The sequence below is a fragment of the Citrus sinensis genome, chromosome 8, assembly GCF_022201045.2.
Source record: "Citrus sinensis cultivar Valencia sweet orange chromosome 8, DVS_A1.0, whole genome shotgun sequence".
Lineage (NCBI taxonomy): Eukaryota > Viridiplantae > Streptophyta > Magnoliopsida > Sapindales > Rutaceae > Citrus > Citrus sinensis.
This window is the reverse complement of record NC_068563.1, coordinates 28,105,951-28,170,008: the sequence shown is the minus strand read 5'-3', so window position 1 is coordinate 28,170,008 and position 64,058 is coordinate 28,105,951. Positions and strand designations below refer to the sequence as shown.

General features: G+C 33.7%; 5 protein-coding genes across 16 annotated transcripts; 4 read left to right on the top strand and 1 right to left on the bottom strand.

Annotated features, from left to right (window-relative positions):
* The first annotated feature begins 4,469 nt into the window (after positions 1–4,469).
* Positions 4,470–6,432, top strand: LOC102608849 (BTB/POZ domain-containing protein At2g24240). The gene has a single exon (XM_006488146.4). It carries the CDS (start codon positions 5,070–5,072, stop codon positions 6,405–6,407), a length of 1,338 nt encoding a protein of 445 aa, XP_006488209.1. The 5' UTR covers positions 4,470–5,069; the 3' UTR covers positions 6,408–6,432.
* Positions 6,433–7,593: 1,161 nt separating this feature from the next.
* LOC102608557 (omega-6 fatty acid desaturase, chloroplastic) lies at positions 7,594–12,174 on the bottom strand. Its single transcript, XM_006488145.4, has 10 exons — positions 11,971–12,174; positions 11,812–11,866; positions 10,998–11,236; positions 10,344–10,487; positions 10,083–10,234; positions 9,462–9,584; positions 9,199–9,376; positions 9,011–9,129; positions 8,154–8,268; positions 7,594–7,962 (listed from the first exon to the last, which is right to left on the bottom strand). The coding sequence occupies exons 1-10, from the start codon at positions 12,007–12,009 to the stop codon at positions 7,801–7,803; spliced, it is 1,326 nt and encodes a 441-aa protein (XP_006488208.1). The 5' UTR covers positions 12,010–12,174; the 3' UTR covers positions 7,594–7,800.
* A 2,549-nt stretch (positions 12,175–14,723) lies between these two features.
* LOC102608075 (formin-like protein 13) lies at positions 14,724–26,508 on the top strand. Of its 9 annotated transcripts, none has more exons than XR_003066788.2 (19): positions 14,725–14,891; positions 15,047–15,219; positions 15,776–16,476; positions 16,760–16,981; positions 17,074–18,758; positions 18,858–18,981; positions 19,842–19,913; positions 20,444–20,542; positions 20,740–20,781; positions 22,015–22,095; positions 22,181–22,231; positions 22,328–22,409; positions 22,726–22,820; positions 23,538–23,609; positions 23,683–23,799; positions 24,197–24,265; positions 24,363–24,429; positions 24,518–24,914; positions 25,046–25,215. XR_003066788.2 is itself a non-coding variant. In XM_025101904.2 (17 exons), exons 1-17 carry the CDS (start codon positions 15,147–15,149, stop codon positions 24,688–24,690), a joined length of 3,825 nt encoding a protein of 1,274 aa, XP_024957672.1. In that variant the 5' UTR covers positions 14,729–15,146; the 3' UTR covers positions 24,691–25,215. The 9 variants fall into 9 exon arrangements, 2 of the variants coding, with proteins under 2 accessions (XP_024957673.1, XP_024957672.1); XR_008050946.1 differs by adding an exon at positions 26,188–26,508 and having other exon boundaries at positions 14,729–15,219; positions 25,046–25,119; XR_008050944.1 differs by adding an exon at positions 26,171–26,508 and having other exon boundaries at positions 14,729–15,219; positions 25,046–25,119.
* A 2,130-nt stretch (positions 26,509–28,638) lies between these two features.
* On the top strand, positions 28,639–34,396 carry LOC102607778 (reticulon-like protein B21). The gene is made up of 9 exons (XM_052432876.1): positions 28,639–29,866; positions 29,970–30,035; positions 30,124–30,226; positions 30,364–30,438; positions 30,529–30,672; positions 30,775–30,845; positions 31,489–31,554; positions 33,693–33,815; positions 33,907–34,396. The coding sequence occupies exons 1-9, from the start codon at positions 28,915–28,917 to the stop codon at positions 34,125–34,127; spliced, it is 1,821 nt and encodes a 606-aa protein (XP_052288836.1). The 5' UTR covers positions 28,639–28,914; the 3' UTR covers positions 34,128–34,396.
* Positions 34,397–50,484: 16,088 nt separating this feature from the next.
* On the top strand, positions 50,485–54,341 carry LOC102610213 (DNA repair protein RAD51 homolog 2). 4 transcript variants are annotated; one of them, XM_052431792.1, is made up of 12 exons: positions 50,485–50,594; positions 50,771–50,923; positions 51,154–51,257; positions 51,351–51,414; positions 51,514–51,569; positions 51,784–51,864; positions 52,589–52,648; positions 52,745–52,836; positions 52,904–53,023; positions 53,118–53,393; positions 53,507–53,704; positions 53,784–54,341. In XM_052431792.1, exons 1-10 carry the CDS (start codon positions 50,511–50,513, stop codon positions 53,261–53,263), a joined length of 960 nt encoding a protein of 319 aa, XP_052287752.1. In that variant the 5' UTR covers positions 50,485–50,510; the 3' UTR covers positions 53,264–53,393; positions 53,507–53,704; positions 53,784–54,341. The 4 variants fall into 4 exon arrangements, with proteins under 4 accessions (XP_052287752.1, XP_052287754.1, XP_015388853.2 ...); XM_052431794.1 differs by having other exon boundaries at positions 52,970–53,023; positions 53,507–54,341; XM_015533367.3 differs by having other exon boundaries at positions 53,507–54,341.
* The last annotated feature ends 9,717 nt before the right edge of the window (positions 54,342–64,058 follow it).

Sequence of the window (64,058 nt, the reverse complement as noted above, 5' to 3'; positions counted from 1 at the left end):
AGTTATATAATTGAAGTATTTTGTAAACATTAACTATTATAGTTTGTAAGCTAAATTAATTTAATTTTACACTTATATGATGAAAAATCAATTATATTTTTACTAATTTTGTCAAAATCATTATTTTGGCCTAAACAGTTATATGGCCTTTGATTTGAATGATAACAAACAATGTGTTAAGGATATATTAGTGTGTGTGTGTCTATATATATATATTCTCACTAGCTCTTGAAAGACAAAAAGCACACATGTGAGATCAAGTTCAAGTTACTCAATGGACAAAGATAAAAAGCAGACTAAGTGAAGGACAAGCATCAAAGATACTAGCTTAGGTGATTTATCTTGTTACATTTCTTGTAAAGTTAGTACGATTAAATTTATGCATGGTTAAGTATTTAAAAGCTCATTATTTTTCATGACATTTTAAATAAATCATTATTTTCATAATATAAAGGTTCTATACTTAAAGTACAAATGATTTTATGAAATTGGTTGTTTTCAAATTTATAGGATGAACTGAAAAAGTTTTGAAAACTTTGAAATCTAACAAATATTGTTTGAAATTCTATAAATGAACTTATTTGAAAAGTTTTATAACAGTTTAGGTCATAACATAATTTTATAAAATTTTGCTCCCAATCTATGATTTTAGAAAATTAGTGGCTCAACGTTTCATTGTAGCGGCTAACTAATAATTTTCTAGGAGTTTTTTGGAATCAAATGGTAAATTATTTACTCACAAGTTGCAAGCCGACTTTGAAAAAAGGAGTCTCTGGAATCAAACGGTGAATCGATTAAATAGCAAGCGACAAGTCGATTTCAATTAGTGAACTCTTTAGAATTGAATGGTAAATCGACAATTCTCAAGTGGCCATCCGATTACGCAAATTTTTAAATTGTTTCATAACGGTAACTTACCACATAAGCCAAATGGCGGTCTATTTTAAAATTAGCAGTGATTTGATAACGCTCAAAATGTGAATAACTGTTAGTTTTCTTATTAAAACTACAAAATGGCAAATCAAACTCATTTCAAGAGAGTTTTTCAATCTTTATCAAATTTAAACTTGTTCATACAAATCATCTTAAGCCTTCATTCATAGACATTGATTCATTATTGAGCTGTCATTTGCTTACATACTTTTGTGAGGAGTGCGATCTTTGTAATCTTCATTTCAACATCAAAAATCAAGTGATTGTAAGTGTGGGAAACACTTGGGAAAAGAGGAATGAAATCATCTCAAAATATAAAGGTTTATTGACACTTTGAAAGTTAATTATAAACATTTTGAAGCCTTGGGTTGCAAAACTTGGTTAATGAAATCCGTAAACTTGGTTTGCTTGAAAGAATGGACGTAGATAAATTGCAAAACCACGTAAAATAATCATGTTCATTTTCTCTACACTTAACTCTTTAATTTTTTTGTTGTTGAAATTATTATTATTATTATTATTATTATTATTATTATTGGTTGCGGTAATTGTTGTTATTGAATTTTGGTATTATTTTTGAAGTTTTTTTTTATAAAACCAATTCACCCCCTTTGGGTTACCTAACTAAAATTTCACATTATTTAAAAATTATATCTATTATATACTATTAATTTTTATTTTATAATTATAATTTTTTTCCACAATAACTATAACTTTTCAATAACTAACAGGCCTAAAATGAGGAAAAATTGAATGCCCGCGATTGCGAACTCAATAGAAAAAGCACAAGAGACAAAGCAAAACAATGACTTGTCGTCCCTTTAATTTGAAGATTACTTCTAATGATGTAATATAATATATCGGGATTAAGCTTAAATAATGATGGGATGTCCCTACCCGAAGCTTCCGTAATTATAGGTATCACTTTATCCAATATTGATCTATAACCACTTCCACTAATTTCATCTTTATCTTTTGCATTATCTTGACTTTTCTTCTTATGTAAGATAAGAGTTTCACTTTAATAGAAAAAAATAAACCTGAACATCAGCATGAAGATGGTAATTTTAACACAGAGAAATGGGTATTCGAGAATGACGAAAGAAACTCTTCAGGAATCAGGATCTACTTCTCAGTCTTTCAACTTAAATGTTTCTGAACTTCATTTTTATTTAAAAACAAAAAACAAAAAACTAAGACCAATCGAGAAAGAAGAGAAACAAATCAACATTGGCTTAAATGCAAGACAAGAGCGAGAGGGGAGTGACTTAAAAGCATAGAAAAAGGAGAAGTAAAGCTATGGACGCCACATGTTGTTACTTAAAATTTGTTAACTCCAAGAATCCAGAGTCTCATGATTTGCCGTTCATGACCCGCAATCACTAAATAATAAGTTAATAACTGCGTTGGATGAAAAGGCAAAAGCCTATCATACGACATGTCAATTTTACTTTTGTGATGATGTTGATGTTAAAACATGTAAGCTTTACTTAATCGAATATTTAGCTTGTAACTTAATGAATGTGTTAATAATTATTTATATAATTCAATGTTGGATCAGCTGCGGTATAAAATTTATATTCCAACTGAGTAACATAATACTTTTCATATTAAAATTAGAGTTATAATAGTAATTGCTAAGCTAAGCTCTTTTTCAATACATCAAGTAAGTATATTAAAATATTAGAATTGAGTTAAACACCTATTAAACTTTTTTTTCACTTCTATTTTTTGGTAGAATTACCAACCGGATTTAATCAATTTACCATAATTTTAATCAAAAAGTGTAAATCACTTTTTGTTGGCAAATGTGTATAGGAGAGAGCTAAAGGAAGATCATCATATCAGTTTAAGTCGAGATCTTGGTGCTAATTTTGAGATTCAAAAATAAAATCTATGTCTGGTTTGATCATAATTATTGATGCATGATATAGGATTTATGTCCACAAAATTTTGTAAAGTCGACCTTATATGATTCTCTTCTTTCTTTTTTATGATTCAATAATTGATTGTTTAACTGATATTTACAAAAGAATCATTCAATTAATAAAATCATTAATTAAAAACATTAGAGCACCCTCGACATTATTAAGATATTTAATTTGACAAACATGTGTAACTACAAATCATTAAGAGGTATATTAATAAGTATCTTTTTGAGAGGCCAGAAAAATGAAAAGAGAAAAAGAAAATTTCAAGTCATTGCTTCAATACCAAGCTTAATTTGGATATCAATAAGTATGATTGTCCTTCACCAGTGGCATGATTTTGAAGTGTTAACAAAACTCTGGCAAGCTCTCAAACTTTCTGTCCATGCTTTTTTTTTTTTTATATATAATTTCTTTTTCTCTCTCAAATATGATCTCAATATAATAGAACCACATTATTGCATTAATTAATAAGATGCAAAAGGACAAGAGCCCCTAATTATGGAATGATTTGAAGACTTAACAAGAAGTAGCCATTTGTCTGAAAATCTCAGTCTTTGTGTCGTCGTCTCTTTATAATGAGTAATGAACAATACACACCCCCAAATTTCAACCCATCATAAATGAAGTTCCCATACGATCAAATTAGGTTAAAAAAATATAAAGACACCCCATAAGACATGCTCTCTCTTTAAGCTAGGAGCTGACTTTCTTCACGGTCGTGGACAGCCTCTCTGGGGCCTTTAACTATGTCCCTAAACAAAATTTAATATAGGGCACTTTTTCCGTCCACCTCAAGAGTACCACCACCATAACATTCCCATTCCCCACCGTTTGATATTCTCTAATTCAAATCAAGATAACATAATTGACAACAGTTTGGTGTCATGATATCTATTTATTTTCTAGATCTTGAACGGTGCTGATTGAAAATGTAGAATAATTCGTAATTTTGTCAAGGTGATACCTTTGACAATAGTAAGGTGTTAGATGATTTGTATATTTTCTAAATTCCAAAGGGGATATTTGTCATCGACTATAAGTGTCTACACCAAATATATTTTTTTACCATGATTATCTCTTTGACAATAGTCAAGAATCAATACATTTGTCTATTTTTTAAATTTTAAAAAGTAATTCCGTCACCGATTAAAAATGTTTAGATCAATATATATTTTCATGAAGTTTATTAAGGCGTTGTTCTATTTAAAGCCACTTAAAGAGTATTTCTATCGGTCTATTTTTCTACCAATTTATTTATTTTTTGTTCAAGATGATCTATTTAAAAAAAGTCAAGAGTCTATGTATCTGTTTATTTTTTAAAATTTAAAGTGCAAATTCGTCATCGACTAAAAGTATTTAGATTAACATGTTTTTTTTTAAAGTTAATAGATGTGCGAGGGAATATTAAGCCATTTAAAACACCTAAAAAGTATACCCTCGATGGCAAGTTGGCAACGCCACCATTGGATTGACTAAAATTTTGATCGTGGTGATGATCATGGAACAATCCAATGGTGGGAAACACAAATATGAATGCAAAATGGCAAAGGAGGAATGGAGCCCACTAAAAATTAGTTGATATGTATAAAGCTCGTCACCTATGTCTATGTTTAGTTCAAAGGGAAAGGCCAAAGGAGGCAAAAGACAAAAGAGAGAGAAAAACATGGAGGAAGCAAAAATAAGAGGAAAATAGAAAGAGAATGAGAATGAGCCGCTTTGTTTTGAAAAATCAAACCGCTCCAAATTCTCCAATCCCAATTCATCAAATCTCATAAAATTTCAAACCCATCTTTAAAAGTCTTCTCTCTTCAATACCCAGATCTTATTTTCTCAAAATTTCATCAAAATTTTCCCTCTTTGATTCATTTATACTCCATATTGACCGTTTTCCTCTGTTTTCTCTGCTTCTCGTCGTCAAGAACCATTTGTTTTGTTTTTTTTTTTTCAAATAAGAGAAATAGTCATATTGGGAATTCATGACCCTGTATTCAAAAAGATTATGTAGAATCTTCTGACTTCTCAGGAAGCTTTTACTAAATTTCTTTGGCCAGAAATTCCCCTGCTTCTTCAATTTGTCTCTGTTTTAGTCTCATAATCTTCAATATTTTAGCCAAAGCAATTTTTTGTTTCTTTGTTTTTGATATAAATTTATCATATTTAGCAAAAAACAAAGAAACAAAGGAAGAAAAGGGCCGTAATTTCAATATGGGAATTCAAAAAGATCGAATCAAATTCAACGTTGGTGGCAGAATCTTTGAAACAACAGCTACAACTCTTGCAAATGCAGGCCGCAACTCGTTTTTTGGTGCATTTTTTGATGAAAATTGGGATTTGAACTCACAATTCTTCAGCAATTCCAATGAAAGTTTCTTCATTGATCGAAACGCTGATTGCTTTTCCATTCTGCTTGATCTTCTCCGCACTGGTGATCTCAACATTCCGCCAAATATCCCGGAAAGGCTTCTTTATAGAGAAGCTTCATTTTATGGGCTTTTGGATCATGTTCGATCAGCTAAATGGGGTCCCTTTGATGGCAACAGACTGAGACTCGACCAGTCTGTAACGGGTCAGGCTCCCGGTGATGGGACTGCTATCCGGGCTGGCCCGGATGGCGGGTGTTGCGTGGCGCATGGTAGCATGGTACATGTGTATGATTGGATGTTAGAAGAACATCCACCAATTAATCTTGATTACCAAAGAGTTAATGATATTGGTTGGGTTGATTCTGATAATGTCGTGATTAGTGTTTGTGAAAGGTTAGGTAGCAGAGATGGTGGCATGGGGTTATTTAATGCATCAACTGGTGAGTTAAGATTCAAATTTCAAGTTAGTCATGAGAATCAAGTGAAGAGTTACACGGCTGGTGCTTTGAGTTTTAGTAGTGATTATAAGATATTTTCGAGTTGTAAAGGGAGAAGCAATGAGTATGGAGTTGGGGTTTGGGATCAAGTGACAGGCAAGCAAATTGATTTCTTTTATGAAAGTCCAGGTTGGTCACTTGGTGATGCTGATAAATTGCAATGGTTGAATGGAAGCAATTGTTTGTTGGTCGCAACTTTGTTTCCGAGGAAGGATAATTGTTACATTAGTTTGCTTGATTTCAGGGAGAAGAATATGGTTTGGTCTTGGTCTGATATTGGTGCTCCTTTAACAGTCGATGAAAAGAGAGTCAGAGATGCTATAGCTATGGAGGAGAGTAACTCCATTTGTGTCGTGAATGAATACGAGGATTTGGGGTTCATTGATTTGAGGATTTCAGGAGGGAGTGTGAGGTGGAGCTCAAGAAGTAGGTTGATGAAAGGGAACATGCCGGAAGAACCTTGTTATCCGAAGCTGGCATTGCATGAAGGGCAACTGTTTTCATCGATGAATGATTCGATTTCTGTCTTTTGTGGTCCGGATTGGGTGTTAACATCTAGGCTTCGACGAAGCTATGGAGGTTCCATATGTGATTTCTCCATTGGCGGTGATCGGCTTTTTGCTCTTCACAGTGAGGAAAATGTGTTTGATATATGGGAATGTCCACCTTCCCCAATTATATGATACAGAATATGATGGTTTGCTTGTTCTTATGAGTTTTGTTTATTACAATTTGATACATGTTTTTCGCGTATCTTTTTTATTAGGTTGTAACATATATAGGAAATTGCAGACGAACAAATAGGTTAGGCAAAATCTAAGAAACAGATGTTGGAGTTGTTTTGTATATGATAGAGTTTGCTTTTGCTAACAAAGAAATGAAATTGATCGATGAACTACCATTTCATAATACAAAAGCAATGATTATCCATTTGGCAGCAATGTCAAACTGAATGCTTAACTGCCAAATTATGAAAATCAAAGACCTACTTTGCATAAACCGCAGCTTTTCTTTTCTCTCATTTTTAAGGCAGCGTCATTTAAATTCTGCTCCTTTAGACAGCCCTCTTTCTCTTTTCTTCTTTTTGACCTGTGCTTTCACTACGTTAACTTATCCTTACAGATTTGGTGATCCCACTGACTTTGGTAAAGATTCCAGATTCCTCTGTGTGTTTCTGAGATGCTGTTTGCATGTGAGCAGTTGCAACTGCTCAACTGACAGATTTATGATGTTTTTCACTTTGCATAAAGTAAGGTTTGTGCTGTCTTGCTTTAGTTTCTGGTAAGCCTCTTTTTTTCTGGTGACATATGCCAACGAACGATCATACCCACATCAACAAACCTTGTCCTCAATTCTTTTTTTAATCTTTGTCATTCATAAATCCTGGATCTTGAGTGACTAGATCATCAAATTCGTTCAATATTCCATAAATTTTGTTACTTCCAATAGACAAATTTCAAAAGCCAGGAAGTGGAAACTAATCCCAAAAAAAAGAAAAAGAAAAGCCACATCATTTCAGATTTCAGTAAGTTTATCCCTTAATGATTATTTAAAGATAACTAAGATTTAACTTATAATTATTCATGTTGTTCAATGAATAGAACAGAGAAATTGTCGGCAACACATTTATTTATTATGTGAGAAGATAGTCAGTGAAAGGAAATCATAGTCAGCCGCCGGCTGTATTAATCAGTTGTGCCAACCATTATAACCCTAACCCTAGATTATTTATTTATTTAATTTAGTTTTTTAGCTGCCGTGGTCCCTAAAACATCGTGTTTATTTACAATTCAGAGATCTAATTTAGCATGAAAATAGTTAGTGAATATGAAGATGGCAAAATCTAAATCTAATGAACAAGAGTCAAAGTCTAATAACTGGCAACAGTGAATTTCCAGGAACCCTTCATTTCGACTATTTCTCCCCTACTCAATTGGAAATCTTAGGAAAGAGTAGTTTCAACAACGTAAGCAACATCTAAGTAACGGGAACAGATACACCTAATTTGACCAAAAAAGTGAAGACTTACGGATAAGAAATAACTGAAAAGAGATGGATTGAGGAAGTGGCAAAAATTCAAGCATGATCAGGCATCACACTTTTAAGGAATGTAATTGGTTGAGAATCTTTGGGGGCAAGTTGGTCAAACGCCACATAATTTTGCTCCTTGTCATAGATGTGGCATACTGTCATTATTGTCTTCATCAAACGCCAATTCCATGAAGCCTCGTTCAAATACTGATACAATATAAGAGAAGCTTAAGTTTATCAGTATGCTTTTGGAAAGTTTGAAATTTTCTCAAAGACCTTTATCAAGTCTTCTGACTAGTAAAAGATCCACTGAAGAGAGTATTTCCCTAAACTTAACATAAATTACATTGAAGTCATAGATGGAGATAGAGAGATTGCAAAATGATAAGCAGTTGTACCTTCCCCCAATTCTGTTGGATAGATTTATGAGCTGCCTTCAAATTATAGCTTGGTATTCTCGGCGAGATATGATGGGGGATGTGGACATTGATGTTGTGGCAGAGAATCTCGATCCTGTAAAATGTAAAATTAGAAACTGTAATCATTTGCATTGATTGTAAGCATCAATTTATAGGTCAGCAAATAGAAAAAAAGGAAATTAGACAATTTTCAATGGTTTTCAAGCAATTCCATACACGAATTTGAACCTATTAGTCAAGCTCGAGTTATTGGTGTTGACATTTGCTTGAGTCTAATTCCTCAAGGCTGACAATCAGGCCAAAAGCCAGAAATTTCCTGCTCCATGAAGACCAAGAATCAGGGGCTGTTTCATACTCATGTTTGTTAAACCTATGGACAATTTATGGTAGATACTGTCGTAGAGATAACTCTCAAGAAAGTACGTCTCCTTGTCCTTTATCTGGGGTTGGGAATAAATTAAAAAAAAATGACCCTAGAGTCACTAACGACCCCATTAACCGTTGAAAACAACTTTTGTAACCCTATAGTGCTTATTTCAGCATAAGCGCTTTCAGTAAAGCCAGAAGACAACATGAAGCAGGCTAAAATGTTCATAAAAGCTAGCAGTTTATTAATTTTTAGTCTATCAGAGGTAGAATTTTGTAGACTGATTAGCACGAATGGTATCGCAGCTGCTTTTGGAAATAAAATTCAATACCAGGCATCTGCAATTTAAGCCTGCCAATAATGCTAAATTCTTCTATCTGATTTTAACTTCTAGAAAGTTTATCAACTGTGTCAAATCAACACGAAACAACAGAAAAGAGTGGTTGTTAAAGCAGATCACATTTATTACCATTTAGGGTAATCACAATGAACTGTCCCATTAAGCTGGGCTTGGGCTGCATTCCACTCATTCGGAGATTTGAAAGGAATGTGAGGAGCCGTATGATGCACCATAGTGAAAGTACTCATCTAAAAATAAACCAAAATTTCAAATAATACTTCAAAATAAAAACATAAGATACCAGGAGGAAGCGTTACCCAGAAGTGATAGCCCAACCATGGCATCAACCAGTACTTTATCCATCCCGCAATTCCTGTCTTCAACATAATTAGAGGCCATCCAATTGCCATAAATGCAAAAACACATGCCAAACTTATCTTCACCCTTTTAACTTCATTTGGCCTGAACTTGCTCAAATCAAAGTGCCAGATCAACCTAGTAGAAAGGTTAAGAATGTTGAGACACATGTACGTAAAGACGTAAACTAAATTATATAATTTCTCAATTACTGGTTACATACCAGTGAGCTATTGACATCCAAGGTCGAAAAGGGCCATATCCATATATTATTGCTTTGCGCAAGAAGGGAGATGTGTCAAACTCCTCTTTCCAAACAGGATGCCAAGCTGTATCTCCGTTCAGCCTATACAGTATAAGATTATTAAAGGAAATTTCACGATGAAAGAAAGGAAGTGGAAAAATTTAGATCAAGCTGGAAGCCAGCCTGACTATCAAGAAAACAACACTTTTGAATTCACTTGTAGAGACAAAACCAAGGATATATCACATATTCGAGACCAACAAAAGACAAGATCCTGGTACAGCAACATCAGGTATCTTTTAAACATGGATATCTAATGTGAATAAAACGCACATATGTATCACCTGTAGGAATGCTGACAACAGAATTTCGTGTAGAAATAGTTTTAAACCAATTAGTAGGTTAGAATTTTCATCTTTAATTCTATTAATTTAAGTTATTACTCAGGTGGACAAGCAATCAAGTCTGCTGTAGAGAGTTGGAGAGATATGCTGGCATCACATTTCTCCATATTATAAGGTAAGATGACACTAAAGAAAACACATTCTTGAGATTCCAGTTAGACAGAAACAAATAAATTAATAAGGAAATTATACACACATGTTTGTTTTGGCATGATGCTTGTCGTGCTTAAACCGCCAGGGTTCATATGGGTATATCAGTGGCAGAAAGGCCAGGGTTCCCACGATGTCTTCCAGTAACTTGTTCTTCGAAAATGATTTGTGGGCACAATCATGGCCTATAACAAAGAACTAAAAAATGGGAGACAAAAACAAAATAGAAGTTGGCAACTATGTACACTCAGCACATGTTAAAATAACATCTTAACTCAACAGAGCAAAAGAAATCAAGGTAACTAACCCCTGTGACCGCAGTCCCTGTCCATGCCCAAGCCAAAGGAAGCAAATACCATGGGGCCTTTGAGATCATGAGAAGCCCCAACGCATATGAACTGACGGATAATAAAACAGACTTCCATGCTTTCACATCATCAATCTCAAATACCTTATAACACAAAGTTGAAAGGGGAAAAAATGCTGTTAACATTTAAGAAGATAGTGGTTTTGAAGAAGTGGGCAGAATACCCATCGGGGCCCGGGGCCTTGTTACTGTTAAGGGAGAACATAGTTCTTTTAATTTTCTCTGCTTCGACTTCCAAAGCTGACATCAGCACAATATTAAAAGAAAGCTTCTTTTCCACTTAAGGTACATCCTGGTATTTTACAAACTATCACCACAATTTTTTTATAGAACAAATTAAAGTATGAAAGAGTAAAATATTACCAGTGCCCCTACAGCTCTTGCTAATTTACCACAAAATTTAATTGCAGTATACATCTCCAATAACAGAATAATGGATAATTAGAAAATATTCTAAAGTTGAATGAACCAATGTTCGGCCAGAAATTCCCTTGATTGCAGGTACAAATTCACAATAGATTATATAAGAGAAGTAGTTTCCAGGAGAACAACATAAGCATTGAGGGTGCAAGAAGACGCAAAAAGAAAAAGCACCTTTTTTGGGAGAGAATCAATGACATCCTTCATTGTCACATTTTCAGGCAGTGGCTCTCCGATTTGCCTAAACCCATAACTTTCTGCTATCTGCTTTCTACAATCCGCACTGTCTTCTGAAGGTGGTGCAACTGGAACGGCCACAGCCTGTATAAATCTAGTCCCTCGAGAGGGAATTGAACATCTTTTGTGCTTAACTCCCTTCACAAGAAGACTCTCCCACTTCAGCTGACAAAGGCCTGTCAACTCAGAAAAGGCATTATAAGGTGCAAATCACAGGGAGTCACAAATATCACACACAGGGACAATCCACATGGTGGTTGTCTCATTCCATTTCAGTATAGGATAATTTGACACACAGTCAATCCTTCATTCCAAAAATTATGCAAACTGCAACAAAGATTATGTATACACATAAAATTTCAATTTAAACATTACAATTTAGCTAGAAAAGCTTATTCTTGTATGTAGCGGAAAGACAAAAAGCTAGGTAGCAGCTTCACAGCATGGCAAATCTAGATTTTTTGCTGAGTCATCCTATCATATTAATTAATCAGTCTTACAATTTTCACTAAGTTATCGGAATCCAATCCAATAAAAATTTTGATTCAAAGCCTTAATGAGTTGATGTCCAATGATATATACCATTATCAACCAAACTCCAATTGGCAATCACTAAAAATTCAGCTATCATAAGCTAAACACACTAATTAATAACTCCAAATTCATAAACCAAATCAATAAAAACTTGAAAAAAAAAAACAATTTTGCAAGAAACTAACATAGGAGAGGAAAAGGGAGAAGCTTTAAATACCAGGTGAACTAAAGCATCCAATTTTCTGACTCCCAGTTGGCCTTTGATGGGGGCCCTGACAACAGCCAACCGGAAAAATTAAAAAAAAAACGATTAAACCTCACAGCAATTAGCCAAAAAAGAAAAAAGAAAAAGGAAAAAGTGATGGGATTTGCCCACCATGAAAAGGAACATAGAATCTGCAAGTCTGCAAGCCATTATGTTTTGAGCAAGAGAAATGCAGAAATTCCAATTCACAAGAGCCCCCTTCCCACTTGGATATATATTGGGATTGAGTGAATGTGAAAAAAGTGGATGGATAGAATTTCTAAAGCGGGACAGTGACGAGGCCAACAACAGCTGGGGCTTTATAAACTCACTTGTTTGCGGACTGTACAGCAGCTAGTTGCGGATGGCATTACGTGGGCAACTGAAGCCATTTGTTCAGATGCAATTTTCATGCTAGTCCTCACTGTTTACTAAAATTTCATATGTTGCACTTAATTTGAGCAAACTCTGGGGCGCACACACACACTAATGCGCTTTATCCAGATTCCAGAATTTATTTTTTAACCACTCTTCCGCCGAAGATCTGGACATTTAAATTTTAAAAAGTAAAAATATCCGTAATTAAAAAAGATTATACCCAATGTTGGTTTCCACTTCACAATTTTGTGTGCTACTCTAACAATTTAATGTTGCTTTGTTATTGAACATGTGATATCGATATTGGTGTGGTACTACAAGTAATTTCATGCCTATTATAAATAATACTTCTTCTTAAATAGCTTCTTGTAAGAATACACACATTCGTTACTCAATTCTAATTAAACCTTTGCTTCTTTGGTCGGCCTGTCCATTTTCAAACATTCAAATGGTGTGTGCATCACATGTAATCTATGATCATATTTTTGGCCGTCGTTTTCGGTTTAGTCATTCTTTTCTACTTTACGTTCACTTGATCTTTTTTTTTCTATTATTTAATTTTTTTTATTATGTCTATATACATGTGGAAATGAATTTGACGTGATGTGTGAAAAATTCATAGCATGAGTCATGTGATAGAATTTCCACTCTACCAAACTTATCTTTTAATGAATGGGTCTTCTTGAATTATATATAATGTACTTAGAGTTAAGTAAAATTCACTCATTGCCCATTTGGCTTCATTATTTCATTATTTATTTTTTTTACTGAATAATCTATGTAAATTATAATAAATGTAACTTATAAAAACTCTTTATCAAAAGAATTTGCAACATTATTTTTCTTTTCTTAATTTAATTTGTTAGATTAATATTATCTCAAATCAAGTGACGTGTTCAATAAATAATTATTCACAATTCTTAAAATAACTTATTATACTATATTCTATAACGTACGAGGTAAGTATTAAGACAAGATAAATATTAAGTTAGAGTCAGCTGTAACTTATTTTTCACACAAAAATGATGCAGAACAGTAATATAACGGTGGGGCCTGCATGATTTTTGTGTGAGGAGCAAACTCTGGGAGAACATTCTTCGCTTTTTTCGTGATTAACCGTCATAAAATTTGTACTTCACTAAATCGATGGTGCATATAGGATGAGGTTTTTTTAAACTGTAATCATGATTTTAACTTTTTGCACATAAATAATAATAACATGGACGGTGTGAAGTGACAAATGCCAATTTGCCGTTCTGCCCGCCACCTTTTTTGACATTCAATTTTTGACCATAGAGGTGCGTGTTTTGAAAATTTAGGGGGAATTTAATGTAAATAATAAAAAGATAACCTTCTGGGTGTTTTCTGCCCCCGGCAAAACATTTGGGCCGCAGCAGCAGCAGCTGCATTATGCAAACCCGACGTCCCCCCTCTGGCTTGCTTAATGCTTGCCGCAGTAGCTTTTTTTTTTTTTTTTCTTTTCTTCTTCTTCTTTTTTTTTTTTCCCTCTCCAAGCCGTTCATTCATTATCCATAATATGTGATAAATCATAAATATATTGATATATAGAAGTTCAGTTTAAAAGAAACTCCAAGAGTGAACAACAAATTTTCTAATTTTAGGCTATGAAATCAAACCAAGTATGCGAGATCGAGGTAGGTACAGTGACATTTCATTATTTAAGTATAACAGTATAGGGAGAACTATAATAATAAAAGCACAGTAGCCCTTTATTACGGAAAGTCCCTCAGCTCCCACATTATACTCTTTAAGTGTAGTTTTTTTTATTTTATTTTATATTTTCCTAACATATTTTTTTAGTATTTTTTTTATAGGTATTCTGCCTTAAAATCACGAGAAGCTGCAACGCGACCTTTTTCTTATGGGTTTAATTTCTTGAATCCGTTTTAGGAAACACATCGACAATCATAAAAAACATTCATACATAGCTCAACGCACTCTAACGTATAATACAGCTAATGCAAAACAATATATTGTGTCAAAAGCAACCTTTAATTAGTAAGTGGAAAAAAAAAATAATACATAATCTTTTGATGACATATATTATAAGGTTCATGTTTTCAATTAAAATCTACATACTTGTAACTTTAATCATTTACATCATCTGCACTACAGGCCCCGTGTGGATTTTAATTTTGAAGGATACATTTTGATTAACACAGTTAACGTAACATTATTTTACCATACGCTTAGCTGCTTAAGTGATCAACCAAAGCAATTAGGCTTCGTTGATTCTACGGTACAATTTCTTCCGCTTACCGCTTGCTCCGTACGTTTTGATAAATGACACGTTATGGACAACTACGATACGTCGTCTATGCGAAGGAGGTTGATTTGTTAATTATTGTGCTCTCAAAACTTTATCAGCGACACTTGTAAGAAGCCTACCGAGATTACGTGTCCTCCACTAACGGTCCCCACGTCAGGAAAGGCGCCACGCCTAATCGGTAGCCGATCCAATTCTTCGAGCTACAGATCCTTTTTCAGGCGCGTAATATAAACACAATAATAAGTGCATATAACAAACAATAACAAATCTCTCTTTGAATTGATTGATTCCCAGTAATCTGTCAACTTCACCAATATCTGTTTCTGTTGCAAGCTCTTTATAAATAATAATAATAATAATAATCCTGTTTCCACTCACCGAACAGGTCATTATTAATTAATATCATCCAGCAAACAGCAGAAGCTTTAGTTTTTTTTTTCTCTTTTTTTTCTCTTTTTTTTTGCCTTTTAGCTAATTTGTTCTTATCATTTATTTTCTTTCACCGGAAGCTAAAAGCTGTTATTTAAAATGTTCACATAGGAGAAGCGCTTCTGGCACCAAAGAGATTGTTGATTCGTTGAAGAATAAAAATGTGTTGATTTTGGTGGTTGAAGGAGGCGAAGTTCGGAAAAGCTTGGAAATGGCGTTGCTTCGTAGACTGTTTTTTCGGAAGCCGCCTGATGGACTGCTCGAGATCTCTGAGCGAGTTTACGGTTCGTTTCGTTTCACTCGATATGTGTATTATCTTATTGATTTTATCTGTTTTTTTTAATCAAATTTACGAGGCAGTTTGTGTACTTCTTGTAAGTCGTGTTTGGCGAAATGAAAATTAGAGTTTCTTGGGCAGGATTTGAGTATTTATTGAAGATATCAGCTTATAGTTGGCGCTGCCGAATGCAGCCTTAATGATTTAGGAAAATAAATGAATCTTTCTTGTTCTAATAATTCGGGGCTACTGAATGTAATTAATTACGAATTTCAAATTTTGGTTAATGGAGGCTTCGGTTTATTTAATTTATTTTCTAATGAAACAGTTTCTTTGTTTTGCGCAACCAATAGGACATGTAAAAAGCATTCTGTTAAGTATATTAGGAAACTGTTTATAAGTTACGAGGGTTTATAACTATTATTAGCCAGCTTAAATTTGGTTAATGTCCATGTGAGGTACTAGGTGAATTTGAAGAAGAGGAGGAAATCTTCTAATAAACAGTTTCAAAAATGTTTTAAGTGCAGTGGTGACTAATGCTTGCTTATTTTGAGTGCATATAGTTTTCAATTGCTGCTTCACGACTGATGCTTGGGAAGAAGAAGACTATAAAAAGTACATAGGAGGGATAATTGGTCAACTACGGGAACATTCTCCGGATTCTCAGTTCTTGGTGTTCAATTTCCGTGAGGAAGAGACAAAAAGCCTGATGGCTAATGTCTTGTCTGAGTTTGACATAACTATAATGGACTACCCTCGGCAGTACGAGGGTTGCCCGTTGCTCACAATGGAGGTGATCCACCATTTTCTAAGATCTACTGAAAGTTGGCTCTCTCTTGGTCAGCACAATGTACTGATGATGCATTGTGAGCGGGGTGGGTGGCCAGTTTTGGCTTTTATGCTGGCTGCTCTCTTGATTTATAGGAAGCAGTACAGTGGAGAGTACAAGACCTTGGACATGATTTATCGACAGGCTCCTCGTGAGCTTTTGCAGCTGCTCTCACCACTAAACCCAGTTCCTTCCCAATTGAGGTATCTGCAGTATGTCTCGAGGAGGAACGTGGTCTCAGAATGGCCTCCTTTGGATAGAGCTCTCACCTTGGATTGCGTCATTCTCAGATCTATTCCTAATTTTGACGGACAGGGGGGCTGCCGTCCAATATTTCGGATATACGGGCAGGATCCTTTTGTTGCTAATGATCGAAGTGCCAAAGTCTTGTACTCCACGTCGAAAAGAAGTAAAGCTGTCCGGACTTATAAGCAGGTAAATGTACAATCCTTTCTGTTCATGTACTTAATTTTTCTTTCGTTCAAACATTATTCATACTCAATTAGCCTACGAATTACTGTTTTAGTTTTATGATTTTCTGCCATACTATTCTTTTTTTTTCATTAGGAGTTATTTTATATTATTTCCCATTCTATTACTAATAGCTTCATTGCAGTTTCTTTGGGGGCGTATGTGCCCCTATTGCACCTAAAATTTGATTAAAAAAAAAAAAACTGAAATATATTATTGGCTGGGAATACTTGTTGTTATGCTGCAGGCAGAATGTGAACTAGTTAAAATTGACATCAATTGCTGTATTCAAGGCGATGTTGTGCTCGAGTGTATTAGCTTAAATGATGACCTAGAGCGAGAGGAGATGATGTTTCGGGTTGTGTTTAACACTGCTTTTATCCGATCAAATATTTTGATGCTTAACCTTGATGAAGTTGACATATTATGGAATGCTAAAGAACTATTTCCAAAGGAATTCAGAGCTGAGGTATATGTCTTAGCCTCATTTGTTTAAGCATAAGCATTTTTGTTCTGTTTTTTTTTTAAACAAATTTTACACTAGTGTATTTTTGGATGAAGATTCTTTTCTCAGAGATGGATGCTGCTGCTGCCGTAGTTGCTGCAGATGTTTCTTGCTTTGAGGAGAAGGGAGGCCTTCCAGTGGAAGCATTTGCTAAAGTTCATGAGATTTTTAGCCACGTGGATTGGCTAGATCATGGATCGGATTTTGCATTAAATGTGCTCCAACACATAAATGCAACAAATCTTATCCAAGAGATGTCAGACACAGAGTCTCCACCAAGTGCGGGAATTTGCTCTTTACTACAGGAGTTAAGTCCTAGAGACCATCAGGATAAAAAGAGTCAATCTGAACTGGATAATAGCCCCAAGACAAGTCCTAAAGATTATCGAAATATGATCATCAATGCATCAAATCTTATCCAAGAGACGTCAGACAGTGGTTCCCCACCAAGCATGATAATTAGCTCTCTACTACAGGAGTTAAGCCCTAGAGGTCATCAGCATAAAAAGACTCACGTTGTAGACGAGGATAGCACTAAGAGCTCATTGCCCTCGGCTGTAAAGACACAATCTGTGCGCTTGCCAAAGATGTCTCCAGATACTGATGAGAGTAAGGCTAATGAAGAGCCCCAAGACCCCCGGAATGCCCTTCAAGTTTGTAATCAATCTGATGATATTTTTCAAAAGACATCCAAGTCTTCTCAGACTACTTCACTTAGTTGCAATTCTGTGCAAGTTTCATCTCTGTCAGTATCGGGCCATCATGATGCATCCCTAGCTCCTTGCCATAAACCTCTGTTACATGATCATGCTTTATCTGTAAGTGCTGAGGTCACTCATCAAATACCTGCATCTCCAGCTATCCCAGATCCAAATCTAGCTTCGTCATGTAAGCATGAAGCTGCTGGACTCAAAAGTGATTCATTTTCACCAACAACACCTCCACCACGACCTTCTATCACTACTAGGGCTTCAAAAGTTCCTTCCCCTCCACCACCTCCACAGCTGCCCCCTCATCATTTTTCATCTTCATGTCCAGCACATTTTCCACATACCAAAGAAAGTAAATCCCATATGCAGGACAGGGATAAGCCATCATCAGCCACACCTTTACCTGCTCCAGAGACCTCATCTCCAGGTACTAATTCTAGTACTTCATTGTCCACTGCTCCCCTTCCAGCCCCTGCAACTGCTAAATCAACTTTTCCTCCACCTCCACCTCCTCCCCCAACACCACCTTTGAAGACTCCAGTCTTTAATAGAAATACAGATGCTTCATTTTCTACTCCTTCCCCTCCAGCTTCTACAGTCACTTTGTCCACGACTTCCTCACCTCCAACTCCTCCACCTCCTCCAAAGCCACCTTTGAAAGAGCAATCAGCAATTAGAGCTGGACCTCCTCCACCTCCACCTCCTCCTCTCTATTCTGGATCATCTGCTAGTTCCACTGTTTCATCTCCAACCATCCCACTGGCTCCACCTCCACCCTCTTTGTCCTCGAATTCTTCTCCAGTCCCTCCCCCTCCACCTATTGCTAAAGTAGTTTCAAAGACCGGAGTTGCTTCTCCAGTTCCTGCACCACCATCAATTTCTCCCTCTAGTGGAAAGGGACGATTGTCTCGTACTATTAGTTCAAGGAGTCATCAAACCAAAAAATTGAAGCCTCTGCACTGGTTGAAGTTAACAAGAGCTGTGCAAGGAAGCTTATGGGCTGAGGCACAAAAATCCGGTGAAGCTTCGAAGTGTGTTCTACTTAGCGAAAAGAGCATTTTTGTTTTATATAAATTAATTTTCTTTTTCTTCAACCTTATGAACTTTTTATTTTTGACACCTCAATATAGGGCTCCAGAGATTGACATGTCAGAACTTGAGAATCTTTTCTCAGCAACAATTCCAAATTCAGAAAAAGGTGGAAAACCAAATCAGCGTGTTCCACGTGGTCCTCAATCAGATAAAGTGCAACTGGTAATACTATTTTCAATGCCTAACTATTAAATAGTGCAGATTTTATTTTTGTACCTTTTTGTTACAAGAAATTAGGTATATCCATACTCAGGTTTGACCAGGAACCTAATGTCAATATTCATCATGAATCAATCATCTAGAAACATAATAGAGAGTTATCTCTCTCGAAGTCCTTTTTCTAGTTCCTCTTATAGGTTTCAACACCCAAAAAAAAAAAAATTATAATGATTTCGTTATTAACAATAATATCCCTACTAATCTGAAATTTCGTATTGTTTAGCATGCATGTTAGTTTTCCATGTTAGAATGGTCTGTTACTGACTTGATTACTAGATATCATCATCTGGTGTACTACTAAGCAATCCAATCCTTCTATAATCTGTTACCGGGCTGTCAAATTTGTAGTTATGAAGTGAGATGATCATTATTTGATTAACTAGATTTATCGTTACTTATTTTTGTAATTACTGCTTGTCAATATGTTATCCAAGACTAATATAATAGATAGCAAAATAGCTTATTCTGGAAAACATAAGAAAGGGCATGTTTTTGTCATTTTAATGCTATTGTAATGGCAAGGTCTTGCTGATATTAAATTGTGAACCTTGGTAATGGATGGAGCATCTTGGGAATGGACCCTTCATTGTCAACTTCAAATACTGTGTTAGAAGTTTGGAACCTGGAGTATGTACTGAGGTTTGCATTGTTCATCATGTAATGAAAGTGCAAAGTTCTCAGACATTAGATATTAGGAGAAGAATTGAGACTGTACATTATTGGCTTCTGTTATATGGCATTTCTAGCGGTGTTGTCTATCAATTTTTCTTTTTCTTTTCTTTTAATGTCGTCACTTTTTGCAGATTGACCACAGGCGGGCATATAATTGTGAAATCATGCTTTCAAAGGTCAAAGTTCCATTGCCTGAGTTAATGGTAAAAGCAACTGAATTTGTTTATTACTTATGACCATATGTTCCTTTAAAAATATGATTAATGTGTTTATATACGACAAACTTAAATGACTTCTTTATCCGACCCAAAAAAGAAAAATCCCTATTTTACTTGGGGCGGATACAGGTCAACTTGGATGGGATATGTACTAATAAATTTCTCCCAGACCAATCACTTTGGCTTAGAGGAATTGGAATACCGACTAATAAGCAAATAGAAAGCTGAATCATCTCAAATCATAGGTATAGTGCTTTGAGGGTAAGAAGGCCATCGGTGTCTGGAAATGCCTCAATCATTATTTGAACCGCTCATTTAAAATCTGTCAATGATGAACTCTATCTATTTTTTCGTATGTTCTAGCAATGAATTTATCGGACAAAACTGGAATAATCTTTCATTTTTTAGAATTATTCTTTCAAGGATCTGATAGATTCACTAATTTAGGAGGCATAAAGCGTAAACCATGTAATTTTCGGATTCACTATCATTTTCTATCTTGTGAACACTGACAGAGATCTGTGCTTGCCCTGGAGGATTCGGCAATTGATGCTGATCAGGTTGAAAACCTTATAAAGTTTTGTCCAACAAAGGAGGAGATGGATCTACTTAAGGTAAAGTTAATCATGGGATTAAGAGTAATTTTAAGTGCTCACTCATTTTAATATTAAATCCAATAAATTTCTGTGATTATCTCAACCATAGCCTTTTGATATGTATTAAAAAGTCTATGTACCTTAAGAATTGTAATTGTTGGCTGTCTCTTTTGATTTTTGACTTACTATTACGTTCATGCTTTTCTTTGTTTTAGGGCTACACTGGAGACAAGGAAAAGTTGGGAAAATGTGAACAGGTCAGTAGGATTTTATTTCTACTATGTTAGTTCTTATCTTTCTAATTGTTTCTTCCTTTTCCTCTTCTTTTTCCTTTTTTTTTTCAATTTTCCCTCCTTTATTGAGTATCTCTAATCTGCATGCCATTAGATGAAAGTTGGATAGGGTTCTCAAACGGCTAGAAAGTGGATGATCAACACTAATAGGTTCTATTTAAAATTATTCCATAATACTAACTTCTTGTTGTAACATGTGGATTGTGGACGTTCTTGATGCCAATTAAATGTCTATTTTTCCTTTCTTATTAGCTAGAAATATTCTGTTTAATGTTACCTTTGCATTGCATAATGCTGCTGAGTTAGCTGATTTCTTTTCAGACGGGATGAAGATTGCTTTTCTTTGTAGATAAGCATACGCCATTTTCAGCGTCTTTAATTTTCGAACTTGCTTGTTCATAAACTCCACCAAAATTACAATAGCAAGGAACTGTTAGATCCATAAAACTGCAATTGAAGTACCATACCATTTTTTACATGTTAAATGATATTTGTAGTCCTATGGTACACCGCTTACTGTGGATTAACATATTTTATGTATTATTCTCCATTGTATTTCATTTTATATAATTTGGTTCTGTTGACATGGAGCAATAGAAAGTTGCTGAACATTTAATACACAAAGTTGAAATGGTTCTGTTTAGAGTTATGGAAGATTGACACTGTTTCTGGTGTTGCTTTTTATTTTCTTTTATTTAATTTTTTAGTTTTTTTTTTTTTTGGGGGGGGGGGGGGGGTTGCAATCTTGTGTGGTGTTCTTCACACGCTGCCTTTGAAAACCATTCTTCATCTGCTTAATTGGCTTAGCTTGTACGCTTAGATATTATAAAGTTAATATAATCATTCTTCTGAAAAAACTAATAATCATTGGTCAATCCATATCAGCTCCAAAGGCATCGGCAGAATGCTATCTGCTGTCTAAACTGCCCAAACTTAGTTTGAGTTATCCTGTTAGGCTATTCTTCAATGGAGGTCTGTATTCCTTCTCCAACAACCTCCCCCCCGCCCCCCCCCCCCTTTTTTAGATTAATGAATTTCATTCTGTTGCACTGGTTTATGCTCTAATGTTTAATGACATCCTATATAAACGCTTACTCAGTTGACTTATATAACTTCTGCATGTGGAGAAAAAATTTAGTATCAGTGTTATTGATAAAGATGACCCTAGAATTTAATCTGCTTTCTGGATCTTTGCAGTTTTTCTTGGAATTGATGAAAGTTCCACGAGTAGAGTCCAAGCTCAGAGTTTTCTCATTTAAGATACAGTTTCATACCCAGGTAAATAAAGTGCTCATCTTCCTGTCTTTTAAGCATCCTGGGTTTGTGTTAGTTATTAATCTGGCCTTCTTGATTTGATATCTAGGTTTCTGATCTCAGAAGTAGCTTGAATGTCGTGAACTCTGCGGCAGAACAGGCAAGATTTATTCTTTTACTCCCATTTAATCTGTAAAACTGACCAAAATTCTAAAGGCAGACATCACATTGAGCTCACTACCGGTGTTCATATCAGGTTAGGAACTCTGCCAAATTGAGGAGAATCATGCAAACAATTCTTTCATTAGGAAATGCTTTAAATCAGGGAACTGCTAGGGGTGAGTTAACTGTTTGATTGCTGGTCTGTTGGCAAAATACTCTTAATCATATAAAAAGTAAGAACAAGTTATTAATATCTGCTGTCATCACAGTAATCAGGCAATGCTATTTGTTGTAAGATGCTCTCACTATAACCATGAAGTTTCATGATTGATCAATAACGAGAAACAAGTCTTTTGGTTTTCATTTAGGGCTAACCGTATGGTATCCTTACCTAAGCAAATCTAAATCATATGCTGCATTGGCTATCGCCTACATTGTGCATGGTAAGTGCAAATTTCCTTTTTTATTTTTTTCGCCTCTCTTTGCCTTCAGGTGCAGCAATTGGATTTCGGTTGGATAGCCTTCTTAAACTCACTGATACACGTGCTCGAAACAACAAGATGACTCTCATGCATTATCTTTGTAAGGTACAAAAAAGGCTGATCCTTCAGTGATTCTATGAATTTTTATATCTAGGCGCATTCAAGTTCATTTTCCTATAAATAGAATGTGACATTCACTGATGTGTGCATGAACATTATCTGAAGATACAAATCTATTTTTAGGTGGTTACTAAATTCAATGAGTTGCTTTGTGGTGAATGCATACACATTGATGGGAAATCAATGTACCCTAGCTAGGAGATCCTCCAAGCATAATATGTTAGTGCTGTGGCACCTAAAGTTCAAACATGTGAATGTTAAGATGCACAAGTTACTTGAATTATAACTTATGTATATGTCATTTCAATAAAGTGAAAGAAAATCAGACAGTGGTTTGGTTATGGGCTGTAAGACAGATGACTGACTTCTGAATAATCTGTTTATGGGTTGTAAGACAAATGCTTGCAGTATATTTTCTTGATATAATTGATAGTTTTACAAGAATATGGGGAAATTGAAAGCCATTCTTGGTCAAAGTGGCGCTAATATCACATTAGGAGACTACTACACCCAAATGTTTAAGCTGATTGGTGTGGGCCCAGTAATAATGTTTAAGCTCTGAAAGTACAAGGTTATTTCCTTTCATGTGTAGTTATTTGACAGAAATTGTTTTGTTTATATTACATATAGGTGTAGTTGTTACTCTTTGGGCATGCTTACTAATATTACTCTTGTGCACTTGTCCTTAATTCTATTTCATAGGTTCTTGCTGATAAATTACCAGAACTTTTAGATTTCTCAGAAGACCTTACCAGTTTGGAACCTGCATCAAAGGTAAAACTATCGTGGTCAGTGGGAATTCTTTGGACAATTTCTGGTGTTTTCTCTGACTTGTGATTTGTATCAGATACAATTGAAATTTTTGGCAGAGGAAATGCAAGCGTTAAGCAAAGGATTGGAGAAAGTTGTCCAGGAACTGTCCATGTCCGAAAATGATGGAGCTATATCTGAAAATTTTAGTAAGGTATTTTGAACTTAACATTTTTTTCCCTCCCTTGCATTAGGCAGTTTCACTTACATCTTCCCACACGTGTGTGTGTGTGTGTTTTTTTTCCACAGAATGCTTTACTACTTTTTAGGAGAATTACTGCTCATGTATTAAGATCCATGGCTTTGAGATTTTTTTCATAAGGCAAAGGTTGCTGTATTCTACTCAAAGTGACCAACTATTAGAGAGAAGAAGAGAGTGGAATTAAACATTTGCGTCAACTTCAATTTAATCATAAAAACTGATGCTCTAAAGCTTGAGTTTTTATGAACAACGATAAACTAGTTCTTAGCTGTTTGTTTATTCTTATATCACTTTTTTTTCTTCTTGTTTCTGGGGACCTTCACAGAATATCTTGGTTTTTGTTGGTCAGATTTTAAGAGAGTTCCTTCGTTTTGCCGAGGCTGAAGTGAGGACGTTGGCTTCACTATATTCTGCGGTGGTATGGCACAAATTCTTTCTCTGTGAGGGATGATATTTCTGTTTCTATAATATACGTTGCGTGAGGCTGTTCTTTAACCGGACCTCATTGTTTATAGGGTAGAAATGTGGATGCATTGATTCTCTATTTTGGAGAAGATCCAGCTCGGTGTCCCTTTGAGCAAGGTATGTTGTTGATGATCACTTTGTGGCCATGCTCGGTTCCTGAACTAGTTGATGGTTATTTTATTACTCTTGTAAACAACTGCTGCAGTGATTTCAACTCTGCTTAACTTTGTGAGGATGTTTAACAAAGCACACAACGAAAACTGCAAACAGCTTGAGCAGGAAATGAAGAAAATGGCAGAAAGTGAGAAGTCAAAGATGGCACCTAATGAGTCTGAACGCTTATTACATACTCCAATCCAGAGTGGCAATGTCAAATGATTTAGTCTTCAACACAAACTTTCTAACTCTCAAACAAAGGAAATAATGTATAATCGAGCATGGCAGAGAAATCCAATTCGTGAGAAATCCAATTGGTGTGATGGAAAGATCTCTTTGGTGTTTGCAAAGAATGTGCATTTAGCTGGTTGGTTAAATTTGACATGTACATATAGGATTCTCATGATTTGCCGCAGACGCTTAGGTTGAACTTGTCCTTCTGTAAGGTGAGTCTCTCGGGCCTATTTCCCATTTTCCGTTTATTGGACTAGCTCTTGTCAATTGATTTTGATACTGCATCTCGGTTTCTTCGGTCTATATTATTATTTATCATGAGCTACCATTCTTATTGGAACAGATATGGAGTCGTCAGTGCAATCCCTGTTCTTTGGTATGCAACTTGTAAATTATCTGACCGCGAAACTAGTACTTGTAAGTAATCTTAATGAAAGGTTTTGGGGGATGATAACCCCTTTTCCCCTCCAATTTTTGCTCCTCACTTTGAATTGATTCCCACATCTCTCATGATTGACTTTGTTTTGATTGCCCCTCATATGATTTAAGATTATTGGTGATAGCGAATTGCTTCTTCTTTTACTAATATCATTATGCAACAAAACTTTTAACATGAACCCTAGATTCACAATATTTAATATCAGCCTAATAACATGTTAATTGTCATACGTTTAGTTTTCATATTGGTCCAGTTTTGCAAGTGGACTCTGAGCATTTTATATAATTTGGACGATGGTAATATGTGTGTATAAAGATTGTTGTCTACAAATTTGGATCGCAACCATTCCATGCCCTTTTGGCACTTGATCCATTTTAGAATCTATATGATTGAAGCTTTAATAGTAGGGCAGTTGACCAGCGTGATAAGTATTGTCTACCAGTTTTCATCTACTCGCAAGTTAAACAATGTGTTTGTTGGTTGTGTTGATATGTGATGAGGTTTCTAGTCATAAAAGTAAGTGAAGAAGAAGACTATAATATACTTTACAAAGACCAGTGACCATTGTTAAATGTCATTTTTTGAAGAGCTTGTGAGACAATAATTGAATATTGTTAACACAATATGCTTGAGGTGGTTCTTTTGGTATCAAAATATTATTGTAATCTACTGTTATTACCAACTGCTCCACTGAGACTCTAAAATACACCCTCATAGCATAACAGTACCTACAATTAGTGGTTTACCGGGATTTTAGTAAATTCATATATGATTATACAGTGCAAATAGGTGTCATAAGGTCTGCCGATCGTGGTTATATGTGAAATAATGGTGTGAATTGTAACAACTTCAACTGAGTTTCGCATAACTAAGTTAAGACTTGACATGTGAATTTACAAGTTTTTGAGCTTTATCTATTTATAATTCGATTTTTTTTTTAAGGGTGAGGAAAGAAACTACTGATTATCATCGTCTGGAATAGATTTTGGAATATTTGAAATTTAATTTGTGAAATCCTGCGGTGAGCAGATTAATTTCTCGTGTAGAAAAATAAGTGACTGGGACTGGCCGCTCGTCTTTCCCTTTGAGACTGGGAGGGAAGTTGGCTGTTCCAAAGACGTCGTGGGAGTTGTGCAAGTCACGTGCCTTAAACGGAACAAAATGTATAGCAGTATAGGTCGGTCTTCTCAGATTTTATATCTACAGCTGGTTAATATGATTCTGTTTTGTGATCCCAATTTTCGAACCAAATCCCAAGGATTGTTTAGTCTTACCCATATTTTGGAAATTCCGGTAGAAAAACTCACTGTTTTGATTATTATTATTATTATTATTTTTTGATAAGCAATGTTTTGTTATTTTTAATATTTTTTTTCCAACGTAGATCTCAGTGATCTTCAAGCAAAAAATAGATTTGTTCATTTTTAAATTTGGTCCCACACAATTAGCCAAACGTTACAAGCACTATTCAGTTTAATTTTGATTTTTGTTCATATTCTTTCTTTTTTAGTTAAAAAAAAATATTGACTAATATTTTACATGTTCGTCTCCAATAAATATATATAATAATATAATTTCAGGAAAAAAGCCACCTGATGTTCAAGGCTTGTCTTAATTTTCCAAAAGATTATTTTAATATTACAAAAAAAATTTATTTGATATTTACAATTAAAGCTCACGAAGACTTATTTTGATGCAATCATATAAACTTTAACACATTAATCTGCTATAAAGAAAGACGGAGAATTTTATTTTTTAAATTTAAGAGAAATGTTATTCCCACCAACATATAAAGAGAATTGAACCAAAAGAATTTTGTTTGTTATAAAATATGAACGCATAAATAAAATCAAAGATCATCCATATATATAATGTTTTTCATGACTATTAATCACAAACTTGTAAAATAATTAGCGCAAAGTTCATACTATAATTGGGTCCAAATCTTTGTTCTCGAAGTGAATAAATGTGAAAGTTAAAATTGAAAGAGAAATTCAATAGCCTCACGATAGTATCATTACCAATATCCCTAATTACGAAACTTTGTGTGAAAAATTGTGTCGGTGGGAGTAAAAGTTTAGAAACTCCAATGTGTCGCTACATGACACATGTGATTTGGCCTCACATGCAGAATTGAGAAGAGAAAGTAATAAAAAGAAAAGTTTGCCCCAGAAACAATCAACGCTGTATCTGTACAATTTGGATTCCATCGGTCAGCCTGAGGCTTAATTGTGCCAAACATTCCCCATTTTGCGTCATGAATCGACAGATCATGTATTAGTTTTTGTTCCTTTGCAACTTTTTAAAAAAAAAACACTAGAAGAAATAAAAAGAACGTTGCAACAAGGATAAGATTATTCATTATCAGAGAGATGAACTTGATCAGGTATTTAGGTGGAGCAAGAATTTGAAATTCTGAAAGGATCAAAAATCATCGAGGTTAATATTTAAGAATCAGTTTGTATGTAATTTACACGTAGTCCAATGAAAACTTTAGGGGGGAAAATAAATAAATAAATAACTTTTTTGAAAGCTAAAATCACTGAATTGTATAGTATGTTTGTTTGTCGAACAACACTCTTTACCATATTCTGTCTTCCAAATGCATGCTTTGATTTGATCCTTTTTAATTGTATTAATTCATAATGCCGGCAGAATCATTCACCATGATGAAGCATCATGAATGCATTTTCATAATGGTAAAGATTATGCCTATGACTGTACCTTGAGGCTTGGATTTAATGGCTGCCCCCTCACTATTTTGGAGCTGAATGAGATGACACCGCATCTTCCAAAAACAAGTATAAAATGGCCCTCACGTTGCAATGCCTTAAAAAGACAATCTTCACCGACCGCACCCATCAATTTTTTTTAAAAAATTTTTGTTTGCTTGTCTAGTATTTTATTGGGTCTTTTACTTCCTTGCTTACAGTACAATTATGTATTGTTATTAATCAAAAGACAAAATAAATATTCCATATATATTGAATATTTGATTTTGTGCCAAATTTTGGGATATAATTTGCCCTCTTCTGCAATGAAGTTTTTGTTAGTCACGTGATTAATTCATGAAAAAACAATTAAAGCCTATATAACTTTTAACTCGGAAGATGCCCTTTTCTTTTTTTAACTCCTACGTCAATGTGAGCGATTAGATATTCATTTATATAATATGGATACGAGGATAAGGCAGTGGGGTTCAGATTGTTTTACTTGGACCAGTTGAGTTTAGCTTCAGATTCACAAAGATTAGCGAAAAAGAAAAGAGAATCTGAGATCTCCCATGCAGCAATAATAATTCTAGTGCCCCGATTTGCATGTGAGACTATTGACTTTTTGCTATCTTGGAAAGTAAAAGTAAAAGTACAAAGTAAAAAGTAAAAGAGAATAAATCCCAAACATCACCCTTAAACAGACCACTAATCATTTAACCCCACCAGTCACCACCGCCACAGGCCATCTCATATTTATATTTGTATGAAACTATATGTATGCACTCTACTTCTCAACAGATAAAGTAAATCCAACGGCAAAAAAGAAAAAAGAAACCATTTCTCTCACAACTTACAACACAATCTTCTTTGTTTCTCTCTCTCTCTCTCTCCATTGCTTTGTAAACAGAAAGAGATCCCAACGTTGTGTTTCTTCTCTCACCAACCTCCATTTCTTGAACCTTAAGCCTCCCTTATGACTCATCCAATCATCATAACACTACTCATTCTTCATCATTAGATATTGACATAATTTAATCTGTTTGGATATTAAAAAAAAAAATGGATGTGAGTAGCAAGAGAGGGGCTGCAGCTAAGAGGAGTGTTGTGGCAGCGGGATCAGTGTGGGAGAGCAGAATGAAGAGTGACGAAGTTAAAGGTGGTATCAAAGTCTTCAATGGAGATGATCATGAAGAAAGCAGCACCACCACCACCACCACCACCAACAACAACAATACGAGTCTCGAAGAAAATGGTGATAAGAGAATTATCAAGAGAGGCCAAGGTGTTGGCAATTTGGTGGCTGCTAGTGGTAAAAGAAAGACTTGGAAATCTGAAAGCTGTGATGGTCCAATTATTCATAATGCTAAAGGAAAAAAGAATCTCGATGGGCATACTAAGGAGTTGACTGTGTCTGTTGATGGAGGAATTAAAAAAGGTTCAATTTTGAACAAGAAGGGAAGTGAAAGAAGCCCAATTCAGACAAGAAGAACAAGATCTGATTTAGTGAAAGGGTCCAGTGATTCTATTAAGCCTGTGGATAAATGTTCTATGGTTCAATTGAGGAAGGTAAAATCTGAGTCAAGTAAAGATTTTGACAAGTCTAATGAAGAAAATGAGGCAACCCCAGAAGAGAATTGCAAAGAATTTGAAGCCAATGTTGAGTGCCAGGAGAAAGTGATTTCAAGTGATGCAACAACTGCGGGTGGTGGTGTCATCGAATCACCACCACAAGTTTTGGCCACTGCCAATAATGACGACGATGGCGATGATAATGATGAGGAGGAGGTGAAAGTGGATGATATTGATGGTGATGAAGAAGTTGAAGTAGAGAAAAAGGAAATCAATGTGGTGCAGCAAGAACAAAAGCATGAAAAGATTGTTGTTAATGAAGTGAAGAAATTTAATCAATTTAATGACAAAACAAGCCCTTTCAATTCAACTGTGAATGAGCAACCTCCCCCAGTTGTAAAGAGAGCTACAATTTGCTCAAACTTTGCAAAACCAACTACAAGTAAGCAATTATTTGAATTTCAATGTGTTGGGATTTTATTGTTCAATGATTTATTCTAAACTTTTTTTTTTTTTTTTTAATTTCCGGTTTGGTTGGTTTTCAGGTTCAGATTCAGATGCGTATCAGAGTTTCCCAGAAACCCAAACTAAATCCAAGTTGCAGAATTTAGGTGAGATTTTCTCTTTTTGGGCATATTAACCATTAGATGAGTCCTTATTTTTTTTAACTCAGTCCCTCTTCGTTTGTTGATTATTCAGTGGATTTAGTAATGTGGAGAGATGTATCAAAATCAGCGTTTGTTTTTGGGATTGGAACATTTATTATAATCTCATCCTCTTACGCCACAGATCTCAATATCAGGTAACAAAATTTTAATATAACTAGTCCCAATTTTTAACCTCTTTTTTTGTTAAAAAAAAAAAAATCTGCAACTCATTATCCTCTGTTTAGAAACAGAGGTCATAAATAACCATTTTCGGTTTGCAATGTTTGTGCAGCTTTATTTCTGTGATTTCTTATCTGGGTTTGATTTATCTTGCTGTCATCTTTCTGTACAGAGCCATTATTTGCAGGTAAAAGTAAAATAAAGTAAGAATTTTTTTAATTTGTCGAATTCTAATCAATGTTTATTTAATTTTCCTTTTGAATAAAATGTTTTCCAGGGGAGTCATAGATATAGATGATTCGAGTTATGTTCTTGGAGAAGGAGAAGCAATTTGGTTATTAAAACTGATTCTTCCTTACCTAAATGAGTTCCTTTTGAAGCTTAAAGCACTTTTTTCTGGTGATCCTGCTACTACAATGAAGGTAACAACTCCCGTTTTTTGTTTTTGCCTTTTTTTTGCTTCTTTTATTTTTGTTTACTTGCCACATAAAAAGTTGATGAATTATGAAAGCGAAACATGGCTGTTGGCAGTGCTTCTGTTTGTTTTGGCTAGATGTGGCAGTTCCATAACCATCTGGAAAATGATCAAAGTGGGTAAGTTACAAAAGCTTTCATTTAATAAAAAAAAAAATCAAAACTTTTATTTACTTATTTATTTATTTATTGTTTCTTTTAACTTTCATCTACAGCATACAAATTTACAGTCGGTATCATCATAATATTCATTGATTTCATTTTTTTATTTATTCTCCGACTCTTTACATACAATAATCGGAAACATCGTTAATACTTTCGGGAGCAACAACGTTTTGTGGTGCAAGGTCAATATTGTTTATAAAATATTATGAAATTAATTAATTTATCTAAATTAATTGCACGTCATATATAAAATAATTATCCAGTGAGAACATAAGAATGTTATTACCAGATAAAAAAATACAATCTCTAATGTATTGAAACCTATATATATATATATATATATATTTTATATTTAAGTCTGTATGCTCACTTTTAAGAAGTGATCATATATATACAGAGAGAGAGAGAGAGAGAGAGAGAGAGTGGTGGGCAAATTTGGTCATCGTGTCTTGATGAAATTACTTGATGGATCATTTTTGCTACATACAAATTTAGCTTTCACTGACCCAAAAGAGAACAGAATTTGCAGAACTTTGAAATTCTATGAAAGTGTATCTTTTAACCGCCTGATTGTGCTTGGTTGTGCTCGATGTCTCAGGCTTTTTTGGAGTTTTCATTGTTCCAAAAGTCTGCTCTTCATACTCCACGCAGTTGGCAGCATACGGTAAGTGCTTTGAATCATTCATCACAGTTATAGTACTTCCTTTTGTGTCCTTGGTATTACGTTTTCAGGAACAAAATTCACCGACACCCCCTTAAAGTTTATTACAATGTCATACAAATGGAAACGTATCAAAAAAGTGAAAATTTTATTTACATAACAGTTACATAATTTTAGATTAGATGTCAAAAAAAAAAAAATGATAACTAAAAACCAAAATAGGTATTAATTCGTTCACTCAATAAAAAATGATATAAAACGTATGAATAAAGTATGTGTTTGGTTTTCAACTATTCAGGTGGTACATAAAAAAAAAAAAATTGTAAACGCTAACAGCAAAGAGTTTTTGTTATAGTTTTGCTATTTCCGCACTTGTTTCGTATTCTTACAAACTCTAAGGGTTTTAATGAAATTTTGCCGTTCTGATACCATCTGTAAACCGTTAAAACAGAGAGAGTACCAATTAATCAATGTATTCTCCTTACACTAGCATTCACCAGATGCATGCGGACCCTCCCCCATCAAAACTATGGTCGGGTGCCGGATCCGATGTGATCCCGTAACGGCTCTTTGATAATTGGTTTGATGGGTCCCTTCTATTAAAATGAAAAAAAAATGATGCTGATTTAGGACTAATTAAATGAGTAGAAGAAAAATGTGTTAAGTGTGTCCCATAAATTTCATCATTGCCTCTTAAATTGAATTCTAGTCTCCCTAGCCTAGGCTATAACTACCTTCATTCCTTTGGCATCAATTAGAGGCGCGGCTCATATTCTCTTTTACTTTTTTTTTCTTTTTTTTTTTTAATTTTCTTAGGTATGGAGCGTGGGATTTAATTAGTCTTACATTGATCAAATTGTAGAAAAGGGCTTATATGTATCTTAAAAAATTATAAAAAAAAAAAAAAATCAAATTGTAGCTAATAAGTAATAACAACTAAATCATATTGAGAATGATTTAAGACCGTTCCATCACTGTCACTTCATATAAAACTAGCTAGCTAACCATGCTTTTTGGCAAAGTTTCTGTTGAAACTTCCTCATCATCGTCATTTTCTTTGGGAAAAAAAGTATTTTATATTAGCTTTCCAAAAGCCTTAAGCTAGCTTTTAAAATATTAACTTAGGCTCCGTTTGTTACATCTTTTCAAATAGAGTTTTTGTCAGTAGAATTTTTACCTAAAAAATTTTAGTTGCTTGGTTGTCAATAAGAGCTTTTATTAAAATTTTATAAAATCACTATAATAAGTTTTTTTTAAGTTATGGTATAAAAAGAATAAAATAAGATTGTCAAATAAGCATATAATATTTTGGATATTTTAATATTTAAAAAAAATTCAACCTTTATTCTCAAAAAATCCAAAATTTGAATTTTTGCTAGTAAAGGCAAAATAGTTTATTTAAGCTCTAAATGCTATGCTAAAAAAATAATCAAATAACAATAAAAATTATGATAAGAGCTTATGAGATTAAATAAACACTTATGGTCATTAGATAAATCATACCAAACATGAACTTAGTTGATTAAATTTACATGTTTGGATGATTAAATATTTAAATAAAGATCTCCCTAAATTACAATTAAGATAGAATTCAACCCACTATCCACCTAACTCCACTATTTTGTTACTCATTTTTATACTGAAAATTCTAGTTATAGGTTGTTATGGGTTACAATAAATATAACTGAGAAAAACCCTTTAAACCAAAGCCTTGTATAATTCAAACAAATGCATCGCATCAATCGTGGATGCTAACATTATTGTATAGGACCCTAGCCCCACCGAACTTTTCTCTTATTTAATTTAATCCTTAAATCAATATCCGTAGCATGTATGGTCTCATCAAAAAATAATAATAATAATAACAACAACAACGACGTAGTATGCCCCACATTTGTCCTTATTTGTTTAGTGCCCACATTTTACATGATCACAATCAATTAATGTGGGCTCATCAAATGTGGTTGCATTAGAATCATGGGCCTTTTGTGGCCCATTATCAAATATGGCCATAGGGAGCCCAGCCCGAGAAAGATTTTATGTTTCCTTTCGAGCCCTGGAAACAAGTACGTAGATAATAAATATTCAAAATTTCATGAGGTGTAGCAGTTAATCTAATATTTCGAAAAACCTACATGAAGGTAAATTTTGGATTCGACGCTTTCGCGACGCATGGGATTCTTGCTCTCATAAGAAAGCCGTGGCCGTTGGCATTTTTACCCTCGTTTGGAACTTGTCCTCAATGATCGCTCGCATATGGGCAGGTGAGGACCCTTTAGTCATTTCATGTTAGTTTGCAAATATTTGAGGCTTTTTTTTTTCCTACCATGCACTAATGACGCACCAATCACGCAGCATTCATGCTATTTGTTGCCCTCCGATATTATCAACAGTCTATGATCAGAGATGATTGGGTGGAGGTGGAGGATGATGATGCAAACGGAAGTGAAGAAACATGGCATGAGCCACCAAGTAGGGTGCAAAAAGAAGCACTTAGGCCCAATGGAGAAGTGCTTTTGCCCAACAGGCTAAGGCGCACCTTAGGGCAACCAAATAAAGCAAAGAAGTTATCGTAAAAGCACTTTCGGGTACAGCAGCTCAGCCAACAATCAAATCAACCCGTTAGTTTGGATGATGTGGCGTGATATCATATGATATGATGATGTGCAAGTTTTCATTCTCAATCTTTTATTTTATATAGATATATTTTTATATTTTTTACCTTTCATATAGATATATGTGTTTCTTCATTGTAAATATAGTTTGTTAAAGACATTATTAATTATTATAAAATGTCAACTAACAAACACGAAGAAGGTACTTTGAGGAAACTTATTCCAATTTCCTTGGTAGTGTTTATTCATCAAACTTATTCCGTCTGGAGGTTTAATTTGGATTATGAAATGTCTTTTTTTTAAAAAAAAAAAAAAATTGGATTGATGTTAGGCCCACAAATCATGTCATTTTTCTGCTTGTCATTAACACTGATGGATTTATGCCAATGAATAACTAAAAATATACGTGTGCTCTTGTCACTATCGCGGATTGTGTCTCTCCATCGTGGATCAAAATTTAATCCAACACCCGACCGACCTCCACCCAATTTCTCTTTATAAATTATAAATAAATACTCTTATTGACTGACACCCAAAAAAAAAATGTCCGATAATCTTGCAAGGCCAGCAGATAGTTCAGCGTTCAGAGGCGTGTCAGGGACTAGACACGACATGGCGTTCTGAAGATCTTCTTAGAAAAAAAACTGTGAGCGCTCTAGGGAAAGGACTGTGACGTAGTCATTTTAATTGAACAAGTGAAATATTGAAACCTTGTGTTTATCACCTATCCCTTGGGGCTACGAGTGGGGCATTGTTTGATTTGATTTTTAGCCAAGCTGAACAAAATCAAATAATCTTAGGGTTTTGCTATCTTGGATCAGCTCTAAGGTGGATCACCCACCATAGCGCTATTGGATGCACTCTATCACAATTATTTTAAGTTCAAGTACATGCATCTAATGGTTGTGGTGGATGGTCTACCTTGGAGATGATCCAAGATAGCCACTGCCATAAATTTTATAAAAAATTATGAACGAAATTGAACTAAATTGAAATTAATTTGGTTCTACGCTCCAGTTCTATTTGATTTTTATAATTTTTTTAACTTGTAAAATCCTGATTTATTATTATTATTCAACTTTCGGTTTGTTCTTATTTAATTAATTAAGTCAACCGACTTTTTTTTTTTTTTTTTCTCCTGATTTTCAAACTGAATCGAAGCCGAACTGAGTCTGTTCATTCCAGTTCTCTTATTTTTTGCACACCCCTACTTTGAGCTAAGACGGCAAAGTAGGCAAAAAGAAAGAGCCGGTATCAAAAAACAGAACCAACTGTTTTGCTTGAGAATTGAGACGGTGGCTTTTGACTGAATTTATGTGGCTGAAACCGACAACGGGCTGCCAGCTTGTAGCAGAAGATTGGCATGAGAGAGAAAATTCTTTGCCACGTAGAATGAAAAGGTCGACTTGGGGGCTTGGGGTTTCTTTCTTTCTTTAGTACTTTTCGCGGGACATACCGTTGGCCTACACATTCCACGAAGCGCAAAATGGTAACTTAAAAAATAAAAATTTCCCAATTGAGTACTCTTAAGAATTGCTTATTGAATTATTTTTTTATTTTACCACGTTACGTGCCTGGCGAGTGATACTGCCCCGCAGCAGCCGACGTACGGTTAAGCTAGGTGGGGCTAAAATTTCCTATAATCTCTCAAGTTCTATAATCTTTCATCTAATGTGAAAGTTTTTTATTATATTTTCAAATATATTCTCAATCCAACTCTTTTTTTTTCTTTTTATAATTAGAGTCAGAAACTTTTTTTATAAAATAATTAAATTATATATTCATTTAGTATGTCAATATATTATAACATTGTCACTAGTATAAAAAAATTACAAAATGTTATAGTAACAATTAATAATATTTTCATGATTTAATGGTTTTTTTTTTCACAATGATAATTGTTCTTTTTATTTTTATTAAATCAAATTATTCAAATATATCACATTCTCTATCACTAAAATAAAATAAAAATACAATTAATATGCAGTTTTAGTAATTCATATTATAAGCTTATTTATTACATTGTCAATATTCTTTGATTGTATACAAGCGTCGCTTGCCATATATGTTATTCTTACTCCTTAAATGGACAAATATTTATCATTAATTATCATTAATTACAAATTAGTGAAGGTAATAAAAAGTTCTAGATCCACCCGTACTATCACGAAAATGAAACGTTTAATGTACGAACTTAAAATTTTAATCCGACTGCAATACAAGATAGTGTTACTTACTTTCATTCATTAAATTATTACTTATGAGAAAATTATTTCACCATTCTACACACTTCTTTTCACTCAAACGTAACACAAATGCCCAAATCCGTCACTTTCGACCCACTACGTACTAATCTTTCCTGATACATTCGCACTCACGGAGCCCCCTATGAAAGAAATCTTGGAAAGCGGTGTGAAGGAGAACCCCTGGTGTGAAGTGTGAACTGCCCAGAAATAATAACAAATAGATAAATAAATAAATAAAGACCAAGAAAGTCAAAGGAGCTAATGAATGTTGGCACTGCTCACAAATGGCAAGACCTACAAAGTGTCACCCTCATTAATCTCCAAAACCAACTCTTTTTGTTAAAAACAATGGCTCTTTCTAAGAAATTGTCAAGACTTAAAAGTAGCGTACTGCCTTGATGGCTGAATTTCAGCGAGTGGGAGACAGAGAGATCAGTCAATAATTTATAATTTTTACCAATTTTGAACAAATTTTTTTACTCTATTTTGTTAAAATCTTGAGCAAAGTCAAGCCCTTTTTTTTGGCTTTTATAGTGTTCTTTAATAAGAAAATTTTTCTAACTTGATTAATATTAACTTGATTTTAGAACAAACCAAAAAGGTAGCAATCCAAGCTTTTGTTTGGCATGTACTCGTAGACTAGCATTCGTTTATCACTGTCAATGCAAAAACCTAAAACTCTAATAAGATTTATACGTTAGAGTTTTGCAGTAACCATAACCTCATTCTTAAACTCCTCAAATCCTTGTATGGAGACTTACGGGCACTATTTTTTGGCGGACCTTTGCACACACCTCCCCCAGGCGCCGCGAGACCCCTCGAAAAGCCTTATCCCTTTATCATTGAGTATTGACCTCCCTTTCGTTGTTTAAAAAACAAAGTGATAACCATGACCATATCCTTCCCTTTGGTTAAATTATAGTGTGATGGTCATCGCTTATCTTCTTTAAAGTGTTATTATTCATATATGAGCTGTTTTAGTCTACTAGTCTCTGATGCATCATCGGTCAACAAGACGGGGCAATGTATTAATAACTATTGTGTGATTTTAAATCTTTGATTTTGTGTCAGATAATATCCATATGATGCCACCCACAAACAAATAAAACTTATATTACTTGAAACTTTCAAAGAAAGAGATAAAAAAATACTTCTTAATTAGCCAATTAGAGGATAATACAATTGTGAGCTTAAATGCTTCGTATTCCATTTTCTTGAAATGGGTATGTTTTCTTGAGTTTTCATGTAGAAAAGAAAAACAGAGGACCGTAGCTTTGGGGCCCTTGTTTGGCGACTTTATGCTTTGAAAAGCTTTGCTAAATATTTCTAACTTTGAGAATCAAGCTAACTGTTAATAATTTAGAAACCAAAATATCTTAAAGTGTAAGGTTATATGTACTCTGGACTATATTCTAGCAATAATTTACACTTCCATACTTCAAATATTTAGTTTTTAACTCAAATAACATATTATCAATTATTAATTATATAGTGTTAAGTTGTTAGTTCAACTTAATATCCATGACTAATCTGTTAATTTTATAATATCTATTAATAATTGACGCATCATATATCACGTCAATTGAAATACAAAATATGTATATTTAGAGTTCAACAAGAGATGTGGGTGTTTTGATGAGCTCCATAATACTAAACTAACAATGATTTATTTTAGGAAATTATCATTTTCTCATCAAAATTATTATGACATATCAAGTCAATAATATGATTTGTTGAAACATACATTTTACCACCAAATGTTTGATTTTTTTAGCTACTTTCTCGGTGATTTATAAGTTATAATTTGGTTTGAGATGTTTCGTAACAACGACGACTTTAGACACCTGGACATTAGATTCACTGCTGTGTAAGCTACGTTTTCGGATTATAATTCCTCGTGAATGATATCACATCAATAATTTATGTCTGATACTTATCAATTTGACAAACTTTGATTTGACTAGCCAAGTGAATTTTTGATGCATTTGCGGATTAGGAAGGCTATGCACATAGACGAAGACATTGATGGTAATGTTGCACGCTAATCAGGTCAAAATTTTTGACAATTTTATGTCTTGATGTCGACATGAAAGCAAGCATTTGCAACCTTTATTTGCGAGTATATTGTTTACGTACTAATAACTTAGTAAATGAGGACAGCTTGTAGTTATCAAATTGATTGAGCTCATAGAAGGACTAATGGTATAACTTAATTAACTTGATTTCTTGAAATTTGCTCAATGTGAGAACAATTTATGAAAGGAGAGCTGTATGCTAGCATTGAGAAGCCAAGCAAAGTTTATAGATGAAATATATTAATATTTTATGAGGCACAAAAAAATGCAAATATAGTTAATAAAAGGTTAAAAGTCTTAAAACATATTTTAGGTAGGGCATAAAATCTTAAACTGACAAGAGTTGTTTAAAGTTGCTTAAGTCAATACAAGGTTAAAAGTCTTAAAGTCTATTCTATGTAAGGTATAAGACCTTAAACTAATAAGAGTTGCTTAAAATTGCTTGAGTTAATTAAAGGTTATAAGCCTTGAAACTTGTTTTAGGTAAGACATAAAACCTTAAACTGATAAGAATTATTTAAAATTTCTTAAGTCAATAATACAAGTTATAAGCTCAAAACCTCTTGGAGGTGAAGTATAAAAATTGAAACTTACTCAACCTTTTAACCCACGGCGAGGTTAGTTTTAGCAACTTTGAGCCAATTCAAGGAAGTCACCTCGAGGTTACTTTAAACTTATAAAGTTTCCAGTCTTCATTCGTTACACTTTCAACACTAAAAACTGAGAGATTAGTGTTTGAGGATAAAAAAGAGATTTATTAATAAAGAAAATGGAATTGTTGGTGGGATTTACTAAAGAGGACGCGCACTCCTCATTTTTCTCTACCACTCATCTTGTGTGTAATAAGTAATGACCAAACTACCCTTACCAAGGCCTAGACATTTACTTGTGTATTCAAAAGTCATTTTGGAGAGATTAGCATAAAAAATTATAAAGGATAGTGAGCAAAAGAAGGAATGAGCTCTGGATTCTAGAGAGTGGAAAAATGGAGAATCTAAAACAGGAGTGGGGCATTACCTATGCCAACATTGCTACCTGCTTCTCTATTATTATTATTATTATTTTATAATGGAGAAGGATTCGGCCAAACCCAAAAAAAAAAAATCCATTCTCCGTATTAGTTTTATTTTTGAACTTTGATCTATGTTTTTGTTTCAAAATAGAAATTATTTATTTTTATTATGGTAAACTTATAAACCGACTTGAGCGTCGAAGGGTTATCGCTAAAAAAACTTCCAGCACCTCTTACCATTCTTTGTGATTTTAAATTTTCTTAAATTATCTAGTAGTGTTCTTAGTGTTTTACAAGCCACTTCCCCACCGTACAAATTTAATGTTGACGCAGAGATTTGGCATCCAATTGATAACCGACTCGATCGAATTTTGCATCAACACTTTTGGCTCGTACCAACCGCCAACACAATTATATATGTACAATATAACTCTTCGTGTTTTCTTCAACAAAAACGCCGAAAAAAAGGGGTAAAAAATCGGCTGTCTGAATATGTCCAATTACTAAAACAAGTTGTTTCCTTTTTATCTTATGTACCGAATTGAATTGAAACATTGCGTTTAGCACCCTGAGGTTATTTTGTTATTTTCAATAACTTTAACAAAAATAACAAGTTGTTGATGCTTGACTGACTTTTTGTGTCTTGAACCGACCATGGGCCGTCACTGTCGGCTAGTTGCTGATTGGGATGAAAGAGAATATGCCACGTAGTGTAAAAAGGTTTACTGGGGTCCCTGGGGGCTTCTTTCTTTAGTACTTCTTTCCCCTTTTCGGCGGGACAGCATACCATTGGCTACACAAACCCCACCATCCACTGGCCATTTTTCCAGTCTTCTTTGCGGTAGATTAAGTACTCTGAAAATTGATCAATGAATTGATTTTGACTTCATCAATGTTATGTGTACTGGTAAGTGACAGTTGTCATGAGACGATACATTTCCATGTGAGTGACATTGTCGCCGGGTTATACGCTTAACCGGATTGCAGCATAAGAAAGTGTTACTTTCGTCCTTTAAACCATTACTTGTGGTAAGATTGTTTCATCATTCTAAACTTTCTTTCTTTCTTTTTTCACTCAAACATAATACAAATAGCCAATTCCATAAATTTCAGACCCAGTATGTGCACTAATCTTTTGGGATATATTCACAATCACAAAGCCGCCGAAGAATGAAATCTTGAAAAGTGGTGAGAATGACAGTGCCTGTTGTGAACTAACAGAAAAAGATGATAAAGGTTAAGAAAAGTGAAAGAAGCCAACGAACGTTGGCATTGCTCACAAATGGCTAGGCCGATAAAGTTGTTCACTCTCTCATATCCTCAAAACCAACTCTTTTTGTTAAAAAGATTTTACTACCCGGATGGCTAAATTTTAGTGAGTGGGAGACAGAGAGATCTTTAAATAGTGTGTAATTTTTACCAATTCTAAACTTTTTTTTTACTCTATTTTGTCGGAATCTTCAGCAAATTTAAGCCTTTTTTTTTCCCTTGCTTTTTAGTGTTCTTCAGTAAGAAAATTAATTCGGACAAAACAATTTTTTTTTTCTTTTACAACTTTTATCATTGAGTATTGACCTCCCCTTTCATGGTTAAAGAACAAAGTGGTGCCCATTCATGCAACCTTTTTGGTTGACCACGACCATGTCGTGCCCTTGGGTTGGAGAATATGAAGTTACGGTCATCACTTATCTTCTTCAAAGTGCTCTTTTTTTTTTGTTTTTTCTCAAAGGCTATTTAAGATTACGAGTAGTCGTAGTCTCCGGTGAAAGAGCGATCTATCAACTATTAATTGCGTGATTTAAAATCTTTTATATTAATCCAATAATCTGTACTATGATGCCATCCACCAACAAAACCTTATCTTTGCTAAATTGACACGAAACCTGGGGTGGGGTCGGGGTGGGGGGAGATTCTTAATTAGCCAATTAAATAATATGGTTAATTCCGTTCTGCCCCCAAATGTTTCAACATATTCCACCGCGTACCCAAATGTTTCAACAATGCTCAATCCACACCCAAATCCGTTAATTTGACCATTTATTCTAACGGTCAAAAGGCAAATTTAGAAGTTCATGCCCTAAATATTATTTGATAATGATAAATTAAATTTATTTGATAAATTAATTGATGGGATTATTATTAATTACTTTTAATTAAGAATTTTTAATGTAAATATTAATTATTAGATTAACATTTTTTCTCATTTAATTCTTTTCTAATTCAAGATAAGGGGTATTTCAGACATTTTATTAACTTTCAAATAGTTTTGTTAAAAATAACGGTCAAATTAACGGAATTGGGTGTGCGGTGGAAAATGTCGAAAAGTTTGGGTGCACAGTAGCAAATGTTGAAAGATTTAGGGGTTAGGTGGAAATAACCCTAAAGAATAATACAACGATGAATGAAGATGACCATCAGATTGTAAAGCTCTCCTCAGTTGATTGAGAAAACAAATCAAGGGGGATCAAATAAGCATAAAATAAAGCCAAAATTGATCAGTTAGTTTGTGGGATTTGATTAAAAAAACGAGTTGATTGGAAGGATACGCGTGATCATCATCAATACAAGCAAAAGTACATCGGTACACGGTACGCGCAACATCAAACAGAAAGCAAAAGTTGAAAATTTTGCCGCATAAAAGAACAAAAGTCACTGAAAATGGAACAGGGACGGTTACAGTACAGAACCGGCAAAGTCTCCAACAGAAGAGGATTATTGTCACACAGACACGGAGGCAGATGCATGAATAATCAATTGCAATTCCCACTAGTAAATGCCAAAAATGTGTAATCATGGCAAAGTCAGCACAAGTCAAGCGGGGGGCCACATTGATTTAATTATCATCAACTAGAATAATTATAATCTTAATAACCAATTGCCATAGAAAATACAGTTCAGCTGAGGATCCATGAAAGCATGAATCATTAATAAATAAGTAAATAAATAAATAAATTGGTCTTTAGTTGTTGTCATAATACTTTAGGATACTTTTGTTGATCTTTCTTCTGTATGCAAATCAAAATAATAATAAACGTCAAATTCATAGCCTTTCATCAACCTTATCAGCATACAAGAAACTTTTACAGGGCAAACATAAAATTCATTGCCAATTTATATATTGATTTCACACAACTATTTTACAAGATAAAAACTGAAAATTACAAAGCCAAAGAAAAAAAAATTACACCACCAACTTTCCTCCTCCAAATACATCATCTCCCCTCTAAAATTGGCAGAAACAACAATGGAGTAGGCCATAATTTGACAAACACTTATGGCCAAAACAAAAAAAAAAAAGGCATGAGAGGAACTAGTCCTGCAATAGCTCGTCAAAAATCTGAGCTTTGCAAGTAACAGCCAATACCCAATTCACATCAGACAAAGTACTAATATTTTACATCAGAGAAGCTGCACAATCTGATCCAAAAAAAAAAAAAGACAGATTTTCGCAGCTTCTTTATTTATTTGTAAATTTACCTTCTCCGGTTATAAATAGTACACCGGCGAAAGGCTGTGCATGGCAATGAAATAAGCTCAATTCAGAGAATTGAGTGATGATGAAGACAGCATGATGATGGTGGTGCTGTGAACGATTTCAGGCTTTTTCAGAATTTGCATCAGAGCTGTAGGCACTGGCTAGCTGGGTTCCAGCTGCAGAGCCGGCATCTTTTCCTTTGTTTCCGGTCAGAGCCGAAACAAGGGCCTTCTTCAAGCTCTCGAAAATCTGAGCTTTGACTTGGCCTCTTGGTGGTGGAATGCGTATGTTCCCATTATTCTTCTGGTTCTGGGGAGTTGAAGAAGCCGCAGACATGGCGGTAGCAAAAAAGGATCTGCGAAAGAATAACAGAGTTAGAGTTTCCATCAAGATCTTTTAAAGTGAAAAAGGAGACCAATATGAATCATATATCTATTCAGGAAAATGAAAAATATAATGGCACAAATACGTTAAAAGCAGACGACCAAAGAAAGCTAAAGAATACTGGGGGAGGGGGGGGGGGGGGGGGGGGGGAGGGGGGAAGAGTTTTTTTTTTTTTTTTTGTTGAAAATGTGTGAGGAGTAGGGGATGCTATTTGAAGAGTTTTTATAGCCAAATTCTTCATTTTAATGCATGGGACACACCCATCAACATAAGAATTTAGAAGAGATTCTAGAATATTTTTGTTATATATATATAGATATCAAATATAATTATTAATTACATGATAAAACTAATCTCTTATTGTTGGATTCATTTGGTTAGGTATTGGGAGATTTAAAAAATTTTGTTTTTCTTTTTTTACAAGTTTCCAAGACATTACGAAGACTTTTCCTGGTAACAAATATAAAATTTTATTCTTGAATGAAATGAATTTCCCAAAATGAAAAGCCTAAAAATCCTACTTGGCTACTTTTTACACGGGGCTCGTAAAGGATAAGCTCATCGACGGATTCAGTATTGGAACGGTGCCCCACCTGGCTGGCTGGCTGGCTGGCTGGCTTGGGAAATTTTTAAAGAGTAATTTTTAAGAAGGCCTTATTTTCTTTGAAATTAGTAAAAGTGTCGCCTGTGAGCTTGGAAAGATTGAGATTATTAGTACTTTAAATTTTACTTTAAACACTCATAATTTATTAAAAATTTATATTACTACAATAAGATTGACGTAATTTATTATTAAAGACAGTTATAATGTAATTTATTATTAAAGATAATTATAATTTAATTGAATAATTATTACTTTTCACACGTGTTAAAATACATAATTATTTTGTCTTCGCCCCTCTTATTAATCTCATCAATATCAAAATCTAATCTATCATAAAATGTAATTAGTTTCAACTTTCAACAATCATTGCAGCCATGAAAAAAATCCTGAAATTGAAGCACGACTAATTAAACGAGTAAAGTGAAGGAAAAAAATGTGAATGGGAAAAAGAAAAATGTTGTTTTATTAGTGTATAGAGGAAACAAAGTATTTAGTTTAATGGGGGATAATATTAGTATTTAGAAGAGTGCTGAAAGTAAACATTAATTTTTAAAATTTATTAAATGGGTGTGTAATGTATAAGGGTGTTCCAAAATATATTTCAGAGTGCAAATTGCCCCACCCGACCACGCGCCACCCGTTTTGAGATTATGAAAATATGATAGGTAATTTTGATAAGTTTACACATGTCCTATGTGTAAAAAGCCTAATTCTTTAAAGTTCATTTAGTTATTTTCATTTTATAAAATGTATTATCTACCCCTAATAAGTAATAACTCACAAACATAAAATAAACTAAAACATTTTCTTCTTTTCCATTTTTTTTACAGTGCTTACAAAATAAACAACTAACATAAGCATACTATAAACTTAAATATTCTAATGAAAATAGAAAACCAACAAGTAGCCAAAGAAAACAATGAATATGTCGTCTAATTCCATTGGACACCAATCCATTACTTTTGCCATTATGCTGCCACTACTACCAAGTTTATGCTATCTGAAGCACGCATAAATAATTTGATTTTATCAACAATTAATATTATACCAGCCGTTATTTATTAATTGTCGTGTGAATTTTGAAAATTATAACATATTTTGAATGTGCCCAACTGAACAAAAATTGAGCTTACGCCCTTGGATAAGCTCATGGCTCAAATCAAATGTGTAAACTCAAATCTTGACTTGAGTTCTTGGGTGGAGATGCTTTCACAATCACCAATCATCACTTGCTTTATTGATACGACACTGAAATTTCCTTCATTACCATCACCAGTCACCACTTGCTAGTTGCTTCATACAATATATTCTTTGTTATTTGTTTTATTGTGCTGCCTTGTACACAAGTTTAAGAAATGACGCATGCGCTCTAGAATTGTTATTTGTTTTGAAATTTCCAATTTTCATATTATGAATGAATAATTGGAAAAAGGGACACTGTGTTAATATATTATAGACAGTTAGATCTCATCATTACAAATCTCTTTTGTTATGCACTTCATGTGGACAAAGTTTTAAATAAAGACAAGTATATTAATATACTATAGTATCCACCAAAATAAATGAATTATAATATAATTTATTCCATCAAAATTCACTAAAAAGAATCAACTTTGGATGTCCGTTTCTAAAACAACGGCGGCTTAACTGTCTTAAGATACGAAATATCATTTCCCTAAAATAATAACATGATGATAATAATAATAAGGAAAAGTTACACACGTCAACCTCTCTCAGCTTCCACAGAATTGCCGAACAAAACCCGGGCCCCAGCTGCCCACTTGGCCTTTACGAGTGTTTTAAAGTTTCGGATTTCCAAAAAAACACGTTTCGTGGTCTCCTGTTGAAGCAGCATGAAAGCCACCAGAGATATATATGGACACCAAATATAGGCAACAAGCCAATAACAATGATATTTGGCGCATGGCTGCTATCTAAAATATTATATCAATGAAAAAAACAAATGAGTTTATTAAGATATTGGGCTTATAACATTAACTCTCTACTTGCAAAGGTTTGAATTTTGAAAGACGTCATGCCTACGAATAAAAGAATCAGAAAAGGCTCAAAGGGAGCACGAGACATGAGATTATGTCACCTGTTAACTACTAGCTGCTGATGGGTTTCAATTTTTCAACACTTAGCTAATTAATAATGCTGGGGTGTTGTGTTCATATAAGTCCAAAATGGGGTCTCCGAATCTAAGCGCATATAAGTTTTTGACAGATGATAAAATGATAATGAAAGGGAACTGGGGATTTTTTTTTTTGTACTCTTTTAAGTCCAGTGTAAGTCCGGAGTGTTGCAAGAGGCAAAATCTGAATAGTTAGGTTATGCATATGGTCTCAAAACTGATCCGAATTTATTTACAACCTTGGTGACTGGTGGTGCAAACAAAAGAAATCTTTCTCTGACTGTGCTGCCAAAACAAACAAGGCCATGTGAGCCTGCTCTTATAGAATTGATTCAGTCTTTTTATTTAATATGGGGTCATGGACTCTGAGAGACCATACAAATATCTCACAAAGAATAAATGTACAATTATATTAAGGGATTGAGCTACATGAAGTCTTTTTAGTTAATTAGTAAGTGTGAACCCGATAGACTTTCTGAGAATCAAGAGCACGGCAACAAGTCAGCAACTGCACTGATTGATACTTTTGAACCATCCTCGATCTTTCTCAGGACTCGGCGTCTATAAGTTATTTTTCAAACGTGGAATGATATTCCACATCCATATCTATTTTATTCATTTATTTGATTAAACCTTGTAGTCTGCAACTACTTCATAATGTATTCTTGCGTTTGTTTTGTTTTTTTTTTCGAAGTTTGCAATTAATTAATTGAACAGTCTAACACGTCTTTTCAGTTGTTGACATGACTATTAGGGCGACCGTTTTGCTATCTACAACAACACACCATAATTAAACATCACAAGATTTAGAACTGTGGTAACACTATGCAAATTCAATAAGAAGACCTTCTAATAAATTCACAGTGACTGGGCTTGAATCAATGGACACAAGATTTGACACTCTGTAATAAGCTGTTGAAAAACTTTGCATTAACAGCAGTACATGTTGACATTTTCCACACGTCAAAAACAAATAATCAATCAAGCTTAACCGATTGACTTAAAAAGTGAAAATTAACCATCTGTGAATTCATTTTAAGTTTTTTTTTTCTTTTTTTAAATTCTAGATATGTACTTTTGAAATCATCTCGGAATTGTAATTTCTCTGGATTCAGCACGTACTTAATTTCCAAACATGGGAATTGGGATAGATGTGCATGCATCCAGGATTTAAATTCAATCATTAGAAAACTTTCCTCCTTTTTGCTTTTCAAAGTTTCAAATTGATCATCATAAATTTAACGACTTGCGTCACTAAAAGTTAAGTGCCTGAAGATTTTGTAGTGCGACATTCATGCATCCGCTCAAAATTACTTGCCCATTAATCAAAGCTTATTATTAATTGACTTAAAAAGTGGAATCTTAAATTCATGCGATGAGTTTCTCACCTAAAAGGACAAAACAAGACACCAAGCTGATCCATTGAATGACATAAACTTAACCAAACACAGTTATCCAGCTGTTCATTGAGTGACGTACACCAACTTAATTAAACACAATATTATTATTAGTATTTAGTAACGTAATTGGTCAACTCCTAACAAAGTTGAATATACATACACACATATATATATATATAGAGAGAGAGAGAGAGAGAGAGAGAGAACGAACGTGAGACTACTTTTTGCACAAAAACAGAAGATACACGATCCAGCAGAAAAGTAACATTTGAAAAATTAAAGAGTTGTGTGTGTGTGGATGATCACGAACAAGGATTAAATCAATATATATATATATAAAATTTTGGTACGAGATATTGACTGCAGCCGCCAGCCACCAAAAAGAAACTGGAAGAGAAAAGGATATTCTGCAGCAGCTTCCCAGGAAGCCACATGATAAGAGACATTTAGAACAGCATAAGGTTGCTCTTTGACCTTTGCAGTCCCCTCTGGGGGGCATCACTATTTATTTATTTCTAGCTATAAACGCTAAATCAAAGTGGCATAATATGACGTATCACCCTCTTTCTATTATTCTGATACATACTCTTCTCTGTTCGTGTCATGTATTCTATGTACAGAGACGTGTATGTTGAGTGAAGATCCAGCCGCAACAATTCGTTAATTACTATTAGGTTAAAGCAAAGAAGAAAAAGACAAGCATTACTTTAAAATTCTTAACATAGCTAATCCTCCTTTTTTCTAATCTGATTATAGAAAACGTGGGAGTGTGTGACTTTATTAGCATACGAGTACATCATCAAGACTCTTTTTTTTTTTTTTTTTTTTTGTTCACACATCATCAAGACTTATTTGTACTAGAGTGAGAATTTAGATGAGAAGCTGAAAATTCACTTATGTTGGTAGATAAGTGCAGTCTCTAAAGTTTTAACACCCCTAAAATCCTATTTTCTAAAATACTCTTAGTTCACGTTAAAAAATACTAACTATATATTAAAATCATTCATCTTGCTATAAAATTTTACTCTAAAAATAATATTTTTAATTTTTATTTATTAAATACATAAAAATCTTGAAATCTTACATTATTTTCTTCTTATTATCTAGTTTCTACATCTCCATAGTCCTAAACTCTCGTAAGTTTCTCCAAAGTAAATATTTTTTTCAATTAACATTTAAATTATGAAATGTGATGCACGTAAAAAAGTTTTAAAATAAAATTTCATTTATGTGTTTAATTGAATTTTATTGAAAATAAAAAAAATGAACTAATTTTTCTTTAATTATTTAAGTAATTTCAATGAAAAAAGGGATTTACAATAATTTTTAAGGGGTGTCAAAAGTCTTACTCTTCCCTAAATTACAAGTTGGGGTTGGTCTGGGCTAGGCATAATCATGGGCGTTGGCACTCATTATGAATTCTCTCTGCTAAAGAGTTAAAATAATAGAGTGGAGCTATTGGCAGTTTGGCACCCCTATATTATTTTTATAAAGCCCCACTTTAAATAAAATTACAATTAAAAATAATTAAAAATTAAACGCATATAAATTTTTTTCCAGCAAATTACTTAATTCATAATCAATCCTTTAAAAAAAATAATCTATATGTTACTTCCTATCTAACTAAAATAAATTGTACAAATTTAGAATAATTTATTATTCTCTTTTGATTTCTTATTGATTAAATATTTTTATACTTAAAATTACTTTGAAATTATAATTTGAAATATTTGTTATTTCAGGCAATGATTAACACTAAAAAACTTATCACCCATATAACTTTTTAATTTGTTTGTAGAGTAATAATAAAATTGAAAATTATTAAAAAATAGCACAATAATACTTTGAGTTTTAACAATAAAACAAATCAAATGAAAATTGAGAACTTAGAAAAGTGTAGCTAAAAAAACGGGCATTTTTGAAAATAAAATGAATATAACTAAAAATGAGATTTTATGAGGAGATTAGAGGGGTGCCAATAGTTCAACTCAAAATAATAATAGTTATCAAATTTGGTTATTTGATAATCCTCATCTGGGCTTGAGCAAATTCTAACCGTGTCAAACTTCAAAGGGGACCCTCCAATAAATCTCTATCTTAAAAGAAATTGGATTCATCGTGGGTATAAATATTTAAAGTTCGTCGTCATCTTTATAAGTAAATTATTATTATAAAATTAAAAATATACTAGATTTGTAACAACATTATAATACAAAAATAATCAGGTTTATAGACTATCACCAGCAATCGTCCAATTACTTATGATTAGTGGAAGTCAACGCTTGTAAACGGAAGTTAACGGATTAGTGGACGGCATAAATGTTTTGTTAACTTAGGATATACGAGTGATACACTTAAAAAGTATTCACACACGTTTGATACGGGTCTCATTTAAGGGTATATGACTGATAATTTTCCATTTAATAATTTTGATATGAGAATAACCTAACTATTTTAATTGAAAATTTATATTAAACCACAAAAGAGATACTATGTAATAATGTAAATATTATAGAATAAACAATATCATCATTTTGCGTGCTTTAATAATATTATAGTATAAATAGTAATATCTTTTTTTTTTCATTTTAGTAGCATTTTCCCAGCATTAAAAAATTCGAACTGATTTTTTTTTTTTGGTTTTAGGAGCACCAAACAGTAGCAAAAGAGCCCCCTAAAAATAAAAGCGGAATACAAAAAAAAAAATGGCGGGAAAATTACAGAGCCTACAAAATAACTAAAGAGGAATAGAAAATTTGGCTTCGATCAATTTCATATTAATGGCGAACAAGCTGATAAGCGAAATGCGACTGCCAAAATCAATCGCCAATATCTTCGCTGCTCGTAACATCACTACTGCCAAGGCAAGCGAGTTTTTACTGAAATTTCATTCCAGTATTAATTCTCTCTCTCTCTCTCTCTCTCTCTCTTTTTGGAGGGGACATATTAGTAATTAATTTTATTAGGTAATTGCTTAATTTCAGGACGCGTTGTCATTAACAGAGTTAGAGTTAATGAAATTACTAGACGTGGAATTATCGGAAGTCAGATCCGCGCTAGCTCTCGTGAGCGAGATCGTGTGTCCACCGTTTCAAACTGTGAGTATTTTGCGTTTGTATAACCTTCCAGTTTCTTCTGCAAAAGTGCTTCTTCTTTTTTTTTTTTTCATAAATTACTTGAAGCAAGTGCTTTTTATGAAGAAAATCTATTAAATAAGCGCTTTTGCAAAGAGCATTCAAGGTGTTGTTTGGTTCTGATTGTGCTTTAAATATAGGCACTGTTGTTGATGGAGCAACGCGCGGCAACGGAGCACCTGGGAGGGCATCTCCCCACGCGGCTGAAAGGATTAGATGCGGCTTTGTGTGGCGGCGTACCATTTGGTGTCGTGACGGAGCTGGTTGGTCCGGCAGGAACAGGCAAAACACAAGTAAAGACAAGATTTGTATTTATTCGTTGTGACGATCCTTCTGCGTGAGAGTCAAAATCTCGTGCTTGACGCTCTTTTGAGTTAAAATTGACTCTATTTTAAATTGGCTGCTCCGGCGGATTTAAGAGTTATTAGTTGGCATTTCCATGATTGGAACTAGTTTTAACTTCTCACCAATAATGCGTTTGCGTAGTTTCACTTGAATTGATGCTTGCTTCATTAAGTTGCAGTTTTGCCTGAAGCTCTCATTATTGGCTGCACTGCCAGCACATTATGGAGGCTTAGATGGGGGTGTAATATACATTGATGTAGAATCCACATTTACTTCAAGAAGGTATGATTAGATGTCCTGTTTGTGGCATTATGTTCTGGACTACGTTTCAATAAGAAAACAAAATATTTCAAGGTTTGAAATTTGATTTCTCAGGATGATAGAAATGGGAGCAAGCAGTTTCCCAGAAATATTTCATTCGAAAGGAATGGCTCAGGAGGTTTGTGAAATGATCTTCTAATTTTGCTTTCCCTTTCAATTTGTTTGATGCCGCAAACTTGATACTAGCAATGTGTTACTTAATCCATTCATACAACAGATGGCTGGTAGGATTCTTGTCCTGCAGCCAACATCACTTTCCGAGTTCACAGAGAGGTTCGATCCACAACAAACTTTATTTTTCCTTACCCCTTAAAATGGCAGTATAGGACTGGAAGCTGGTAAGGAGTATTAGTTAGCATTAATAAGTGAAGAGACAAATCCGGCTGAATGTCTGATTATTATGCAATTGAAGTCTGGTCGTACGCTCTACTTTATTGTAATGGTTACTACAAGAATGGTTAATCAAATAGGGGTTTCTGTTCATCAGTTTGGAAAAAATTAAGGTGTCACTCCTTCAAAATCAAGTGAAGCTGCTAGTAATAGATAGCATGGCGGCTCTTGTTCCAGGGTAAGTTTTTACCATCTTTGCTCGTGATGATTTTGATCTAGTATAGTTATCACTTTCTTTGGGCTTCGGATGAGGTATATGTTTGAGATAATGTATTTGTTTGTTCTTGCAATAGGATTACTGCAAATGGATAAATTCAGATTTGAATTATTACGACTATGTCCTGATATCCTTTCAAAGCAAAGGAATAGCTTTTCAGTTCAATCCTGTACTTAACGTCGAAGTGAACTTAATTACAATAATATCCTCCCTACTGTGTATTCCCCTTGTGTTTAAATGAGAAAAGCAGCCTTTTACTCTGCTAATATAGTCTGTGGAGTCTTCTAAATTGTTTTCCATCATTGGGAAAGTCACATGAGCAGGAGTTGAAATTCTCTTGTATTTGAAAAAAAGTTTCACCCTCTTTCTTCAGCCATGTATAAATACATCAAGAGTGCATCAGTTCATGTTGTTCAGCATGTTGATCTCTGGAGAGCTTATATCTTACGGATGAGCCCATATTAGTGCATAGTGGACATGGCAAAGACGTTTAAGATCAGTTATAGTATATGAATATTACAAAAATTTCTTCCTTGTTAACAAAGCCTTAAAAACCTAATGTTGGTTATATGAATCTCTTTTGAGAAAATTAAAGTTTTTTCTACACTTTTTATGATATGATTCATAAATCACTTGCCATACAGCTGGTTTGGTTATTATTTAATTAGTGGTCATTATTGTCCAGGGTACATGAGCAGAGAGCTCCTGGGCAACATCCTTTGAGTTGGCATATTTCCCTCATTACGTGAGAATCATATTTCTAGAAGTTACTAGTAATATATTCTTGTGTTGAGTGATTGTTCATTTTAAATGATACCATTTTCCAATTAAATTTTTGTAGGTCGCTTGCTGAATTTTCAAGGATTCCTATTGTAGTGACAAACCGAGTGAGACCTCAAAGCCATGATGAGTCCTGCCTTTATCCCTTCCAAGGTATGACGTGCACTCATTAAAAAATTTCCTCCTAATCAATTAACACAATGGAGATTGTTCTGTGCAGTGCAGAAAATGGATAGAATTCTAAAGGACCGTACAAGATATTATTCTCATATTGTTGCTGTACCAGGATTTCACTGGGCTCATGCAGTAACCATCCGTCTTGTGCTTGAAGCCAAATCAGGTTCATAGCATAAAATAACGCTAAGCTGCCATGAAGCTAATCCTTGTTCTTGGGAGTTTCCTAATTTAGGTTTGACGAGTTTCTTCACTTTCAGGTCAAAGGTTTATGAAGGTGGAAAAATCTCCAACATCACCACCTCTGGCTTTTCCTTTTACCATAACTCCATCTGGGCTATCATTGCTCACTGATGATGGAACAGAAATGGTAGTGCCAGAGACATGCAATTTATCGTCAAGGTAGATTCCCCAGACTCGCTTTCTGTGAATCTGCAGGACATTGTAGTTTTAGGAGTGGTGCACTTAACATCTCATTCAATGAGTGTCTTCTGCCAAAGAAATTAATTTTCCAAGATAGTGGCTGTCAACATAAGGTTATAGTCCCTAAATTTTGTTCTTATCATTGATTTACAAATGGTTATCATTTTTACATTCTTTAGCACGACTGTCCTTTTAGAGTCTCATATTTCAATGACAAACTTTGCAGGCTGCAGTGACATCATTGAAGACGGTGAAAAATTGCATTGATCAATTCTGATGATCCGTTAGCAGGAATAATCCATGAAACGGGTGACCCATTTTGAATTGTTATAATAAAATTTCGACTGGATATCTTCCACGTGTGTAATTGTTTCAGGCAACAGGAGGAGGATCTTTGTCCTTTCATAAAATTTCTAGCGTGAAGGTGAATTTCTTGTGCATAAAATCTTTCATTAGATTGCCATTTTCATTTTTTTAAGTGAATGTCTTTGTACAATTTCTAGGTATGCCACACTTTCTTCTTTCCCTACTGTGTTAGCTATTGTAAGGACCAGGTTTAGAGAAGCACTAACCAAGGAAGTGGCAAATTTATGTTGGATAAACTGACGATGATGTTGATCGTATATAACATCTCCTTTTTCCAATTTATGACTGGTAGGATATTTCCAATTCTATGACAAGCACACATCTCGTATCAATAATCAATGTAACTGCTGTAACCCTATGTTTGAACCTTGAATGGCGTTATAAAGCTTATCATCAGTAGTGGGCTTGGCTGGTGTGCCTAGGACATAGGCTGTTCAGTTGTGATAGATTTGGGCCTAAGGCAAGGGTCAAGAAAGGACGGGCCTCGCTTTTTTTAGCATTAGCTGAGCATAGATAGCAATAGAGGGTATAACACAAGATTTATTAAGCTTTTGTAGCGTCGGCCAGACATGGCAGCAGAGGGTATAACACGAGATTTTTATGCTCACCTAGGCCAGTAGCTGAAGAAATTATTAAACTTTTCTTGCTTTTTCCTGTAAATTAATCATGTTTGCCCATAGACGATGATTGTAAACGAAACATGTACTTATGCATCGACCCTTTATTCTGTTTTTGATAGTCGAAATGGCTATCAGCCAATCCTTGATAACTTACAAAAGGAAAAGGGAAAGTGACTAACTTTTTTGAATCCTCAGCCAATCCTTGTTAACTTACAAAAAGGATTGGTTGAATGCTCAGGGGTGAAAACAAAAAAAAAAATCCAAGTGAAAAAACAATGTGTAAACATAAAGTTTTGATATCGGAATATTATTGATCACGAGATGAAGACAGAATTAGGTACAATCAATGGTTCAAAGCACAAAGTACAAGCAAGTTGTGGTTTAAAAAAAAATTTTAAAAATTGATAGAAGCAATCTCGGTTTTCAGTTGATATCGAGAGACTAGCTTTGATTTGGTGCGGCATTGCTTGAACTGCGTAGTTCTGTTTACTTTTATTATATGCCACTGTTGGTGGCCGATGGCATGGCTCTTCTTGATTGGATGCTGAGAATAGTGCCATTATTTGTTCTTGGAAATTATAAATGAATCAATGCTTAAAATAATGCACAAGTCATTATTAAGGCCAGTGCCATATAGTATAAGGCAATTGATTACTCCTCACTCAAAGCTCTTTCCACTGCATGCTCATGAAGTTTGTGACATTTAAGGTCAGCACAGCAGCAAATCTGTATACATGTGATTGTCGGCAAAATCAAAGGCTCAAGATCACTTTGATTATTTTAATTTGAGAATAGAGATCCCTTGCTTTTTACATGAACCTTTGTTTTTTTTTTTTTTTCCCAGTTTGAGTATGATCTTTAACGAGAATACCTTGGCATGCACTTCACCAAGATTCAGGACAACTTGTTCTTCTCGTCTATTGTTTTAGCAGTAACCGAGGAGCTGGCTGGCCGATGATTTTATTTTATATTATATTTGAGCATAAAGAACTGTGGGCTGGCCGATGATTTTATTTTATATTATATTTGGCTAAAGCCTAAAGATGGTATAAAGTACTCGATACATTCTCCAACCTTCTGCTGCTAATTTTCTTAAACAAATGATAATTTTAATACTGAGAGAAGAAGCCAAAGATTGGGCTGCATTTTAAGGTTTCTTTCCTTTCTTGCTTTTTCACTTTTGCTTATAATACAATTACTTTGGACACACATAGCATATTAAACCTTCCAAGTTTCAAACTCGGATATTAAATAAATATGTGCACAGCTGTTTTATTTTGTGCTGTTTAGAAATGTGAATCATCCATTGCATCATCAATGTGGGCTTTGTTTATTTAAGAATAAAAAATTAAATTAAATAATGCAAATATGGTTTTCATACCTAGTCAGATGTCTCTGAGCCTGCTAATCTTTTGAGGACACATATACAATTAAACCTTAAATTACCACAAAACTAATCTTGGATTATGTTCCGATTCAGCTGCAGATGAATTGGCATGCCCTTTTAATTATTGATTAATCTTCGGCATCTTAATCTCCTCGAAATTTTATGCCCCTATACTATGTATTTGAAAGATGATGTTTGCCCCCTTGTGTATATTATATGATTCTAGTAACATCGTGTACTGTGGCCACTATCAATAATTTAATAATCCTACAGCAATTTTTTTATTTTTTTTTATTAGTTTAATGTGACAAACATTGTCGTGAAAGCAACTGCAAATCAGAATTTCATTAAAGTTATATTGACCGTCGACACGATTATTTGAGTTCAACTTTATTACTATTTTCTATCCCCTAATTATTTTAGCTGATATCTTCTGGTAAATCCGATCAATTGAGGGAAAGAATTCTGAAGGGGGCAAAAAAATAGAAAGAAAGAATCGTCTACATGATTTTTGCCTCTTTTGTTTTCCTCCTTTTCCCCTTGGATTTTTGGCTGTCCTTTTGCTTCCTTAAACATTAAAACATGTATTGATTTTGTTGTGTGTTGTAATTTTCATTTTGGGGACAACAGTCCCCAATTAGAAAACGTATCCCAATTCTCAACAGTGATTTGATGTTACAAGTTTAGTGTGATTTATGTGACTTCGAGAACTTTATTATGCCTTGTCTCAAAACGTGTTTTTCACATGAATATTTTTGCTTCATACCCTTACCAATTATTTTCTTCATTATTTTGTTCGCTTCATTCCTACCTCCCATCTATGAGTGCGCCCCCATCATTCTATAAGACCATCTTTATGATTTTACTTTGGAAATCGGAGATCATGGGTTATTACAATTTACACTTTGTTGATGATCTAGAACCAAATAATTCAAACTCAATCTCTTTTGTTTTGTTTTTGATGGGTCTGTGAGGAGCTTCAATTCAAAAATTAACGGATTTATTTAGCATAGTTTTAAAATCTTACATGCGTAATTTGTGTTAAATGTATTATCTCACGTCATCTCAGTATTGGTATTGAGTCACGCATATAAGATTTTGACGATTCTCAACTCTTTTAACTAACTTTTAGATTGAATTAAGTATGTGGACTTTTATAATTTGCCTACATTGAAAGAATTTCGATAAGAAAAGTAACTACTGATTTCAATTTCCTTTCATTTTCATGCTGAATATATTCTGTATAATCATTCGAAATTTTCCTCGGTTTATTATTTATTTGTTTTCGTAAATTTCGAGAATTAAGGGGAGGACTTTTCTAGGTCTGGGACTCCAGTTCCATGGGCATACGAATTGTAAATGGTATTAGAAAGAAACAAGCAACCGCATGAGAATAGTCAGTGTTCGAGGGGTGGCCCATCTCCGATAATACGAAGCAAGTGGCAGGTGTCCTCTCTGAACCTGACACCGACCGCACCTTAGCCGGCCCACACACGGCAGCGGAAGCAAAGACGGTCAAGGTCCGGAGATTAGTCGGTGGGGCCAAGGGGTAATTTAGTCATTAAAATGAAAGGAATCAGCAGCAGCAAGTAGCAAGCAAGCATAGGATGATGATGATGATGATGATGGGGAGTATAGCTTCAGGAGGAGAATTAGGTTAAGAGGGGGAGCATTTCGTTTTCCATGATTTCAAATTAAACCAAAAACCAAAAAATTGCGGTTGAAAGGGTGGAGAAAAAATAGTATTAAATAATGGGAAAAACAAAATGATGAAAATAGAAAGTTTGACTAAAGTGGTGGAATATTAAAAAATCGGGAAGAAAATACTTTCCCTGAATGGATACGAAGCGTCCACGTCTCCCTAGATGTAAACCTCGTACACTTGCTGCCGACAGGAGACCCACCAAGAAAGGGGAAACCACATTGTACTTTCCTCGCTCCTTTGTATTTTATTAATGTTATTTCAGCCCCAGCCCCCCCCCCCCCCCAATTTTTCTTTCTTTTTACGCAAATTAGTTGGTATTTGTAGGTTCTAGTGGTACCACAACGCGACGCATCGACGTCCCCCACTCCCTTTCACCAACAGTTATACGCAACCAACGGTTACAAATTTTTTGGCCAAGTTTTGCATTTTATATCTCTAATAGAGGTAGAAATTTATAAATACAATATAAAAAATTATGGTAATAAGGCAGTGCCTCTCCTAGTCCTATAATACAATCATATCCTATCATGTTTATTAAAAATGAACTATTGTTTTTAGGGAGTAATTTAAATTATGAAAAATTGACCATTAATTACGTCAAATGACTATATGATTTTATTGGAATAAAGATTGCATTCGCCTATTAAAAAAAAATTACATCATAAAATTAATCGGATAGATTTCTTGACCGCTACAAGGTTTCCAACCAAACAACAAAATTCTAACAACTTTAAAATAGATTTGATAGAAACATGAACAGTTTGATTCAAATCCTAAAAATATGTAGTCAGAAAACATTGTTAGACAATAACTATCGATGAATGTCTTTTATTACCTAAAAAAATTATTTTCGACTTCTAAATTGCTACTCATCAACTAATCAAATTTTATATTTTGTGAGAATATGATTATTGATTTTTTTTTTTTATTGAAGGTTTACTTCATTAAGATTAGTAATTATATTGATTTTACAGGAATTCTTAACAAAAAAAAAAATCATTTTCTAGTTAGATGGATTTCGGTAAGAATAACACTTCACCTACTATCTTCCTTCCACAAGTTTTACCTTTTTTATTTAAAAAAAAAAAAAACCTTTTTTAAAGAATCTGTATAACACGTAAATAAATTTCTTAAGTACATGCTATTTGCATATGTTATTAGATTTTTCAAATATTTAATATTAAATTTTTTTAAAAAAAAAAACAAGAAGAAGAAGAAGAAGAAGAAGAAGAAGAGACTCATCAGTGATCACTCACTCACTCACGTGATATAGCGCGTGTAGAATCCCCTTTCTTGCACGGCAGGGCCCACCAAAAGGACCAGTTAGCTCTCACGGAATTGCTGCGTTGACCTGACGTGCGACGGATGAGAGTGGGTATCTTCTTCGTTTCTTTTAAAGCAATAATAATAATATCGTTTTGTTTTGTTCGTGTCAGAAAATTGATACTGTCAGGGATACGATTTTTATTGTTTATGTTTAAAATAATGATAATATTTCCTTTGGAGGATCTAGTGCTTTCATTTGACAACACACCCCAAAACTTAAAAAAAGTTAAACGCAACTTTCATGAATGGTTGAAAAAAATAAATAATACCCAGTCTGTTTCTTGCCCTTGATATTTTCATGAATGTGATCATGGAAAAAAAAGCACTTTTTTTCCTTTTCTTAGAGATAAATCATGGGAAGCACTTTTGTTGTTTTTTCTTTCTTGTTTAAATAATAAAATATCAAATCCCTTGTACAAAAAATTAATAATTGCTCTCTTAGGTGCTCCTACACGTTGTCGATATGAACTTTTGATGAGCATGTACACTTTTATATATATATATATATATATATATATAATTTTATTAGTGGACCATTTCCTATTTCAACATTTTATTCCACAATTGTTTAGTTCCCACTCTTTCGAAAAAATAAAAATAAATAAATCAATCAACTGTTTCCTGACTCGTTAGCAAGAAGAAAGCAACACCAACCGTCCGACCACGTCAATTGACGTCAGCAATATTGTTCAGTAGACTTGTGGACCAGACCGACACGTGTCACTCCGCGATTGGGTTTACTACGGATTTTTAAGGATAGCTTTGGCGATTGGGTGCCACCGGCTACTGCCGGTGTGGGACATGTCATTATCATGGTGATGAAGAGTTGATTGAAATAATACCAAAATTGGAAAACAAGTTAAACCTAATCCACGGGTTTTAAGGTTGAGGGATTACCTTAATAGGAAGGTACTGAAAGTGTTTAGTGCGATACTAAGAAAAAGCACTTTTTGAAAAAAAAATATTAATAAGCGCTTTTGTCACCGACACTTGTAAGTGGTGTTTCATATTTGTCTGCTGGTGCTTGAAAAATCATTAGTCACTTGCCAAATGCCACGTAGTCACTCAATAGTCGTTAATGGCATACATAATTGAATTGGACTAGTTGGAAATAGATTGAATTGAATTAAACTGATATTATATTAACTTAATCTCAATTTCAAGAGTTAGTAGAAGTAAAAGTACCAATTTAATTAGATCATATATAATAAATAAATAATAAATTTTAAGTAAATAAAAAATTAATTAATTAATATAAGGCATAAAAAAAATAATGATATAACAAAAGTCCTTATAAATTGACAACTTTTTTCTTTAATCTTATCCCGACTAAACCCATAGGATTACTAATCTTATGATTTTAGGATTAAATTCAAATTTAATCCCGCTTAGTCCAATCCAACTAAGCTTGCCAAACTTGGGATGAATATTTAATCTCAAAGTTAGTTCAGTCCCATACTTAATCCCATCATCCAAGCATGGTGTAACACCCTAATCGAATCGCACATCAGTAAATCACGAGAGAGATGTTAGGTTTATAAAGGGTGATCCACACCTTAATTGACAAGACGCATTTTAGGGTGTATAGACCCCCTAGAAACAGAATCGTGCAAGTCTTGTTAAGGCTTAAAGCAGACAATATCTTTGTTAGGCCTGGGTTGGGTCATGACAGACGATATCAAAACGACTCTGTGTGTCCTCTTGAACGATGGTAGGACAAACCTCAGCGAAGACACTGAGTCCTTAAGGGGTGTATATGAAACATTATAAGCAAATCTCACATCGGTAAAGCACGAGAGAGATGTTAGTTTATAAGGAGTGATTCGTACCTTAATTGGCAGGACGCGTTTTGGGGTGTATAGGCGCTATAGAAACAGAATCATGATAATGTTATTAAGGTTTAAAGCGGATAATATTTATCAGATCTGGGTTTGATCATTACATATGACCTACGTAACTAAATGAATTTGGCCAAAAAATTTGAGTTTAATAACATCGTCTATGATATCTGCTTTGTGTAACTTACAACAGATGTGGGGTTAGTATTTTATAACCCATTAATGATTTGACAATTAATAATTGAGTCATACAAAAATATTATTTTTAAATTGATATAAATTAGAGATGACATAAATAAACAATATACATCATTTATATGAAATGAGCAAACAAATTTCTAGTTTAATTTTACGGAATTCTTATTCATCTGTAAACATAATTTAGATATTCACATTAGGGATTTTAATTAATGCCAACTTTAATGAATATAGTGGGCGGAAATTAAGTATTAAAATAATGCACACCTTGTTTGAAAACTTAATTAAAATCTCAACCAAAATGCTGTTTGGGGTAACCAATCCTTAAATTGGCATCTCTGCTCACATGTTTTCATTTTAGAGGCAGAATTTTAAAATTGTTGGGATAATAAAATAATATAATGTTTTAGTAAACCAAAAATGACCTAACCCGCAAGTTGCGTTTTAAATCTCAACCATGGCAATAAATTAAGAATGCAACAGCACAAACTACTGCATATTGAGTTAAATATTTTTCATATGGCTGTACAAATGGGAGAAAATTGCACATGGTGGTTGGGTTTTTCAGAGTTGGGAATCATGAAAGTGTTTTAATTATGAAAATTACTGCCGAAAGCAAATGAGAGTGTTGATTGTTGAAATGCCAAAGAAAAAAAAAATCTTTACTAATTGAAGTGTCACAACGAAGCAATGCTTGAAAGCAATTTTACAAGATGTTAATTGTTAAAAGTATAACCAAATTAGATTATTAATTGCAACTAAATCGTTAATTGTGCATGAATCTTCATTCGTATAAAAATAAAATTTGCATGCGCATAATAAATATGACATTCCAAATCTATGTTCATATTAATTTAGTGAATAGGCCAACACGTTTTGTATAAGTCGCCATGGACTTTGTTTTTTTTTCCCCTTTATACTTTTTTTTAAATTAGAGTGAATATTTTAAATTAAAAAAAACTGAATTTTTTGATAGATTTTTAATCAATTTTATATGAATTTCAAAGAATGTCTAAATTTTGTACTTCATAAACTCATTTGATTTTCATCCATTTCTTTTTTCCAAAACTAACTCTTCAAATTATGGTATTAAAAAAAATCAAAATTTATTATTCTCCATGTTCAAATCGTTTTAGAACTTCACGTTTATTTGATTAATTATTTGGTTCTTTTGGGAGAAGACTTAAATTATATGAAATAATGAAATTAGAACGCATGTTGAACAACTTAAAAAAAAAAGAATATGTTTAAATCTATTTTGTTGAAATCACGATATTCGAGTGATAAATTTTAAGCACATATTTAGATCGTTTCCGAAATTTATGTTCATATTAAATGAAAAAAATCACATTTTTATAAGATCACACAAAATTTTAATCACACCAAATTATATTGTTAGACGTTGAGAAATAAAATTTGTATCACGTGTTAATACACGCTTAACCTAGATTTAAACATCAAGAATAATTTGACCCATTAACCTTGACTCTCTCCTCTTTCACAACAGTGAATAGTAGTAAAAAGTTGAAAATGAAAACCATATACATGGATTCTTTCAAAAAGGGCAAAAGGCAACAGGCGACAATGTCCTAGTTGTGGTTGCCAACTAATTGAATCAAACACTTTTTTTTTTTTTTTTAACTTTATTTTTTCTCTTTTGATTTTCAAGATTTGATGTTTCCTATAACAAGGAGAACCAAAGCGTCCATCCTCCTAGATTTGATGGGTCACTTAAAAAATCTTCTATGGTCAAATTTTGCGACTCAAAGTTCTTATTTTTATCGTTAAATAAATTATTAATTAAAATAGCGACGGTAACATCTCAACCTAGGACGACAATTATTTTAATGTTTAGTACTTAATTAAGCACCTATTTGTCCATGTTTGGTGACAATTAAGAAAACCAACAATGAAAAAAGGAACTAATCTTGATTTGTTTATTACATTAATTAAGACTGTAAGTCATCACGTGCACAATGGCATTAAGGCTAAATTATAATTATTTTTCTTATGAGTGTAGATACGGATATTACTACAGTAATATCACATGCATCGTAATAATATGATATTTATGCGTCATTTTTATTTATCATTTTTTAAGGATAATTTTATTTTTATATATAATTATGAAAATAAATATAAACAAAATTGAAATACCAGAAGCATTACTCATTCAACTGTTAAGTATATCATTTTACAAAAATAAAATCTTGATAAAATAGATATATAAAGTAGCTCCTTTTTTAGGAAAAAACAAAAAAGATCATTTTTGGTTTGGAATAGTACACACATCGTTTGTTTGGTATGGTACTTTCGAAACTCACGGTAGGGAACAGTAACAAACGCACCGTACAATTCAGAAGAGAGAGAAGAAGCGCAAGCTAACAAACAGCCCACAAAAGGAACAAAAAAAAGAACGTGTTACTCGTGTTCGGGGTCTGGACGGCAGGGACAAATTGGGAAGTTTGTTTAAAAGTAAGGTCATTTTCTAGAATAAAATAAATATAGATTTCCTATTTGTCTATTTCTTCGTGTTTTTATTAATATTTTTCATTTTTATTAAAATAAGGGCAGGTGGGGCAATGACGTGTCAACCAGTGATGAACAGCTGTCAGAGTTTATGTGGCCAATGACGTGTACGGATATTGCACGCTCATATTCAAATTACAAACAGTTGTATATAATAATATTAACGAAAAAAAAAGATAGCTGTATATAATAATAATAATAAAAAACACAAAATACTCCTTCACAATTTTATTTATAAGTACAAAATCACATACCATTTTTTCAAAAATAACAGTTAAAATTAAAAATCACATTCATATTGGCTTTGAAAGTTGGTTGAGTTGGATTGGTGTTCTTCAGAAAGTAGATATGGAAGTTTGTGATTTTTAATTTTAACTGTTATTTTGGTAAAATTGGTGTGTGATTTTGTACTTATAAATAAAATTGTGAAAGAGTATTTCGTATTTTGTAGACCCAATAAATTGTAATGAATAAACGAGTATTTTTGGTCCAAAATTATATTATTTCACGATCAATAGTCTCTGGAAAGATGAGAACAAATTTGAGAGTTTTCGAATTATTATGATATTGGTAAAAAAATAAATGTTTAGGGAGCGATTTTTTTTCATCTCTGTTCAAATCCTCAAGAAAAATGTACACATGTCCAAATTTTGTAGGTTTTGTATCGATTTAAAGTGTAAAATGATATACGTAAAAGATCTTGTTATTAACTGAAGTGAATTTAATGAAACCCTTAATTAAAAATTTCAGTAAATCTTACTTGTCCCTACTCAATGTGTATAAAATTATTTGAACCCATAACCATTAAA

Bases quoted from the DNA above. Each gene is read 5' to 3' on its own strand.
- LOC102608849 (XM_006488146.4), top strand. From the start codon at position 5,070: ATGGGAATTCAAAAAGATCGAATCAAATTCAACGTTGGTGGCAGAATC.
- LOC102608557 (XM_006488145.4), bottom strand. From the start codon at position 12,009: ATGGCTTGCAGACTTGCAGATTCTATGTTCCTTTTCATG. The intron at 9,377-9,461 runs GTATGTAACCAG...CCTTTCTACTAG, and splicing joins TGGATGTCAATAGCTCACTG to GTTGATCTGGCACTTTGATT. The intron at 8,269-9,010 runs GTAATAAATGTG...TACATTTTACAG, and splicing joins CATTGTGATTACCCTAAATG to GATCGAGATTCTCTGCCACA.
- LOC102608075 (XM_025101904.2), top strand. From the start codon at position 15,147: ATGGCGTTGCTTCGTAGACTGTTTTTTCGGAAGCCGCCTGATGGACTG. The intron at 16,982-17,073 runs GTATATGTCTTA...TTTTGGATGAAG, and splicing joins CAAAGGAATTCAGAGCTGAG to ATTCTTTTCTCAGAGATGGA. The intron at 23,610-23,682 runs GTAAAACTATCG...GATTTGTATCAG, and splicing joins GTTTGGAACCTGCATCAAAG to ATACAATTGAAATTTTTGGC.
- LOC102607778 (XM_052432876.1), top strand. From the start codon at position 28,915: ATGGATGTGAGTAGCAAGAGAGGGGCTGCAGCTAAGAGGAGTGTTGTG. The intron at 29,867-29,969 runs GTAAGCAATTAT...GTTGGTTTTCAG, and splicing joins CTTTGCAAAACCAACTACAA to GTTCAGATTCAGATGCGTAT. The intron at 30,439-30,528 runs GTAAAAGTAAAA...AATGTTTTCCAG, and splicing joins TACAGAGCCATTATTTGCAG to GGGAGTCATAGATATAGATG.
- LOC102610213 (XM_052431792.1), top strand. From the start codon at position 50,511: ATGAAATTACTAGACGTGGAATTATCGGAAGTCAGATCCGCGCTAGCT. The intron at 51,258-51,350 runs GTATGATTAGAT...TTGATTTCTCAG, and splicing joins TCCACATTTACTTCAAGAAG to GATGATAGAAATGGGAGCAA. The intron at 53,024-53,117 runs GTTCATAGCATA...CTTCACTTTCAG, and splicing joins TGTGCTTGAAGCCAAATCAG to GTCAAAGGTTTATGAAGGTG.